The sequence below is a fragment of the Pan paniscus genome, chromosome 21, assembly GCF_029289425.2.
Source record: "Pan paniscus chromosome 21, NHGRI_mPanPan1-v2.0_pri, whole genome shotgun sequence".
Lineage (NCBI taxonomy): Eukaryota > Metazoa > Chordata > Mammalia > Primates > Hominidae > Pan > Pan paniscus.
This window is the reverse complement of record NC_073270.2, coordinates 68,953,159-69,014,106: the sequence shown is the minus strand read 5'-3', so window position 1 is coordinate 69,014,106 and position 60,948 is coordinate 68,953,159. Positions and strand designations below refer to the sequence as shown.

Genomic DNA, 60,948 nt, shown 5'->3' with positions numbered 1-60,948 from the left:
CCTCCCAGCTCCTCAGGAGGTAGAGGCAGGAGGATCGCTTGAGCCAGAAAGGTCCAAGCTGCACTGAGCTGGGCCACTGAACTCCAGCCAGGATGACAGAGGGAGATCCTATCTCCAAAAAAAAAAAACCAAACTGACTAAACAGACTATAAGATCCCGAATGCCAGCCTGACTCTGGCATAATATCACATGACAAACAAGGAAAGAAAAATATTTTATCCCCAAATACATTTCTTTGCCATAGTTTGAAAAGGCCCTATTGGCCGGGCGTGGTGGCTCACGCCTGTAATCCTAGTACTCTGGGAGGCTGAGGCGGGTGGATTGCCTGAGCTCGGGAGTTCAAGACCAGCCTGGGCAACACGGTGAAACCCCGTCTCTACTAAAATACAGAAACGTAGCCGGGCGTGGCAGCGTGTGCCTGTAGTCCCAGCTACTCGGGAGGCTGAGGCAGGAGAATTGCTAGAACCTGGGAGGCTGAGGTTTCAGTGAGCGGAGATCGCACCACTGCACTCCAGCCTGGGCGACAGAGTGAGACTCCGTCAAAAAAAAAAAAAAAAGAATCAAGACCGGGCACGGTGGCTCACACCTATAATCCCAGCACTTTGGGAGGCCAAGGGAGGCAGATCACCTGAAGTCGGGAGTTCGAGACCAGCCTGACCAACGTGGAGAAACCCTGTCCTTACCAAAGATACAAAATTAGCCAGGTGTGGTGGTGCATGGCTGTAATCCCAGCCACTTCGGAGGCTGAGGCAGGAGAATCGCTTGAACCCAGGAGGCAGAGGTGGCGGTGAGCCCAGATCACGTCATTGCACTCCAGCCTGGGCAACAAGAGCGAAACTCCATCTCAAAAAAAAAAAAAAAAAGAAAGAAAGAAAAGAAAGAAAGAAAAGGCCCTGCAAAGCCATCTTGCATGGGGGAAAATGTGTGTCTGTAAGGAATCTCTATTAACATAACTAGCTCTTTCCCCTTCCAGGCCCTCCCAATCCTGAAGAGGTTACCTGAGGGTCCAGCACCTTCTAAAGGTCTGCATAGGAAACATTTGCCATCTACTCTCTTTAAGGACAGACACCTATGGGACTTCATCTTCATAGTAAGAACCTCAGACTCCACAACCCCTTATCTTAACCCATTGGTTATCTTAACTCCTTCCTATTGGTCTTTAGATAATAACTTAACTCTTTCAACCAACTGCCAATCAGAAGATCTTTGAATCCACAATCCACCCAGGACCCGTAAGCCCCCACCTAGGACCCGTAAGCCCCCACCCAGGACACGTAAGCCCCCACCTAGGACCCGTAAGCCCCCACCCAGGACACGTAAGCCCCCACCTAGGACCCGTAAGCCCCCACCTAGGACCTGAAAGGCTCCACCCAGGACACGTAAGCCCCCACCCAGGACACGTAAGCCCCCGCCCAGGACACGTAAAGCCCCACCTAGGACCCATAAGCCCCAACCCAGGACCCGTAAGGCCCCACCCAGGACCCATGAGGCCCCACCCCCTGCTTTGAGTCGTTCTGCCTTCCTGAACCTGAGCAATGTACACCTCACATGTACTAATTGATGCCGATGTCTCCCTAAAAGGTATAAAACCAAGCTGTCACCCAACCACCGGGACACATGTGCTCAAGACATAATAAGACTGTGCCTCAGGCCATGGCCACTGGTATTAGGCTCGGAATAAACCCCTTTAAATATTGTACAGAGTTTGGCTCTTTTTGACACACGTATTTTGGGGTGAAATTCGCCGGGCTGCTTCACCATCCTGGCCTGCTGTGGCATGGTCATGCCCCACACCCAGATCTGCCTACAAGGGCCTGGGACAGAGGGGCCTTGGGGGCCTGGTGTGGTACTGCAGGGATCTCGGGTTCCCTTCCCCACCCTTCCCTGCCCACGTCCTGCTTAGAGATCTATTTGTGGCGGGAAAACCTTGGGGCGGGGTCCAGCCTGCCTCCACCTGTGGGCCCCACAACCACTGTGTCTGGGCCGTCCAGTCCTGGCAGTCCTGGGATTCTGGGTCAGTGGCTGCAATGAAAGGCTGGGCTTGTGGTTTCAGTCACATGAGGCCAGGTCCTGCTCACCTCTGGGCCATGCCGGCTGGAATAAGGCTGGACCTGGAGCCCACATAAGCTGAGGAGAAGGAGGAAAGGGGTGGGAGGGAGGAGGAGGAAAGGGGTGGGAGGGAGGAGGAGGAAAGGGGTGGGAGGGAGGAGGAGGAAAGGGGTGGGAGGGAGGAGGAGAAGCTCCAATTCCTGTCCAGGCCTCAGGCCTGGGTTCCCAGGAAGCTCAGCAGGTGTATGCTGGGCAAGGTGGGCCGGTAACCCCTGTGACAGGCAACCCTCCCGCACCCAGCCCCACTCCTGCTGAAACAACCCTAAGTGCCCTCACCAAAAGTGGCTGAGCCGGTCCCCTCCTCCTCAGCTTGGGGGGCCAGAGCCTGCCAGCACTGGAGTAACCCTCCCTGTGGCCACAGAGCAAGGACTCCAGGTGACCGCAGGGCTCCAGACAAGTGCATCAGAGGCCGACAGGAGGGGCTTCCAGCTTCTGAGGCTGGCAACGGCATTAAGAAGCTCGAAGTGAGACAGACAGGCTGGCTAGTTTCCTGTTTTCAGATGGTCTGGAGGGACTGGGCGTGGTGACTCACACCTGTAATCCCAGCACTTTGGAAGGCTGAAGCAGGTGGGGATCACTTGAAGCCAGGAGTTCGAGACCAGCCTGGCCAACATGGCAAAACCCCGTCTCTACTAAAAAAAATTAGCTGGGTGGGGTGGCGCGCGCCTGTAATCCCAGCTACTCGGGAGTCTGAGCTGGGAGAATCGCTTGAACCCAGGAGGCGGAGGTTGTAGTGAGCTGAGACTGCACCACGGCACTCCAGCCTGGGCAACAAGAGCAAGACTCCATCGCAAAACAAGGCCAGTGCAGTGGCTCACGCCTGTAATCCCAGCATTTTGGGAAGCCAAGGCGGGCGGATCACCTGAGGTTGGGAGTTTGAGACCAGCCTGGCCAACATGAAGAAACCCCATCTCTACTAAAAATACAAAATTAGCCAGGCGTGGTGGCGCATGCCTGTAATCCCAGCCACTTGGGAGGCTGAGGCAGGAGAATCGCTTGAACCCTGGAGGCGGAGGCTGTGGTGAGCTGAGATCACGCCATTGCACTCCAGCCTGGGCAACAAGAGCGAAACTCTGTTTCAAAACAAAAACAAAAACAAACTCAGGACCCCAATTCACTCTGCCACAAGAAAAAAATTAAACTAAAAGCTAAGTCATGTGAGAAGCTGCCTTTCTTTTTGTTCCTAAGCAGGTAGTTACAGATAACAGGTGAAGCATCTCTACAGGAGACGTTCACCTTATTTCATGCACGTGCAGGTTTCCGAGCATGAGAGGAACGCACAGCTGACGATTCCCCTGCCTGCTCCTCTTCTCTTGCAGCATGTGATTACCAAGGCCTCCCTCTTGCTCCTCCAGCCTGCTTTCCCCCCCTTTAAATGGTGGAGCCCTCAAAAGCATCTTTGGAGAAAGGCACAGACCACAGACTAAAAGGACATGTGACTCCATGTGCTTTTCTTCTAGGCATGTCCTTAACCTTGGCAAAATCAACGTCTCGATCGACTGAGCCCTGCCTCTCATGCTTTTTTGGTTTACGGCTTCCTCCCCGAGTCTTAGGTGGAGCTCTCCAGAGCAGACCCCAAAACAAAAATGAGCAGTAGGTATGTTCCCGAGGGGTCACTGCCCTGGGCACCCCGCTGAGGGCCTCCCAGAGCCCAGGGACTCCCCAGGTATCCTGCCAAGGGGCCAGCATCCTGGCGCAAGTCCATCCCTCTGGGCTTTGGCTGCGGTGAGTGCTGGCTCCCAGCCAGCGCCTAGAGAGCCACAGGCAGAGTTGCAAGAGGCCAGCAGGGAGCGTGCTGAGAAGACCAGCGTGGGCCCAGAGCAGGCCCCACCACGGGCTTCTCCCCACCTGCTGGACTGGGCTGGGCTGGATGCTGACCCGACCATGGGTCTCCGTCTGGATGGTCAGCATTCCTCAGTGCCACGGCAGCTGTCTGGACCACACCTCCCGTGGCTGTGGCCCCACCTGGGTCCGTTAGTCTAATTTATTTTCCTGGCATGCCTGGCCCAGGCCTGTGGGGGGCAGGGGTGGGGAGAAGCTTATTCAGTACAGCTGTGCCTGGCTCCTTCCTGCAGCTTCCCAAGCCCCTGTGGCTTGCGAAGCTGAGCTGAGAGGCCACCTAGGGCCAGGGATGGACAGAAGGCCTGTATTAATGGGGAGGGCGGGAGGATGAGAGCAGCAGGCCTCTGTTCCCGCAATCCTGCAGAGCCCAGACATCCACCGAACAGCCCTGCTATCTGTGAGCTTCTGGGCATCATTTGAAAACATGAGATGCGCCATCTCTGGCCCCAGATTCCAGCCTGGGAATCCAGGAGGTAGTTGAGTCAGCTTTAGGAAAGGCTAGATCAGGGAGCTCTGGGACCACAGGGAGGACTCTGGAGAGGGAAGGGGAAGCAAGAGGCTGCAAGAGGCAAACTGGACACTGCACTCCCCAGCTCCACACGCAGAGTGAGCAGGGCCAGTGAGCACTCCCCAGCTCCACACGCAGAGTGAGCGGGGCCAGTGAGCACTCCCCAGCTCCACACGCAGAGTGAGAGGGGCCAGTGAGCACTCCCCAGCTCCACACGCAGAGTGAGAGGGGCCAGTGAGCACTCCCCAGCTCCACACGCAGAGTGAGAGGGGCCAGTGAGCACTCCCCAGCTCCACACGCAGAGTGAGCGGGGCCAGTGAGCACTCCCCAGCTCCACACGCAGAGTGAGCGGGGCCAGTGAGCACTCCCCAGCTCCACACGCAGAGTGAGAGGGGCCAGTGAGCACTCCCCAGCTCCACACGCAGAGTGAGCGGGGCCAGTGAGCACTCCCCAGCTCCACACGCAGAGTGAGCGGGGCCAGTGAGCACTCCCCAGCTCCACACGCAGAGTGAGCGGGGCCAGTGAGCACTCCCCAGCTCCACACGCAGAGTGAGCGGGGCCAGTGAGCACTCCCCAGCTCCACACGCAGAGTGAGAGGGGCCAGTGAGCACTCCCCAGCTCCACACGCAGAGTGAGAGGGGCCAGTGAGCACTCCCCAGCTCCACACGCAGAGTGAGAGGGGCCATTGAACACTCCCCAGCTCCACACGCAGAGTGAGAGGGGCCAGTGAGCACTCCCCAGCTCCACACGCAGAGTGAGCGGGGCCAGTGAGCACTCCCCAGCTCCACACGCAGAGTGAGCGGGGCCAGTGAGCACTCCCCAGCTCCACACGCAGAGTGAGAGGGGCCAGTGAGCACTCCCCAGCTCCACACGCAGAGTGAGCGGGGCCAGTGAGCACTCCCCAGCTCCACACGCAGAGTGAGAGGGGCCAGTGAGCACTCCCCAGCTCCACACGCAGAGTGAGAGGGGCCAGTGAGCACTCCCCAGCTCCACACGCAGAGTGAGCGGGGCCAGTGAGCACTCCCCAGCTCCACACGCAGAGTGAGCGGGGCCAGTGAGCACTCCCCAGCTCCACACGCAGAGTGAGAGGGGCCAGTGAGCACTCCCCAGCTCCACACGCAGAGTGAGAGGGGCCAGTGAGCACTCCCCAGCTCCACACGCAGAGTGAGAGGGGCCAGTGAGCACTCCCCAGCTCCACACGCAGAGTGAGAGGGGCCAGTGAGCACTCCCCAGCTCCACACGCAGAGTGAGAGGGGCCAGTGAGCACTCCCCAGCTCCACACGCAGAGTGAGAGGGGCCAGTGAGCACTCCCCAGCTCCACACGCAGAGTGAGCGGGGCCAGTGAGCACTCCCCAGCTCCACACGCAGAGTGAGAGGGGCCAGTGAGCACTCCCCAGCTCCACACGCAGAGTGAGAGGGGCCAGTGAGCACTCCCCAGCTCCACACGCAGAGTGAGAGGGGCCAGTGAGCACTCCCCAGCTCCACACGCAGAGTGAGCGGGGCCAGTGAGCACTCCCCAGCTCCACACGCAGAGTGAGAGGGGCCAGTGAGCACTCCCCAGCTCCACACGCAGAGTGAGAGGGGCCAGTGAGCACTCCCCAGCTCCACACGCAGAGTGAGCGGGGCCAGTGAGCACTCCCCAGCTCCACACGCAGAGTGAGCGGGGCCAGTGAGCACTCCCCAGCTCCACACGCAGAGTGAGAGGGGCCAGTGAGCACTCCCCAGCTCCACACGCAGAGTGAGAGGGGCCAGTGAGCACTCCCCAGCTCCACACGCAGAGTGAGAGGGGCCAGTGAGCACTCCCCAGCTCCACACGCAGAGTGAGAGGGGCCAGTGAGCACTCCCCAGCTCCACACGCAGAGTGAGAGGGGCCAGTGAGCACTCCCCAGCTCCACACGCAGAGTGAGAGGGGCCAGTGAGCACTCCCCAGCTCCACACGCAGAGTGAGCGGGGCCAGTGAGCACTCCCCAGCTCCACACGCAGAGTGAGAGGGGCCAGTGAGCACTCCCCAGCTCCACACGCAGAGTGAGAGGGGCCAGTGAGCACTCCCCAGCTCCACACGCAGAGTGAGAGGGGCCAGTGAGCACTCCCCAGCTCCACACGCAGAGTGAGCGGGGCCAGTGAGCACTCCCCAGCTCCACACGCAGAGTGAGAGGGGCCAGTGAGCACTCCCCAGCTCCACACGCAGAGTGAGAGGGGCCAGTGAGCACTCCCCAGCTCCACACGCAGAGTGAGAGGGGCCATTGAACACTCCCCAGCTCCACACGCAGAGTGAGAGGGGCCAGTGAGCACTCCCCAGCTCCACACGCAGAGTGAGAGGGGCCATTGAACACTCCCCAGCTCCACGCAGCAGAGGGAACAGGGTGGGTGAGCAGGTCTTAGGAGCTTGCCAACCTCGCGGAGTGCTAGGCACATGTGCAGCCGTCAGGCTCACCTGGAGGTTTCAGGCTCAACCAGAGGCCTCCTGAACATGTAGGTCACCAACTCCACCCCAGAATACTTTGATTTCTCTGCTGGGGGTGGGTGGGGGGCAGAGGGGTGGACATGTGTGTTAATTAAAGCTTTCTGGGAGTGTAAAGGATCAGCGTTGAGTATCAGTGCCTAGAGTCTGAGCTTGGCCGTCAAAGACATTAGCCACTAGCTGCGTGTGTCTGCTGGAATTTAATTAAATAAAATTGAAAGGGCAGTTTCTCAATTTCAAGGGTTCAATAGCAGCACCTGCTGTAAATAAAATTGAAAGGGCAGTTTCTCAATTTCAAGGGTTCAATAGCAGCACCTGCTGGACACAGCAGGCCACAAGTTACAGAATGCCCACCAGGTGGGGTGAGCCCCTCTGGCACTCCCTTCCACATGCTGCCTCCCAGCTGGGGAAACTGAGGCAGGTCCCTGGGGAGCTGGAAGGTGAACGCCAAGGACCTAACTCCTGATTCAGAGCTCCCTCTGCTGGACATAAAGCAGGTGACAGCACAGAGGTGACACCAGGGGCCTTGGAGCTGTCCCTGCAGACAAGTGATGACCCGGTGGTCCCAGGTGTCCCCAGGGTGAGCATGAGATCGCGAGGAGCCACACGAGGCTTCGGAGAGGAGGTGAAGCAGGTGGCTTCAGGCAGAGGGAACAGCGTGGCCCTGGGGGATGTGCATGTGGCTGGCATCCTGGGGACTGTAGGCAGACAGGGGTGCAGAGGTGTGTGGGGCTAGCGCACGGGTACCTGGAGCCCCTGTTCCAAGAGGCGCTGGGAACAAGGGAGGGATCTGAGCAGGGCTGGACTGTCCAGACACACTCCTCCTCTGTGGAACTGTGGGCCAGGCCCGAGGTTCGTATGTTATGCTTGTCCCTATGGTCAGGACACTCAGCTGCAGGTGACAGAAACTCAAAGCTAAAAATGAAATGTATTGCTTCACCCAACCAAAAGCACAGAAGTGGACCATTTCAGACTCAGCTGGATCCTGGTGTTCAAGCATCTTCATTCACTTGCTTCTCCCTCTCTCTGGACTGGCATCAGTTCCAGGCAGGGGCGGCCGCGGACAAGGGCTGTGCTCACAGCTCAGCACTTCCAGGGAGAAAGCATCCCATCCAGAATTCCAGCCTCTGTCCTGGACGGGTGCTCACAGCCTCTAATCAGGCCCAGGTGAGGCATCCATCCCCAACCACAGGGGCTGAGGAGGGGACGCCCTGAAAGAATATCAGGAATGTGGTCACTCAACTGAAGGGAGCTACATGCCGGGCAGGCCAGTAGAGTCACCCAAGACAGCTAGCAAGCCACGTGGAAGGGTGGGGGAGTCCAGGTGGCCTTCCTCATTCTGGGACAGGTGCTCCCCTGCGGAGAGGCTGCTGTTTGCAAGGGCAGATGAAATCAGCAGCGTCTTTTGCTAGCACAGAACTCAGCACCCGGCACCCCTCCCTGTAGCACCGCCCAACCCCAGGTCCTGTTCTCCAGAGCTAGCCCTGCCCATTCTCATTCCTGTCCCACCTGTGGCCCTCCCTAGGCACCTGGCCCAGGTAGATCCAGCCATTGTGGGGCCTCCCTTTCTGGGCCACCTGCAGCTCTAGCTGTGAAGCCTGAGCCTGCAGGTGCCTATCTGTGTCATCTGATCATGTTGGTTACTCTCTGGTCCTCCTCCTGGCATGGTTTCCTCCCCACTTTCTAGCCTGAGTCGTCCCCATGGTCCCCCTCTTTGAAGACCTCTGGTAGAGCCCCAGAGTCCTGGTGGCGTCCAGGGACTCCTCTGGTGTCTTTCAGACCCAGGGCTGGCCTCATAGGATGTGACCCAAGCGGCCCCACACCCAGAGGGTGCTGTCGTCACCATCTTGATATTAACACTTTTGTCTGAATCTGTGTTTTGTGAGTGCCGTCTGATGAGATGGTGGCATGCGCCTGCACTTGGGGTCTGGGAGCCTGGCTTGGCACAACCCTCCTCCCCCCACCCCCAGGAATGGTGTTTAGCCACCCAGTGACCCCTGCCAACCCTCAGCCCAGCAGGGACCTGGGTGTGTGCACAGAGGGATCAGGGGCATGGCCCATGCATGGAGCCACAGGGACAGGTTCAGGTGCCTGTGAGAGTTTCCCCTCCCCTTGCCCAAGAGCACATGACGTTAAATAACAAAAACACCATCACAGGTGCAGGGAGGAGCGCTGGAAGGAAGGAAAGAGCCTTCTCTTGCTGTTTGAACGAGGGCCCCGAATTTTCATCTTGCCCTGCTGGGACTCCATCTGGCTGCCAGGCGAGGCCTCTCCTTACCAGAGCAGAGCCCAGTAAGCACCTCTTGTGGCAGAGCCTGCATTGTCTCACTGCTGAAGGTGGCCACGGAGGCGGGTGGTGCTGCAAGAGCAATGCAGGCCTGCAATCCCTGCAATCCCTGCAGTCTGAAGCTACTGCGATGAGCAAGGCACGCTCACATCTGCTCCCTGAGCCTCCACCTTGGGGCCAACGGAGACATCGGCCCCAGAGCACCTGGCACTGCTACTTACAGGCAGATGACAGTTCTCTGCAGTGGGAGAAGAGGCTCTTGGCAAAGTGGAGTTGAGACAGGCCCCGTTTCAACTCCTGGAAAAGCAGGGAGGGAGCTGAGGCCTGGAGACCAGCAGGACCGGGGCTAGTGGCTTTACTGTTCAGGCTGGGCTGCTGGCCCCTGGGGGATGTCATGCCGATGGAGCAGGGCCAAGGACAGGGCAGGTGCCAGGGCTCAGGACCAGGTGAAAGCTCAGGGAGCTGCCAGAGTAACTATGCGGCCTGGGCACTTTCATTAACTTCTCAGAGGCTTAGCTGCTCCAGCAATCCAGAGTTGCTCTAACTCCCTCGGCTCTCTGGATGCAATGCAGAGCTTCCTTCCACGTGCTGAGCCGTCTTCCCCGCACTTGCACTCGGCAGTGGACACGAGGGGCCCTGCTCAGGGACCTGACCTTCCAGTGGGCAGGCAGGTGTTGCTGTGTCCTGCCTCCTGCTGTCCATCCACCTGGGGCACCCTGCCCACCTGCCTGCATCCTCAGTTGGTGAGTGACTGCCTATCCTGAGTCTCTGGGCTCCTCTCTGTCCTGCCTCCATCACAGCTCAGATCTACAGTGACCCGTCTACCTCTGCCTCCCATCTGGGTTGCAGGAGCAGCACCTGGCCTGTTCTGTCCCTGTGTGTGGAGAACAGCAGGTGCTCAGTGAAGCTAGATGAACCTTTGTAGGGCTATGGAAGGTCCCAGCACCAGGAGCTCTGCTGGGCAGGGGCCACCTCGTGCCCCCACGTCCCACACACGTAATAAGTATGTGCTCAGTTCACACTTGTGGGGTGAATGGTCCAATGAGAAGCTTAGAGAGAGAAGGTTTGAAAACTGTAAAGTGCCGTGCATCATGGGAGGCACGTCAGCGCACTCCACATCAGCGCACTCCACACACTCCACATCAGCCCACTCCCCACACTCCACATCAGCGCACTCCACACACTCCTCCATGTCAGCCCACTCCACACACTCCACGCCAGCCCACTCCACACACTCCACGCCAGCCCACTCCACGTCAGCGCACTCCCCACACTCGTCAGCGCACTCCACGTCAGCCCACTCCACACTCTCCACGCCAGCCCACTCCATGTCAGCGCACTCCACACTCCACGCCAGCCCACTCCACACTCCACGTCAGCCCACTCCACACACTCGTCAGCTCACTCCACACACTCCACGTCAGCGCACTCCACACACTCCACGTCAGCGCACTCCACACACTCCACGTCAGCGCACTCCACACACTCCACGTCAGCGCACTCCACACACTCCACGTCAGCGCGCTCCACACACTCCACGTCAGTGCACTCGTCAGCACACTCCACGCACTCCACGTTAGCGCACTCCATGTCAGTGCACTCCCAAGGCACAGGGAGGCAGGAGGAACCAAGAGAGCAGGAGCCGCTTTCATCAAGGACAAAGCAGCCCTGCCAGGGAGTACAGTGGGGAGTGCTTTTGGAAGGAGGCCTGCCGACTGGGGATGAGCCCGGGGTTGAGGTGAGGGAGGAGATGAGGACCTGAGACAGCATTCGTGGAGAGGGCAGCTGCGTGAGTGGCTGGTGTCCATCGAGACAGATGGGTATCTTCACTGAGAGCCCCCAGAGGCCAGCTGCAGGGTGAGCTGTGTCCAGCACTCAGGAGGGGTTTGGTTCAGCCAGGGATCATCTGAATTCAGGGCCCACAGCGTTTGGACCCTGCACCCAGCTCAGAAACCTCCTCTTGGCTGGGGGTTTTGGTACAGCCTCCTTGGGGGCCATCTGGCAACATCAGCACAATGGCCAGTGTAAGCGCCTTTGGCCCAGTGATTCCATGGGCAGGAGCCTCCTGCCAGGTGTCTTCGCACATGTGTGCATGTGTGTTGCGGCCAGGACACTCACTGGATGAGGCTGGAGCCCATGCCCTCCCTGGAGAGGGACGAGGTGGGTGGACGGCGGGTGTTGATACTCAGCAGCACTGTGGATCCCCAAAGTGCGGTTTCCCAACATGTGAGATGCAAGGGCAGATAGTGGAAACAGAGACTCATGCTTGCACGCACAGGCAGGCATCTGGAGGGCTCCCTCTCTGAGGGGTTTGGGGGTGGTGGTTTTTGCTTCCCACCTTATATCCTTTGAGTGCAAAGATAGCTTTTTAACCATGCGCCTGTGTGACTTTCAAATAAATAAAAACCCAAACCTTCCTAATGCTAGTCATGTTTAGACAATCCCATACCACTTGAGGGTGCTGCCAGGAGGGGGTACTGCCGGGAGGGGGTGCTGCTAGGAAGGGCTCTTGGATGAGCAACAGGTTCCCCGAGCAAGAAGGTTCCCGTCTGAAGGCAGACGGCCCACAGGGGATGGGCTCTTGTCTGTCATTGACGGCACAGGCTTAGAAATGGCAGACTTTGTCTCAAGACCGCTGGGCCACCCAGAGGAGTGGCCAAGGCCCTCTGATCCGTTTCCATCCATGACATGAGGAGCTGCCTGCTCCCTGTGAGGGAGAGACAGTTGTCCCCTGACATTCGGTGCTGGGTGACCTCCCTTTTCCTGGCCGAGAGCTGGGCTGGGGTGTGAACCTGGGCAGGCTGGGCAGTGGACGTGGCCCTCCAAGGTTACAGGCAGCTCAACTCCTGGTTTTCTGTGACACCCTCCCAGGTCCTCAGGCCTGGCCAAGGTAAAGGCTTTCCCCCCAGAGCTGGCCTGGGGACCTCAGCACCCCCTGCTGGTGCCACAGCCCCTGCATTCAATTCACTTTAGGGCCCCCTGTTCCCGCCAACCAGACCTGTCCTGCCCCTGGGCAGCCCCCAGTCTCCTTCCATGTCAGGGTCAGCATGGAGCCTTCTGGAGTTCAGAGCAAAAGCCTGGGTGGGTCCGGGCAGTGGCTGTGGGATCCTGCCAGCCTCTTCCCTGGCCAGTGGGGCTAGGCTGGCATGGTGGTGCCTCCTCAGGCCTCACTGTGGGGGCCTCTCCTTCCATCTACATTTGTGAGTAGAACCTACTCAGCCCCAGGAGTCACCCTCCAAAATCTCTCCATAGGCATCACTGTGAGGCCTCCCCAGTGATCTCTGTAGTGAGCTGAAGAGTGTACCCCCAAAACTCACGTCCACCTGGCACCTGTGTGACTTTATGTAGAAATAGGTTCTTTGCAGATATAATCACAAGACGGTGAGGTGATCCTGGATTAGGGTGGGCTCTAAATCCAGATGAGTGTCCTTGTAAGAAGAGACACAGGCACAGAGGAAAAGGCCATGAGGTGACGGAGGCGAGGAGGAAAGACCAGGAAGGGCTGCGGCCTCCACCGGAGGCTGGAGGAGGCTAGGATCCTCCCCGAGGGCCCTGGAAGGAGCTTCTGTCTCCACTTCAGCCCAGCAGTACTGATCTGAGACTTCTGGCCTCCAGAACTGGGAGAGAATAAATTGCCGTTATTTTAAGCCCCCCAGTTCCTGGTACTTTGTTAAGATAGCTCCAGGAAACTGAAACACCTCCAGGGTCCTGCATTGCCGGCACTCAGCCATCTAAGAAGGCCCCTAAGCTCGGAGTGGCCACTTCCCGCAGGGCCAGTGCTGCCTCCTGTGACTGGCTGGGCATTTGTGGGTGAAGGCAGCAGGTAACAGCCAGTGTTGACAGAGCCCCGGCCTGACGCCAAGGGCTGCATACCCAGTTTCTTCCACACACTCATCCTGTGAAAGGGGAGTAATTACCCCACCACAGAGGAGGAAAGTAGGCCTGAGGCGGAAGGCCCTGTAACTGGCTGTGAGGCTCTGAACTCCAGTGGTGACCACTGCACCGTCCTGGCCCAGGGATGGGAGCTGGGTGAGAAGACAGACAGGGGCTCCAAGAGTCCGAGTGTCTACTCTGACCACCCAGACACCCCCTTGCTGCAGTCATGGCCGCCAAACAGTTCAGTGTCCTGGGAAGCAGGCACTCAGGGCCTGCCCAGGATGCGCAGGCCTTATCACACAGAAGCAGGTGGCAGGGTGCCCCCAGGGACCCCACTGTCCCTACAATCCCCACACATCTTCTCCATGTGGGCCACCATCCTGGAAACGTGCTGTTCATTTTCGGATGTACCCCAAATGCACAGATTTCATCCTGGCCTGAGATGTCTGCCCATGGCCCAAACACATCAAAGTCCCAGGGGATCCAGGTTCATCCTCAGGGCACCAGACATCCCCCAGCTCTGTTCCAGGGAAACAAGCCCAGCCTGCTTTCCCCAGCTTTAGGCGAGGCATGGCTCCAGGGAGACCTGGTGATGAGCAACTTGGAGCAGCAGTCCTCTCTGTGGCTGACCGGCCTGCTGGGGGCAGTTTCCACCTCCTGCAGCAGTGTGAGAGGCTGTCTGCTGCCCCACTGATGCGGATGTCCAGGCTTGGAGCCGTCTTGGGACTCCATTGCCGTCCCTGCTGTCACTGTTCACCCTGCTTAGCGCATCTGCCCGGGCCCACTTTGTGGAAAACACTCATTTGACGTCAACCTGCCTGACACCCCATTCCAGGTCTTTCTCCTTTAGCAGGACCCAGATCCAGGCCACGTGAAGATGTCACAGCTGCCAGAGCTGGAAAGAAAAATATCAACCTGGAAGCCTCTGTAGGAAGTTAGCCACAAGGGTGGCAGGATTGGATACTGGCTGCAGGGAGCGAAATTCAACACCTTGACCAGAAGGGCGTCCAGGCTGGGGATGCTGAGGGGTTAGGAACTGAGAACTGGGCTCTCTTTGCACAGTTGCTGCTAAGAAGGGGCTGTCCATCCTCGAACAAAGATGATAAGTCCCCTGGCCCGGCCTAGGCTGGGGCACAGAGCACTGCTGTAAGTCTCTTTTCCTCCTGGTGATGAAATCGGGGTCAAGAATCTAACATGAGAACTTGGTTATAAGCCGGCGAGCCTCTCGCAGGTCCAGGGGTGCATCCACACAACAGCTGACCTCCGGGACCGGGCCCAGGGCTCCGCTGCGGCTGAAGGCCAGGGCCGCAAAGCGCACAAAGCCCGCAGGTCCCGCGGCAAGGGCCGAGGCGCGCGACCTGGAACACGCGGGGGCTCGGAGCTCTCGGCGGGCAGGTGTTTGCGCGCGGGGGAAGGGCAGACCGACCCCGGACAGACCCGTAGCCCAGCTGTCGGACCAGAACAGCGTTTAGTCTTCGGACCTTGGGGAAAACTACAGAGGCCTCCGTGCCGGTAGCGCGTCGGGGGTGCGGCTGTGGCCGGGGTGTGTGTGGGGGGCTGTACACCTGGCCGCAGCCCGCCAGCCCCTTCCCGCCAGGCCCCGCGGCGCCTCCGGACACGCCCCACGTGACTTCCCCGGCTCAGGGCTTCCCCGCCCAGCCGGCTGCGGTCCCCGCCCCGCCGCACGAGACTGGGACCTGAGAGCGAAATCCATCCCGTAAGACGGCAGCGCGCAGGCGCGAAGCGTGGCGGCCCGGCGCGGCGCTCCCGGCCTGCCCCGCGTGCACGCTGACGCCGCGCAGTCTCGTCCCCTGCCGCCGCCGTCGCCGCTGCTGTCGCCGCCGCCGCCGCCATTGGAGTCGACGCCTCCTCAGTGCGTCCGCGTCCCGGGCTCACCGCCGCTGCCGCCTCGCCAGGGGCCCGCGCGCCCAGCAGCCGCCGCCGCCGCCCGGCCGGCGCCCGGGGAATTGGCGGCGGGGCCCGGGGCCGCGCGAGCTAGGGTGACAGGCCCGGCCTCTAGGGGAGGCCCGAGCCGGCGGGCGCCCCGGCCCCGCGTCTAGTTGTTCATGAAGCATGTCGGCCACCAGCGTGGACACCCAGGTAGCGGGGCCGGGTTACAGGGGCCGCGGCCGGGGCCGAGGCGCGGGGTCTGGGTTGGGGTCCTGGGGCTGGAACGCAGAGCCCGGGGTCGCGGGGGCCGGGCCCAGGCGGGACCGGGGTCTCGGGGCCGGGGTTGCACGTGACCGCGCCTCGGGGCCGGCGGAGCTCGCGGCCCGTTGGAGACCAGTTCTCTGGTGAATAACTTTGTGTTTCCCTCTTCCCCCGGGTTGTGTGTACCCCACGTCCCGGCCTGCGGCGGTGCAGAGAACAAAAGGACAAGATAATAAAGGTGAGCGGAGTCCCGGGACGGCCGGCGCGGGCTGGAGTGGAGGAGGACGGGGAAGGAACGGTCCAGGAAGCTGCGTCTGGAACCGGAAACTTTCTCTCTTCCGCCAGCTTCAGGGAGATAAAACTTGAGGTTGTGCGACGATTCTGGGAGATTTGACAGGTCGAAGACAGGGGCTTCTCAAGAAGTGAATAAATGATTGCTCAGAGTAATTTGGGCCCGTCTCTCCCCACCGCATGATCATGGATTTGCTTTGGGGAAGGGGAGGCAGGAGAGCCGGATGGACATGGCCGCAGGGGTTGAGCGACTTGCCTTTTTCCGCCCAGCAGGGGCTGCTCTAGGAGAGGGGCAGTCCAAGGTTCTGCAGGCTAAGCTCCACATCCCCGGTAGTTTCAGCCCGTTTTCCAAGTCTGTTAGCATCTCCTGTGACATTATGGCTTGGGATAAACCCTCAGAGCGCACTCATGTGAAAACTGTTAAGTGACACTTCACGTTTACTTGGAACACTTTTTTAGCCAGTTTGTGTGTCAGCTCAGGTGTAACCAAATACGGTTCATCGTGTTTTAAGATTGGAAAAGGCCCAGCACTTTATTTACCTTTGCTTGCTTTTTCTGGCTGAGCATAATAACAGTGGGAAGGTAAGTGGTGTAAAAGGAAAACCAGTCTTGGGGCACCCAAATCACTGAGCCAAAGGGAGAAAGCTACGCTGAGAACTGCTGAGGGCAAACCTGCCTCCCATTCTATTCCTGAAAAAGATAGCTTCTAAGACAAAAAAAGTTACATACCTCCCCCACAGTTTGCCCACAAGGAAATTCCTGGTGGACAAAGGACAGAACTCAGAGTCATTCCTGCTCACTGAGATAAATGCTTATCTGATTGCTTCCTTTGGAAAGGCTAATCAGAAACTCGAAAGAATGCAGCCGTTTGTCTCTTATCTACCTATGACCTGGAAGCCCCCTCCCTGCTTCAAGTTGTCCCGCCTCTCCGGACCAAACCAATGTACATCTTACATTGATGGTTCTCATGTCTCCCTAAAATGTATAAAACTAAGCTGTCCCCCGACCACCTTGGGCACATGTTGTCAAGACCTCCTGAGGTTGTATCATGGGTGTGTCCTTAACCTTGGCAAAATAAATTTTCTAAATTAACTGAGACCTGTCTCAGATATTTGGGGTTCACTGTGGAGAGTCAGATAATAGCTCCCAACAGTCCTTCAGTTGCAGCCCCTTCCCTCCTAAGTTTTCTTCCCTCCGTTCTCCATACGTTTGGGCATACATTCTGCATTTGGGCTTTTGGAGGCTCCGCTTCTTTTTGCCACACATAAGTCTTCTTAGACCATGTCAGTTTTCACCCTGGTTATGTGTTCCTTGCATTATGTGTTAACACTTGATTTGGTTAATCTCACCAAATTACGATTAAGCCTTTATTTAAAATTTATCCTAAATTATTGAAAGTTTCCCCTCCCCCTTCTAATTAGTTGTATAAACATCAGTTCTATACTGGTTGTACTCCTTTTAAAATTAAAGCATAATTTCTGCTAGAAATAGATGGAAATAGATTTTGCTAACTTTGACTTCCAAGCTTAAAAGTAATCTTTTAAAATTTGAGGGTAATATTTTGCAACTTTTTGTTCTAGTACAAAATGGTTCTTTACATCAGAAGGATACAGTTCATGACAATGACTTTGAGCCCTACCTTACTGGACAGTCAAATCAGGTGAGTTTATTTTGTTAGCATATATTTGTTTTTAAGTTGGTTTTAATTGTTTTGTGCCTTTACTGTCATTTCTGATTTTTAAATTATCCTAAACAACAAAGCAGCAGACTGTAAAGTATTAGGAATGATAGAATGCTCATGAAGATGTGACTCCTGTTAACCTTGGGCATCAGTGGGGTGAAAATGATTTTCCCTGTGGAGGAGGCGGCATCCCACTGGGGCTGGGATGCAAACAGGTCTAGTTGGCTCCAGTGTTTGTGGGTCAGTGGTGTGTCTTGCCTTTGACGCAGTGGAGGTGTGTGTGTGTTTCTGAAGCTTCCTGGTTATTCTTAGCTCTGGATGATTGGAATTGTGGTCTGGGGAGGCAGCTAAGAGCTGGGCTGTGGAGCGACTGTGGAGCCAGAGGCTGCCTGGGTTTCGGTCCTTTTTTTGAGACAGCGTCTCACTCTTGCCACCCAGGCTGGAGCGCAATGGCGTGATCTCAGCCTGCTGCAGCCTCTGCCTCCCGGGTTCAAGCAATCCTCCTGCCTCAGCCTCGGGAGTAGCTGGAATTGCAGGCACCCACTACCACGTCTAGCTAATTTTTGTATTTTTAGTAGAGATGGGGTTTCACCATGTTGGCCAGGCTGGTCTCAAACTCCTGACCTCAGGTGATCCACCCGCCTCGGCCTCCCAGAGTGCTGGGATTATAGGCGTGAGGCACCGCGCCTGGCCTGGTTTCAATTTTAACTCCACCACTGACTGGCCTGTGTCCATGGCTTGCCTTCTCTTGCCTCAATTTCCTTTTCTGTAGAAGAGAGAGAGTAGTAACTGTTTGTAGAATTGTTGGGAGGATGACATCGGATGGTGCACATAAAGCGCTGAGACAGTACCTGATACAGCAGGGCCCAGTGAGTCATAGCTGCCCTGTTTTCTTAGGTAATTCAGGCTTTCTCTGCCTTGGCACTGTGGACATTTTGCACGGGAGCATTCTGTTTTGGGGGCTGTCCTGTGCATTGTTGGATGTTTAGCAGCCTCCCTGGCTTCCCACCCACTAGATGCCATTAGCAACTCCTTCTCCCCATCCCCAGTTGTAGCAAGCAAAACTGTCTTGGTGGATGTTTTTTGGGGGATACAATTGCCCTGGTTAAAATCTACTGGGAGCTGCTCTCTCTCCTCTGTGCTGCTGTTGCAGCAAAACTCCCAAGAGAAGCGGTGTCTGTTTATGTCTGTTTAAGAGTCCCACTCGGGAATCAGACTTCCCCTGCCTCACTTTCCTACCTCCAGGCCGTTGGCTTGGATGAGGGGCTGCACCTCTGTGAGCTCCTCACTTTGGTGAGCAGGCCTCATGGGGCAGCACAAAGCAGATGCTCTGAGTGCTCCATTTCGTGTGCTGTGATTCACATTCCTTCCTCCGCCACTCCAAGTAGCCCTCAGCTACTGGGCATGTTTACTTTAAAGTAAAACCAGGCTTCACCTCTTCTCTGTGAAGGAATAAAACTAGTCTGCCCTTTTCTGAGGTGTCTTAGAACTTCTTAGAATGTTCCTTCATCCCCCTCCCTCCTACTGCACTTGGTGAATCAAGCAGCTTAGAGACCAAGAAACCTTGTACAGGTGGAGCCTCGGCAGCGCTGCCCCGCACTCCGACCCTGCTTCTGTTTCTTGTCTCTTGGTTGCCTTCTGAGAATCTGCCCCTCCTCTGGGCAGAACTGACTTGACTTTAGTGATGGGCCTTTGGATAGAGGTAATGGCAGGAAGTTAACTAATTTTTTGAATTTCTTGTTTTCTAGTGTGTTCTTATTATTTTAGTACTTTAATGGTATTATGTACTGAATTTTAGCCAATAAAGGGGGAGGGAGGTTGCATCAGTACACTTAAAAGTGTGTGTGTGTGTGTGTGTGTGTGTGTGTGTGTGTGTGTGTGTATTTTGGAGACAGGGTCCTGCTGTTACCCAAGCTAGAGTTCAGGGGCATGATTATAGCTCACTGTAGCCTCAAATTCCTGGGCTTAAGCAATCCTCCTGCCTCAGCCTCCTGAATAGCTGGGACTACAGGCATGCACCACTACACCTGGTGATTGATTGATTGGTTGGTTGTAGACACAGGGTCTCTCTGTGTTGCCCAGGCTAGTCTTGAACTTCTGGGCTCAAGTGATCTTCCTGCTTTGGCCTCCCAAAGTGCTAGGATTACAGGTATGAGCCACTGTGCCCAGCCAAAAATATTTTTATAAAGTCGGAGCTTTTGTGTTGTTTGGGAGGATTTCTTTACAAATCGATTATTTTTATGTCAGTGGGTGTCTTAGCTCCATATGTAGAGTATACAGTATGGTTTTATAACTTTTGATTTACACAGACATAAATTTGGAGCCATGGCCACAGTTAAGATAGTGGACATATCAATAGCTCTGGGTCCTTTTTTGTTGGAGACAGGGTCTCACTCCATTGCCCAGGCTGGAGTGCATGTTGTGATCATGGCTCACTGCAGCCTCGACTTCCCAGGCTCAGGTGATTCTCCCACCTCAACCTCCCAAGTAGCTAGGACTACAGGCATGTGCCACCACGCCCAGCTAATTTTTTAATTTTTAGTAGACATGAAATATTGCTGTGTTGCCCAGGCTGGTCTTGAACTCATGGGCTCAAGCAGTCCACACGCATCAGCCTCCCAAAGTGCTAGGATTATAGGCATGAGCCACTAGTGCCCAACCTAACCCTGGGTACTTAAAAGAGAAAAATCTAGATATGGTTTGTAGTAGCCAGTTGGAGGCTACCGTGGTTCCTGTGCTTTGTGTGAAACTGTCATACTTAGAATGGTTTAGAAAGTCTTAGGAGAATGCCTGCCTGTTAGGTTCGTTTAACTTGTAATGGGCTGTGAGGGGTTGTTGCCGTGTGGTGGGGGTCCTTCCCTCAGAGAGGCCTCACCCGCCTTGCTGTGCTTCTGGTGCTAGAGTTTCAGTCCTAGTTGCCCCTGAGGCGCTTGCGACTGTAGCCGCTCAGTATCTGTCTTCTAGTCTGTGACTTGAATGGGAGTTGGGGGAGCAGAGGAACTGGGAGTGAAGGGCTCTGGTTTGGGCTTGATTGTTGTGATTTTCTCTCTTTTTTTGTTTTTTGAGACAGAGTTTCGCTCTTGTTGCCCAGGATGGAGTGCAGTGGCGCGATCTCAGCTCACTGCAGCCTCCACCTCCCTGGCTCAAGTGATTCTCCTGCCTCAGCCTCCCGAGTAGCTGGGATTACAGGCACGTGCCACCACGCCTGGCTAATTTTTTTTTGTATTTTTAGTAGGGACGGGGTTTCTCCATGTTGGTCAGGCTGGTCTCGAACTCCCGACCTCTGGTGATCCCCCTGCCTCAGCCTCCCACAGTGCTGGGATTACAAGCATGAGCCACAGTGCCCGGCCGATTTTCTCTTTTGAGGCTTTTCCTGCTCGGGGACTTCTGGTTTCCCAGTTCTCTGTTGTTTTCTGAAAGGAAAGACTGTGAAATGACCCAGAACAGTTCCTACTCAGAGTTTAGAAGACACTGTCTTGGCATGATGCCTGAGTTGGGAATAGATGCCGCTGGCCCCCCAGGCTTCCTGCACACTCCCTGACCAACAGACTGAGTGTGTTTGCTGTGATCCCACTGACAGAAATTACCAAGGCCATCTGGGCATGCCTGTACCTGTGCTGCCGGATGCAGTTTGGTCAGCAACAGACCACAATATGATAGTGGTCCCATAAGATTATGATGGTGCTGAAAAATTCCTGGCACCTGGTGACGTTGGAGCTACCATGTTGAGGGCAGTGTATTACTCGTGTCTGTGGTGCTGCAGTAGGTGTGACCAAACCTACTGCCCCAGTCATACCAGAGTATACACCTACAGTTACGTACAGTACCGTACAGTACGTAATAATTGATGATAAACGACTGTTACTACTTTGTGTATTTACTATACTTTTAAGAGCATATTCTGCCTACTTACTAGAAACAAAGTCAACTGTAAAGCAGCCTCAGGCAGGTTCTTCAGGAGGAATCCAGAAGAAGGCAATTGGTGTCACAGGAGATGACAGCTCCATGTGTGTTGTTGCCCCTGAATACCTTCCAGTGGGGCAAGATGTGGAGGTGGAAGATCCAGACCCTGTGTAGGCCTAGGCTAATATGTGTGTTTTTTGTGTCTTTTTGGGTTTTTGGTTTTTTTGTTTTGTTTTGTTTTGAGGCAGGGTCTCTCCCTCACCTGGGCGGAAGTGCAGTGGTGACTCATTGCAGCCTTGACCTCCTGGGCCCAAGTGATCTTCCTGCCTTATTTTTGATTTTTTGTAGAGATGAGGTCTCACTGTGTTGCCTGGGCTGTTCTCGAAATCCTGGGCTGAAGCAGTCCTCCTGCCTCGGCCTCCCAAAGGGCTGGGATTATAGGCATGAGCCACTGTGCCTGGCCGTGTCTTCATTTATAACAAAAAAGTTCAAAAAGTTAAAAAAAATTTAATAGAAAAAAGCTTATGGAATAAGGATATAACAAAAAAAATTTTTGTACAGCTATATGATATATTTGTGTTTACAAAAGAGTCAAAAACCTTAAAGCTTTTAAAAAAGTAGTTTGTAAAGTAAAAAAGCTATAGTAGGCTAGGGTTTATTATTGAAGAAAGGAAGATTTAAAAATTGAGTGTAGTGTTAAGTGGACGGTGTTTCTAAAGGTGACAGTGGTGTCCAGTGAGGGCCCAGGCCTTCACATTCTCTCCCTGACTCACCCAGTGCAACTCAGGCCTACCTGCTCCATTCACCGTAAGTGCTCTGTACAGGTGTCCCGTTCTTGATTTCTTATACTGTATTTTTACTGTACCTTTTCTGTGTTTAGATAATGTTTAGACACACAGATACTTATCATTGATGTACAGTTACTTCCATTATTCAGTACAGTTACACACCGTACAGGTTACGGCCTCAGTGTGTGGTAAGGATACTGCCTCCATGCTCACACATCTCTGTTTGTGTGAGGACACTGATCACACAGTGACGAAATTGCTCATCAGGTTTTGGGTGGTTTTTTTTCACTGAACACAATGCCTCATCAGAGCATCTAGGACTTCTTTGAGAACAGCCTGGAGATGCTTGGCACAGGGCTTCCTGCTGTGCCTGGGCAGCTCTGGTGGGCCCGGGGTGACCTGAGGGCCAGCAGGGGAGTGTCAGTTTCTTGTGGCTGCATCTAAAAATATGGGCTTCCTTAAAATACCCAGTGGCAGCGCCTGCTAAGTAGGCATTTGCCATCACAACGGCTTCCCAGAAACGCAGCTGGAAGGACATAGTGGGATCTTAACGTGCTTCTTACTGGCAAGTTGCTGAAACAAATGGAGAAATTCTGTCAGAAACTGCTGTCTCTGCATATTGATGCCACCAGCTGAGGGGCTGAAATTGCAGCCTCAGAGGGACCAGTCCTGAAAACAGATCTGAAAAGTGAGCAGCCAAGTAAGTAAATTAGGGTTTTTCGGTTATTTTCCTCTAACATTTTCTCTGTGCTCCCTAAGGCTTCTCCTGAAGAACCACAGGTCATCCTGGTAGGCCTGTTCCCAGTCCTGGGTCAGAGCTGCTTCCCAGGAGCCATGTCACTCCCTCACTTTTCAGCAGTACCCTTAATACTTTTCCATTTTACATAATTAATTATTTTGTTTTGTTTGTTTGTTTTTATTAAGCAAATGCTTCTCTCTGTTCCTCTTGGGCTTCTGAAGGGATCCTTTCTGCTTCTCCCTCTAGTCTCTCCTTTTGGTCATTCCAACTCCATCTCAGAAAAATGGATATAGGAAGTAAACTTAACCATTGAACTTCAACTTAAATGGTTCTGGTCATTCGGATGGAAGTTTCTTTTTTTTAATGTGGTTAAATTTGAGTAAATATGTAAAACTGCTCTTAGTTCTTTTTTGTTTGTTTTTGTTTTTGTTTTTTTTGAGACGGAGTCTCACTCTGTCGCCCAGGCTGGAGTGCAGTGGCGTGATCTTGGCTCATGGCAGCCTTCACCTCCCAGGTTCAAGCGATTCTCCTGCCTCAGGCTCCGGAGTAGCTGCGACTACAGGTGCCTGCCACCATACCCGGTTTAGTAGAGACGGGGTTTAACCATATTGATCAGACTAGTCTCGAACTCCTGACCTTGTGATTCACCTGCCTCGGCCTCCCAAAGTGCTGGGATTACAGGCCAGAGCCACTGTGCCCGGCTAAAAATGTGTTAGCCTTTCTTCGATGAGGTCGTCAGTTCTCCGCAGGGGCTGCAGTGAGGCGCCTAGCATGTGGAAGTGTTCAGCAGTCTTCTGTGGAGGCGGCTGCAGAGTAGCAGGATCATGGTTTTGCTTGTATTGTCCTTAAAAGATCTGTTTATGCCACTCATTTATGAGGACCAAAATATGCTTGCTCAGAGGTAGTAATGTGTTAAGAACAAGCTTTGAATTTGTTCTTTTTTTGGAGGGGGGTGGGGGGAACAGAGTCTTGCTCTGTCACCCAGGCTGGAGTGCAGTGGCTCGATCTCGGCTCACTGCAAGCTCCGCCTCCCGGGTTCACGCCATTCTCCTGCCTCAGCCTCCTGAGTAGCTGGGACTACAGGCACCCACCACCACGCCCGGCTAATTTTTTGTGTTTTTAGTAGAGAGGGGGGTTTTACCGTGTTAGCCAGGATGGTCTCGATCTCCTGACCTCGTGATCCGTCCACCTCAGCCTCCCAAAGTGCTGGGATTACAGGCATGAGTCACCGTGCCCGGGGTTAATGCAGCTGTATCCCTGAGAAGTAAACTTTCACACTCATAACTCAGTGCCCATGGAGCCATGGCGCTAAGGAATGTTGAGGGAGCAGCACAGCTCGCCTCCAGCACTTGGCAGCGAGTGAGCGCTGAACCTGTGCCTGGCTGTGCGGGAGACAAAGGGAGATCAAAGGCCCTGAAAGGAGGCTGCATGTGTTTTCCAGGCAGCCCGAACTGTGCGTTTCCAGTTGTCTCCCACGCACTGTGACCAGGACTGTGAATGGGACAGCTTCCCTCACCAGGGAAGGAGTGTGGGGCAGCAGCCTGACATGTGGCTCATAAAGAAGGCAGAGGACGGCATCTCCAGGTTTTCTTATGTACAGAATGACTGACTTCACATAGCTTTACAAATTAACCTGCTTCTTTACCTTCAGAGTTTTGGAGGAAAGATGGCAGATGTAATAGGAAATGGGCTGTCAGTAAGATTGAGGTGAAAATGGAAATCCGGCCCACAGGACCCCAGGTCACTATATCCAGCCTGCCTGTGTGGCCGTGGAACCCGGTGAGCGCAGAAAGTATCAGGAGGGTTTAGGGCTGCCAGCAGAGCTGATTAGCGTCACCGTCTTCTGTGGCTCGGGGTGTGAATGGTGGTGATCTGGAGCTGAAGGATTTGCAGAGTACTGGCTGGAACTGCAGGCCCTGCACCTTGGGTAGAGGGAAGCTGGATGGGTCATTTGTGGGCTCTCTGTCTGTGTGGCGTGTGTGCTAGGTGTGTCCATTTAATACTTAAAACGGATTTTCAGGGATGTTACATGCCTCATGTAATGTGCATTTTTTCATGTGGTAAGTGATGTCCTGTCTTAGTTAAGGCTTTAGGTGTAAGTCAGAAGTGTCCCTGGGCATCTGTTTCTGTGGCCTGACTCCTCTGGTTGGTGTTGGGGCCAAGTGGATTAGAATACCACACAGCCATCGAGGTCTTTTTTTCCCATCTGCTCTTTTTGTGTGGAAGGAAGATGTGTTGTGATTGCAGCGCTGCCGAGGAGCACGTGTCCAGCTAATGGGAGGAGGAGGGCTGGCTTCCCTGTGGGGGGGACTGTCCCCTTGCCTGCCGTCCTTGAAGGCATCTGCGGCCAGTGACTCGAGGAGCAAGTCCTGTGCACAGACCGCCCCCCTGATTCGCTCACCCCCCGAGTCTGGGCCTGTTGGCCAGGGCAGCACCCGAGGGAAAGGCTGCAGCAAAGGAGCCAGCATCATGGAAACTGTTTTGAGGGAGAATAAGCTCAGATTAATCTCATGTTTGTGGAACACTGATAGCATCCCACTTGTCTTCTTATACCCCCAGAATCTCAAATTTATATTACGGGGAAACAGCAGTTAGTGCATTTTAAAAGATGATTCTGGGGCCAGGCGCTGTGGCTCATGCCTGTAATTCCAGCACTTTGGGAGGCCAAGGCGGGTGGATCACCTGAGGTTGGGAGTTCGAGACCAGCCTGGCAAAGATGATGAAATCTTGTCTCTACTAAAAATACAAAAATTAACCGGGTGTGGTGGTGTGCTTCTGTAATCCCAGCTACTTGGGAGGCTGAGGCATGAGAATCGCTTGAACCTGGGAGGCGGAGGTTGCAGTGAGCTGAGGTCGTGCCACTGCACTGCAGCCTGGGCGACAAAGTGAGACTTCGTCCCAAAAGAAAAAAGGGGGGGTGGTTCTGGAATTGTCTGCTCACAAGTGGAGAAGTCAACAGGAAGAAAATTAGAAAATAAATTGGATTTCTGAAGCCCTCAGTATTCTAGGATGGGAGCAGGAGGCAGGAAGTGGTGGCCAGGTCATTGGTTCATTAGTCCACCAGTGTTGGCTGGTGTTGGGGCACTGCCCCCAGGGAGAGCTGCTTGTGGTCACCCCTCCAGTGAAGCAGGCCTGTTTCATTGTCTGGGATCCCACAGTCTTCCTCATTGCCTCAGCTACTTTCCCGCCTGGTGTCCCCGACTGGGTGCTGTTATCCTTCATAGTGTAGCCTTTGATGCCAACATGAAAGGTCAGTGTGGCAGGGATGAGGTTGTGAGATGAGGTCTGGAGCATATTCTCTTTATGTAGAACCTTCTGGTTACTTGGGGGACTGGGGGGAGGGGAGCGGGAAAACTAAAAATCCAAAAACGGGCGTCACAGACTGGAGAGCACCGTGTTTTACTTCCGGCTCTGTTTTCTGTAATAGCATCTTGGCACTCTCAGACGATGCGTCTAGGTGGGAGCCTTCTTACCTCACACTGGACCCCGTCTCACCGGCCTGTGTGCAGGTGTGTGTGCGCACACACATACAGACACACCTCACACGAAAGCCATTTTAAGGCAGTGTTGGAGGGACCCAATCATGACCAGACCCTTGGTTGAGTCTCTCCAAGGAGATGCCGTCCCAGAACTGCTGACCCTCAGTCTAAATTTGTGCCCTGGGCAGCTCTTCAGAGACCCCTACGATGGGGCACTCAGGCACTCACCTTCTCTAGCAGACCTTTTTGCCTCATGGTTCCGTCACTTTAAAACCACTCTCTGAGGTTCCAGTCACTACACAGACATGTTTTCATAAGGAAGCCCAGGTGAGTTGGCATCCAGAGTGAGGGCTGCTCTGTACCCGGAGCGCAGAGTCCACACTTTGGATGCTTTCTCTTGGCTGAGGAGCTGGAGCCAGCCAGGGCCCTCTGTGCAGGGGCCTACTGCAAGAGCCCAACGCTGTGCCCAGGAAATCATGGGAATGTGAACCCCCTTGGACTTAGAGGCAGGGGCCATCTGCTAGGAAGGGTGTGAAGCACCCTTGAAGGATTCTGGGAGAGCTTTGGTCCAGGTATGGGAGAGTGTCCCAGGAGGAATGTCAAGGCCCAGAAGTGGGCGCCCAGGGCCTGCTGAGTAATCAGCGAGCTTGGGGTCTGTTCTCTGGAGCAAACTGCCTCACGGCCCTGCACATCCTGGTTTGCCAATGGAAATATCTCTGCCTTACAAAGCTGTTTCAGTTCCCATGATGCCGTCCGTGTCTGTCATAAGCGTTGTCGTCAGCAGGCAGGGGTTTACTCCTCTACCTCTGGATTCCTTTGCAGGTAAGAGTAGAGGGGGCTGCTACCTCGCCAGTTCTAGAGAGGCATAGCTTCGTCATTTAGCCTGAATTCAGAGCCTTGCCAATGATGCTTCGTATTTTGAGACGGCACCCTGGTTTGTGTTGGTTATTAATTTCTCTGTCTTGATTTGGTTCTCACATTGGCGACTACAGCTTTCTTTCTGGAAGGAGTAGCCCCATGCTGTGCAGGTTTTGTTTTTGCTCCACCTGTGCTTAAGCAAGAGGCTGTTGGCATTCTCAGCATCTCGTGTTGTAGAAGTGGTGTAACTTGTCACGTTTGCTTTTGCAGAGTAACAGTTACCCCTCAATGAGCGACCCCTACCTGTCCAGCTATTACCCGCCGTCCATTGGATTTCCTTACTCCCTCAATGAGGCTCCGTGGTCTACTGCAGGGGACCCTCCGATTCCATACCTCACCACCTACGGACAGCTCAGTAACGGAGACCATCATTTTATGCACGATGCTGTTTTTGGGCAGCCTGGGGGCCTGGGGAACAACATCTATCAGCACAGGTTCAATTTTTTCCCTGAAAACCCTGCGTTCTCAGCATGGGGGACAAGTGGGTCTCAAGGTCAGCAGACCCAGAGCTCCGCGTATGGGAGCAGCTACACCTACCCCCCGAGCTCCCTGGGTGGCACGGTGGTTGATGGGCAGCCAGGCTTTCACAGCGACACCCTCAGCAAGGCCCCCGGGATGAACAGCCTGGAGCAGGGCATGGTTGGCCTGAAGATTGGGGACGTCAGCTCCTCCGCTGTCAAGACGGTGGGCTCCGTCGTCAGCAGCGTGGCACTGACTGGTGTCCTTTCTGGCAACGGTGGGACAAATGTGAACATGCCAGTTTCAAAGCCGACCTCGTGGGCTGCCATTGCCAGCAAGCCTGCAAAACCACAGCCTAAAATGAAAACAAAGAGCGGGCCTGTCATGGGGGGTGCGCTGCCCCCTCCACCCATAAAGCATAACATGGACATTGGCACCTGGGATAACAAGGGGCCTGTGCCGAAGGCCCCAGTCCCCCAGCAGGCACCCTCTCCACAGGCTGCCCCACAGCCCCAGCAGGTGGCTCAGCCTCTCCCAGCACAGCCCCCAGCTTTGGCTCAACCGCAGTATCAGAGCCCTCAGCAGCCACCCCAGACCCGCTGGGTTGCCCCACGCAACAGAAACGCGGCGTTTGGGCAGAGCGGAGGGGCTGGCAGCGATAGCAACTCTCCTGGAAACGTCCAGCCTAATTCTGCCCCCAGCGTCGAATCCCACCCCGTCCTTGAAAAACTGAAGGCTGCTCACAGCTACAACCCGAAAGAGTTTGAGTGGAATCTGAAAAGCGGGCGTGTGTTCATCATCAAGAGCTACTCTGAGGACGACATCCACCGCTCCATTAAGTACTCCATCTGGTGTAGCACAGAGCACGGCAACAAGCGCCTGGACAGCGCCTTCCGCTGCATGAGCAGCAAGGGGCCCGTCTACCTGCTCTTCAGCGTCAATGGGAGTGGGCATTTTTGTGGGGTGGCCGAGATGAAGTCCCCCGTGGACTACGGCACCAGTGCCGGGGTCTGGTCTCAGGACAAGTGGAAGGGGAAGTTTGACGTCCAGTGGATTTTTGTTAAGGATGTACCCAATAACCAGCTCCGGCACATCAGGCTGGAGAATAACGACAACAAACCGGTCACAAACTCCCGGGACACCCAGGAGGTGCCCTTAGAAAAAGCCAAGCAAGTGCTGAAAATTATCAGTTCCTACAAGCACACAACCTCCATCTTCGACGACTTTGCTCACTACGAGAAGCGCCAGGAGGAGGAGGAGGTGGTGCGCAAGGTGAGGCTGGGTGTTGCAGGCAACTGCCATGCAGATGTGTCCCTGGTGCCGTACTTAGACCAGGTGGCCGGTGGTGAGCAGATGCGGCAGGTCCGCCGAGCTGAGTCTCGTGACAGGCAGCTCCCAGTTGGCCGCAGGTGGGCGGGCCCAGGTCCTGGCAGCCTCGTGGGCTTTCCCTGCGGAGAGTACTGCTAGTAACCAGTGATGGTATTTGAGTAGATGTCACCGAACGACTTTGATCACTTTCCAATTATAATTGAATAATTGGGACCGCAGTGTACACATTCTGTTACAAAGAATTTGAGGGTAACTTTCTCCTCTCCTTTTTGAATTGTGATACTTTCTGGAACAGTGCTTCCCAGCCTCCGTCCATGAGGAACACTTAGGTGATATTCACGAAGCACTGCGGTGGGCACGTAGGGCATCGAGACCCCACCTGGCCAAGGGCCCTTGCTTCCCAGGGCACTGTCCCTCAGTAGTTGGGAATCTCTGGTCTTTGATCTGGAGGTCGTTGCTTTATTTTTCTTTTAAAAACCCAGTATCCTGCAGTTTTTGGAAACAAACTCACTCCATCTAGGTCGTAAAGAAAATGGTGGTGGTGGGGTAGGTTTGGAATCCAGACATTTTATAATGACAAATATGGATCCTATATCAAAAATTCATTGACTGGGCCTTTTTGAGACAGTCCTGATTTCCTGGGATACTTGTAGCCAAACTCCTGAGTCTGTGCTGTCATGTGATGTCTGACGGGATTGAGTGTGTTTGCTCTTCAGAAGGGCTCAGATGCCCGTAAACTGGCACCAGCAATGGGAAAATGATGATGCTGACATACTTCATAATGCTTCCTTTATTCGAGAGAGTTCATCCTGAGATTCTCTCCTGTTTTTTAAAAAATATCCCTTCCTGAAATGTCAGTCGATAATAGATGGGTTTTCAGTGTTTTTTTCAGTTCTCTATGTTAAAGGAATTATTCACCTGTGAGCACCAAGTGTCCTAATGTATTTTGGGCAGAAAGGCGTGTACATGGCATATATAGGGATGTATAGAGTAGAGCCGCCTGCCCTGTCTGCAGTCTTACATTATGCAAGTCCTGAACAACTTGGGGCTTGTAGAACTTTGGAAAAGTATCAGTCCCTCTCTTTTGTGAGAAAAGAAGTGGATGTCATTTATTTCCAGTTACTGAATTCTGAATTAGTTACTGAAATTCTGTGTTTTAGCTCTTTTTTTTTTTTTTTTTTTTTTTTTCGAGATGGAGTTTTGCTCCGTTGCCCAGGCTGGAGTGCAGTGGCGCAGTCTTGGCTCACTGCAACCTCCACCTCCTGGGTTTGAGTGATTGTCCTGCCTTAGCCTTCCAGGTAGCTGGGATTACAGACAATAGCTCGGATTACAGACTTTTAGGTATAAAATGAATACTGAATTGCTAAATTTGCAGGGATAATTGCTAATGAAGCTTTAGGTCCTTAGCTGGCTAAACTGGAAGCTGGCTGTGTGTGTGTGCGCACAGTTTTTCTTCTTAAATACCGTAATACTTGGGTTTTCATAAAGTGTGCGGACTCCTGACCTGGTTGGTGTTTTTAAAACTCTAGTGTCCTACAACTTGCATTATAAAAACTTGATCTAGATAACTGCTTTTGTGTGTCGGGTTATGGGTTAAGCATCTTGGTAAGCGGCCTGCAGGGTCTGTGGGCATCTGCCTGCAGGCAAGATCCAAGTGTTCCTCAAACCACTGGGTGCTCCAAGGCGAGTCCGACAGAGCCGCTGGTGGAGCATCATTGGAAGGAACTTGGTAACCCTCCCCTAAACTGTTAGCCAAGCTGGAGAACTCTGGGCCCATATGGGTCCGTGTTAACATTAATTCATTTTATTGAAAGTGACAAATGAGAACCTGGTTTGTTAATGTTTGGTGGAATTTCAAATAGCTTTTTTTTTTTTGAGCCAATCTCACCGTCAGCCAGGCTGGAGTGCAGTAGTGCAATTTTGGCTCACTGCAACCTCAACCTCCGAGGTTCAGGCCATTCTCCTGCCTCAGCCTCCCAAGTAGCTGGGATCATAGGCGCCCACCACTGCACCCAGCTAAATTTTGTATTTTTAGTAGAGATAGGGTTTCACCATGTTGGCCAGGCTGGTCTCGATCTCTTGACCTCAAGTGATCCGCCCACCTCAGCCTCCCAAAGTGCTGGGATTACAGATGTGAGCCACCGTGCCCCGCCTCAAATAGCTTTTTGTTTTTGAGACAGGTCTTTCTCCGCCTGCCGGCCTGGAGTGCAGTGACTTAATCACAGCTTGTTGTAGCCTTGACCTCCTGGGCTCAAGTGGTCTTCCTGCCTCAGCCTCCTGAGTAGCTACAGGTGTGCACCACCATGCCTGGCTAATTTTTGTATTTTTTTGTAGAGTCAGTGTCTTGCTATGTTGCCCAGGCTGGTCTTGAACTCCTGGGCTCAAACAGTCTTCCCACCTTGGCTTCACAAAGTTCTGGGATTATAGGAATGAGCCACTGTGCCCGGCGTCAAATATCTTTTAAGCTTATTGGGCAGTGTAGAGAAATGGTCCTTGAGGAGGTCCCCAGACTGGACTTGGCTGCTGGCTCTCCCTGCCTGCGAAGGTGCTCTAGGCCTTGTGCTTAACGGGCTGGGCTAGTGGCTCATCCGGGATTGGAGTCTTAGGTGTCTTGAGGCTGAGACTCTGGGTGTCTAATGCTTTCTCCCTCTGGGTTTCCCATGAAGAGTCAGTGCAGTTTTGTTTTGTTTTGTTTTTTAAGACAGAATCTTGCACTGTTGCCCAGTCTGGAGTGCAGTGGTGTGATCTCGGCTCACTGCAAGCTCTGCCTCCTGGGTTCACACAATTCTCCTGCCTCAGCCTCCCGGGTAGCTGGGACTACAGGCCCTCGCCACCACGCCCAGCGAATTTTTTGTGCTTTTAGTAGAGATGGGGTTTCACCATGTTAGCCAGGATGGTCTCGATCTCCTGACCTTGTGATCCGCCCGCTTTGGCCTCCCAAAGTGCTGGGATTACAGGCGTGAGCCACCGCGCCCGGCCGAGTCAGTGCAGTTTTAAGAACAAAGTAGTGTGCCGAAGAGAGGGTTGTGCGCTTGTGCTGGTAGAGCCCCCGGGCGGTTTTCTCAAGGTTCTCTCAGGACTTCGAAGAACAGACCCACCTTTTCTTTATCATTTAGAGTTTGGCCCCATTGCTGTAAAGGTCATAAACAAGTTGAGTGTTGAGAAAGTGAAGTAGAGTTAGCATTTTGCAAGATTGCTGTCCAGCTATAAATTTAGAAACATACTGATTTCTTAGGATGGCAGTAGCTTTTATGGCAGCAGAGTCAGACCAAGTCCTGGGTTGATACATTTTCTGGTTTTAAAAAAACCTAGAAACGGCCACTTCTTAGCTTAAAACAGTGAAAGTGGTGAGCGTCCCACACTGTGAGCATTGCTTAGTTCCTCAGACTGACTGTCCTTGCCCTGGCGGCAGGTGCCCCTGACCTGACCCCACTTCGACCTCCAGGCCGGCTCAGCAGAGTGGCTCTTTGACTTTGGAAATTAATAAAGAGCATAGAGAATCTTAGGCCATAAGCATTTCCTGGATGCTTGTTGAGCATTCCTCGAAAGAATGAGCTGTGCTTCGTCATTTTTTTTTTGAGAAATTTTATGAGGAATAGTATTTTTTAAAGAGCACATAGTAAACTTTGTAGCTGTTTATAAGGGCTGAAGGGAGATGGGGATCTGGGGAGTTTACCTGTGAGTGGCTTTAACATCAGCTATTTGAACTCAAGAGATTGGTATTTGCTTTTTAGGAACAGCAGTACCTCTTTTGTTAAGAGATTGATTGAGAGTTTCGCTGTCTCCCCCAGGCTGGAGTGAAGTGGCACAATCTCAGCTCACTGCAACCTCTGCGTCCTAGGTTCAAGTAATTCTTGTGCCTCAGCCTTCAGAGTGGCTGGGATTACAGGCGCCGGTCACCATGCCCTGCCAAATTTTTTTTTTTTTTTTTTGTATTTTTAGTAGAGGTGGGGTTTTACCATGTTGACCAAGCTGGTCTCAAATTCCTGAGCTCAGGCAATCCACCCGCCTTGGCCTCCCAAAGTGCTAGGATTACAGGCATGAGCCACCACACCCAGCCTGGGAAGAGATTTTTTTTAACGGAGAATTTTTAAGAGAATGTAAAATACAGAGTTCTTAATTTTTCCAGTTTTACATTTGAGGGTAGGGAGGAAATGTTAATTCTTAAGAGTAGGACCTGCCTATCCAGGTCCTTAATCCAAATACTCTGGAGCCTTCTCGGGACAGGGAACACCACATCTGCTTCTGAGAGCAGCCACAGTTGAGGAGGCTGGTGTTTATTCCAGTGCCCAGCAAAGTTTATTATTAACCGGAAGACACATTCAGTCCATTTTTAGCAAAAGAGGAGGTTTCAGGTTAAATGTTTGGGTGTCCTGCCCGCTGGTTTTCTTTATTAGTTTGCATCTTGATAGATGGCCAGATGAGGGTGGATGTGCCTGGGATGCATCTTTTTGTTTTGTTTTTATTTCGAGATAGGGTCTCTCTCTGTTGCCCAGGCTGGAGTGCAGGGCAGATAATAGCTCACTGCAGCCGAAAAACTCATGGGCTCAAGCGATCCTCTCGCCTCAGCCTCCCGAATAGCTGGGATTACAGGGTGCGCCACCACACTCGGCCTGGGACACCTCTCTAGCAGAGTGGTGCAGCGTGTGCTCCTTAGATCGCACATTTTCATCTTTGGATGCTGCCTTGTAAGGAGACTGAAGGGGCTTCTAGACTCTGCTACTCAGGGAGGCCAGTGTGGGAAAAGATTCGGGTGTAAGTCTCAAGCTTGTGTGTCACATACACTCTGGAAAAGATGATTCTCTTATGGGAGTGGGCAGCAAACCTGGTCAGAGGAGCTTTGCCTTGAGCCAGTCTAGCCGTGGGGGAGCGGGGAGGGGCATGCTCTTCCCCTTGGCGTGGGAGTGAGCTGGGGAGTGGGAAGGGCCTGAACTGGACAGGCCCACACGGGTCCTCCTGCCCTTCATTAGCCACATGACACAGCACCTTGTTAGCCAGTTGGAAGGATTTTGGTGTCCTTTGCGCCACTGAGAAGTTTAAATGAGATAAAATACAGAAGAACAGCTTCCGTCTCCCTGGCCTCCTTGAGAGCCTGGTGCGTGCCAGCTCCTCTCTCTGAGTGCAGAGAATTTCACATTGCTAAGTGTCTTTCCATGTGGAATGATAGTGGCACATGAGGGAAAGACAGCTGTGGGAAGTGGGGCTTCCCAGCAGACAGGTGGCCCATGTGACCGTTGTGGTTGATGCTTTTCTCCTGGTAGAGGGGGTGGGTAGAATGCCATGCCCAGTGTGGCCAGTCCCCCACAGAGCAGGCCCCAGTGCAGCTCAGAGTTGTGTGCTGGTGTGGCTTGGGTACCATTCAGGGTCCCGCCTCCAGATTTGCAGGTGCTGCTAAGGGGCAGCCTCGGATCTCACTTTTGGGAGGGATTCATTGGTGTGGTTACTCTGCATTCAACTTTTGTTTTTGCTTTTTACAGGAACGGCAGAATCGAAACAAACAATAAGGGTGAACCAGTTTCTTACATGTTCTAACGTTTGACTTTGAAAACAGTTTAAAACACGTGTGCTTGGTCAGCTCCAGTGTGTCGTCCCGTGCGGGGGTTGAGTGTTGCATCTTTACCTTTCTTGTCGTTGATTTTTGCCCAGATGGATCTGCATTTATTTGTACTTTTTCTATGTATTATAATCCTGTAGAAGTCACTAATAAAGGAGTATTTTTTTGTCAGCTTATCAATCAGACTGATCTAATGTGAAATATAAGTATCCTTAAAAACAAAGCATCTATTTTGGCAGAAATTGTGTTCTTAAATTCAGTCATTTGATATTCTGTGAGACTTCATATTTCTCATCCCTTTATTGCTTTTTAGCAAACATAAGAAACCATGAGTCATTTTGTCATTTAGAGTATTCTGATAAAATCTCTTGAAAATACTGAAATCAAAAGGTTAATGATTTTTTGTTCATTCTGATTTGTCATTTTATTATCTGTTATCGGTCTAAAGTGCTAATTTACCCATTTGATTTTTCTGCTAGACAGATAACTTTTAATTTTTCAAATTTGGCAGACACTTTTTTTTTTTTTTTTTTTGAAAATCTTTCCTTCCAGATCTGTTGCCCACTGAACAGCCACCCGTCCCTCACTGTCCTGGTGTCCGATTGGGCTGGATGGTGTTGGGGCATGATGTGTGGAGGAACTGGAAGGTGCTTTAGGTCTGGTTCAGGGTCGGGCATTCTTCGTTGTTTGCACATCTTTTTAAATTTTACACCTTTTCTTAAGAATTCTAATGCCGTCTTAAGTTTTTATACCAATAATGCTGAGCTTTAAGTGTAGGATCTGGTAGTACAGACAGTGTGATGGATGATGCTGCTGGTTGTAAATTTCACCGTGTGTGTCTAATTTTTTTTCCTGTTGAATGGGTAAAAACAAAACAAAACTTTTTTAGAAAATGAATTTGCTGTCATGTTTTGTGGAATGAGGGACCGTTGAGCTCACTACCACCTGGAGTTTGAGTTGAAGCATGAAAATGGTGCCCATGCCTGACGCTCCAGCGCCTGGATCTGCACGTGCCCTTGTAGAGGATCCTTACCGTCCTAGAGAGCAGACGCTTTCTGAAAACTACTTGCTCCAAAAGACCCTCTGAGTTAACGTTTCAGCTGTATCATTAGACTTGTATTTAGAGCGTGTCACTTCCTCTGAACTGTTACTGCCTGAATGGAGTCCTGGACGACATTGGGTTTTTCCTCTAGGAGAATACAAGCCTTAATAAACAATACTATTTAGCAAACTTGGTGTCACCTCATTCTTCACCCTACTTGATGAGTTTATGTGTTGGAGCTTTTTAAGCTGCAAAGCCATTGGGGGAGTCACCGTAGAAAGCCCCGTGTTTCTCAAGGTGTGGGATTCTCGTTCCCTCGCTTTGGAAGAGGGAGCTGTTAATTTCCTTAAGACTATAAACTACATGGCACCGTCACCCACCCCTCATCACACGAATGTGCAGACGCAGCGGTGCGTGCAGCACCTGGGCACCGCTGCCCCCTTTCCGGACTTGGCTCCTCACCGTCTCCCTCCATTCATCCTCCAATGCCTCTTATTATTTATGCGATAAGAGTTTAATACCTGTTTAGTTTGTTTTCCTTTTGAGGTAAAATTTACAAGCAGTGAAATGCACATTGTGTACATCTGCAGAAGTTGACAAGTATGTGATAAAGTTATGCAATATTAGCCTCAGCCCAGAAAATCCTGAGCTCAGGCAATCCACCCGCCTTGGCCTCCCAAAGTACTAGGATTACAGGCACGAGCCACCACACCCAGTCTGTGAAGAGATTTTTTTAACAGAATTTTTAAGAGAATGCAATGCAAAATACAGAGTTCTTAATTTTTCCAGTTTTACATTTGAGGGGTAGGGAGGAAATGTTAATTCTTAAGAGTAGGATCTGCATATCCAGGTCCTTAATCCAAATACTCTGGAGCCTTCTCGGGACAGGGAACACCACATCTGCTTTTGAGAGCAGCCACGGTTGAGGAGGCTGGTGGTTATTCCAGTGCCCAGCAAAGTTTATTATTAACCGGAAGACACATTCAGTCCATTTTTAGCAAAAGAGGAGGTTTCAGGTTAAGTGGGTGTCCCGCCTGCTGGTTTTATTAGTTTGCATCTTGATAGATAAGGGGGCCAGATGAGGATGGCATCTTTCCCAGGCAGTCACCACCTCTGCCAGAAGTTAGTAGTTGGTTTAAGGAAACACAAAATGAGAACGGGAAAACGTGTCTGTTCTGACAGGCCAGTTAGAGGTAGGCTGTGTGCTCCCACCTGCCGCTCCAAATGCTGCTGTTATTTTAGGGAAGTGTGTTTTCAACCTCGAGTGGCTAATTCCTTCATTTTATGCCATTTTCTTGCATGTATTCGAGTCCTGGCCTCCTTTAAAGATGAGTTCCCGGCTTTCAGAATGCTGAGCCGAGAGGTGCTGAAAGGTGGCAAGCATGACGACAGGTGCCATGCTTTATCTTTGTTGTTTCGTTGTTGTGGAAGAAGTGGATGCTGTTGTCCCCACAGAGTGGGAGGTGGTGGCAGGGACTCTGGCCAGTGGTAGTTGCTGACTGGCTTGTGAATGGATAGTGGATTGGGCGGTCTAGACAACACCTCCCCTGAGGCCTCCAAACCGGAGGAGGCAGTGGCTTCTCCTTCTGCCAACTTGGAAAGTTTTGTAGAACTGACACCGTGTCTGGGTGTTTGGGGCCTCCTGCCTGCATTCGTGGTGCATGGTGATGCCAGGCAAGGAGCCAGGCCTGCCAGGGGAAGGGAGAACCGAAAGGCATAGGTTTGTGGAGTGAGAATTGGGGGGGCGGGGGAGGGATTTCATCTCATTTTGCTTTATAAAGAGCTGTAAGGTGTTAGTATTTCTCACACCTGCCTCCCTAAAAGCCAGCCACATGAGCCCTATTCCTTTTTCCCTCTTCCCCTCCCCAAAGCCCACCATGCTAGAATTCTCTTTTCTTTTTTTTTTTTTTGAGATGGAGTTTTGCTCTTGTCACCCATGATGGAGTGCTGGAGTGCAATCTCAGCTCAGTGTAACCTCCGCCTCCCGGGTTCAAGTGATTCTCCTGCCTTAGCCTCCCAGGTAGCTGGGATTACAGGCACGTGCCCCCACACCCGGCTAATTTTTGTATTTTTAGTAGAGATGGGGTTTCACCATGTCGGCCAGGCTGATCTCGAACTCCTGACCTCAGGTAACCCACCCGTCTCGGCCTCCCAAAGTACTGGGATTACAGGCGTGAGCCCCTGCACCTGGCCTATGCTAGAATTCTTAAATGTCATAATAAATTGCAAGCTATTGGAAAAGCCTTCAGCTGGATTTACAGTTTGAGGTGCCTCTGGCTGTAGAAGTTTCCTTGGAGGGGCTGGGTGGTAGCTCAGGTGCAAGCCCAAGTGTGCTCTGGGCTTCTGGTGGGTTACAGGCTGGCTCTGCAGGTTGCTGTCTGCATTGGCTCTTAAATGGCCAGGCTAGGGGCTGACATGGAGGAAACGTGTGGCCTGTGGTACTTTGGGCTGAATCCTGTCCCTCCAGGCCCCTCGCTGTCCAGAATTGTTGCAGTCTTTGGTAGGACAGAAATGCCCTCTCTGGCCGGAGACCAGCTGTAAGCCCAGGCCGGCTTCTGCTGTGATCTCACCATAGGAGGCCCGTGAGAAAGGAGTCCGCACCTTGGCTCCCAGCTTGGGGCAGCCCGGTTACTCTGTGACTTCAGTCACCAGACCACAACTCATGGCTCCCCTCAGTATCCGTCTCTGTCCCGTGGACTCCACACAGTGTGGGCGAGGCATTGGTGGCCCGCCCTCCTCCCCGCGCATCCCCACGGCTGGCGCTCACGTTTCCCTGCAGCCTGGAGTTGCTCCATCACGTAACTGTGGCTAACTTTTGGGTGCACACATCTGGAGTTAAAAGAAGCGCCTCGGCCGGGCGCGGTGGCTCACACTTGTAATCCCAGCACTTTGGGAGGCCAAGACAGGCGGATCACGAGGTCAGGAGATTGAGACCATCCTGGCTAACACGGTGAAACCCCCTCTCTACTAAAAATACAAAAATTTAGCCGGGCGTGGTGGTGGGCGCCTATAGTCCCAGCTACTCGGGAGGCTGAGGCAGGGGAATGGCGTGAACCCGGGAGGCGGAGCTTGCAGTGAGGGGAGATCGCGCCACTGCACTCCAGCCTGGGCGACAGAGCGAGACTCCATCTCAAAATAAAAAATAAAAAAGAAGCGCCTCAGCCGGGCGCGGTGGCTCACGCCTGTAATCCCAGCACTTTGAGAGGCCAAGGTGGGCAGATCACGAGGTCAGGAGATCGAGGCCATCCTGGCTAACACGGTGAAACCCCGTCTCTACTAAAAATACAAAAAATTAGCCGGACATGTTGGCAGGCACCTGTAGTCCCAGCTACTCAGGAGGCTGAGGCAGGAGAATGGCATCAACCCGGGAGGCGGGGGTTGCAGCAACCCGAGATCATGCCACTGCACTCCAACCTGGGTGACAGAGCAAGGCTCTGTCTCAAAAAAAAAAAAAAAAAAAGGCTCACTTATTCCTTCATAGTGCTTAATGATAAAAAGAGAAAGCCGTGCGCGGTGGCTCACGCCTGTAATCCCTGCACTTTGGGAGGCCGAGGCGGGCGAATCACCTGAGGTCAGAAGTTTGAGACCAGCTGACCAACATGGAGAAACCCCATCTCTACTAAAATACAAAAAAATTAGCCGAGCGTGGTAACGCATGCCTGTAATCCCAGCTACTTGGGAGGCTGAGGCAGGAGAATTGCTTGAACCACGGAGGCGGAGGTTGCAGTGAGCTGAGATCGCGCCGTGGCACTCCAGCCTGGGCAACAAGAGTGAAACTCCGTCTCAAAAAAAAAAAGAAACAGCAAAAAGAAGCCCGGTTCAGAGGCTCCTCGAGCCACCAGGCTCCTCCCTGGAAGGTCTCTTCTCAAGAGTTCCTCCTTATGACTGAGAAGGATTATCTGGGAGGCGACCCTGGTGGAGGTGTGAGAGAATGGCCTGCTTGCTGGTAAGTCACGGGGTATTCAGATGGTGAACAGCAGTCTAGGTTCCCTCCTTTCCTGGCAGCCGGCCACAGGCCTAGGTGTCTCATACATTGTCACCAGCTGGACCAGGCGGAAGCGTCAGCGTTGGGCACAGGCGAGGCCTCGCCCTGCTGCGTCGCTCGGCTCGTGCAAGAGGGAGCTAGACTTGCCGAGCTAATCAGGCTTCAGGTGTCGGAATGAGCATCAGGCCCAGGCCTCAACTCCAGTGAGTTCCAGGGGTGCCCACCAGACCTGCTGGCTTCCTGCTGTGGCCCAGGGCTGAGGCTCCTATCTCAGGACAGGTCTGCCACAGGGCCCCTTTGCCTTTGGGGAGTCCACACGGCCTGTGGGGTTGTTTGGGGCCAGCACCCTCCCTCCCGCAAGTGTCCTGGCCACCCAGAGTCAAAGAAGGACCAGCAACTGCTAATGTCTGGGCAGAGCTTGGGCACAGGGGCCTCCAGTGTATCCTGGACAGAGGCGCCTCTTGGGCACTCCTCCGAGCTCTGTGGCCATGGAGAGGGCGAGCCGCCCGAAGTCGGTCCTAAGCTTTGGGAAGCCACAGCCCAGCACTTGCCCGTCACGGGGCTCTGTGGATGGCAGCATGCTGACGCTCCTAGTGTCCCGTGGAGGGTGAGGCTGGGAGATTGCAGTGCTGCTTCCCGTGGGTGATGGCGGGGCTCCTATGGGCAGACGGGGGGCTCGGACACCGCAGCGCCACTGCTTGGTGCCGGGAGAAGCTGTGGGGTGGGAAGGGTCTCCTTCAGGGCCGAGGGCAGCCTTGACGTGCTGCCACGGACAGGGCTGGGCCCCTGCAGGCTGGACAGCCCCAGGGCAGCTTCTGAGGGGACGGGAGTAGAGTAGGTGGTGCACAGGTGATGAGGCCCTTGGGGGCTTTGGGCTTTGGCCACCACTTGTGAGACCAGGAAGAGTGTTGCCTCAGTCCTGTGGAACTGTCAGGCTTGGAAGAGGAGACTTTCTGTGGGTGGGCAGCAGCTGTTTCTCTGGAACAGCGTCCCCCGCTTGGCCCTGTGGAGGGTCCAGGTTCTCTGGGACAGCGTCCCCCGCTTGGCCCTGTGGAGGGTCCAGGGCACAGGGGTGGGCAATGGTGTGCTTCGGGGTGAGAAGTGCCTGGGGTCGGTGTCCAGCGCAGACAGGAGGGGATGTCCAGAGCTGGTGTCATGGTTCCCCTGCCTCCCCCAAGTGCCAGCTTCTGCCGTGATCTTCTCATCACAGCAGGAGACCTCAAGGTGCAGTTTGCTGCTTGGGCTGGTCCAAGCTGGGCTAACGTAGCCCTAGCCGTCTCCAAAGATGGTGGCAGGTGGCAGGTGAGGTCATTCCTCAGTCTGGGTACAGGTGTGCAGGAGGGTGGCCTTGACGGGGCCTCAGAATACCAGGTCCCTAGGCCAACTTGCTCTGCCAGGCCTCAGGGATGGGATGGCCTCCCTTCCCCCTCCCCCTTATATTTTGGGAAGCTTGCTGCACCCTGGGGCTGGGCGTGAGCACCTGGAGGTGCAGGGACAAGCAGCAGCTTGGGGCTGGGGTGGGGGCACAGGTGTCTGTCTTCACTAGCTGGGGACACTGCATCCCTGCAGAGGAGCGGTGAGAGAGGGACTCTGGTCCCAACATCAAGAAGAGCTGCTTGAGGTGTATTCGAGGGGGTGGTATGGGGTGGTGGCTGGTGAGGTGAGGGCATTCCTTTTTTAAAAAACTTACTTTGGAAATAAAGTCAAATATACAGAAAAATTGCAAGAGTAAGCATAGTATAGAGAATACTCTTCACCCAGATTCACTTATTGTTAATATTTTGATCCCTTTCCTTGATCATTTGGTTGCTGTGTATGTGTCTGCATGTGTATTGCATGTTTGTGCCTGTAGTGTGATGCTTATGTGCATGTGTGTATATGTGTAGATACATGTATGTATGCCCGTGTCTGTGTGAGAACGTGTGTGCAATTGTGTTTGTATGCCTGTGTGTGCCCGTGTGGTGTGTGCACGTGTGTGCCTGTGTGGTATGTCTGTGGTGTGTTGTGCACAGGTGTGTGCCTGTGTGGTGTGTGTGCATGTGTGTCTGTGTGCCTGTGTGGTTTGTGTGCTGGGGTGGCATTTGTTTTGGGAGCCCTGGGCAAGAACAGGAGGATGCAAAGCCACTGCTCTCCACCCCTCTCCCCTGCCTACTGCAGAGGGTGACTCCTCCCTCCTCCTCCGCAGGTGCAAGCCCCTCAGCCTGGTGGCGTCTGGGTTCAGTGGGAGCCTCAGAAGTTGTCTGGCTTCTTCCTGCTGGGTCCCCTGGGGCTGGGCCCTCAACCACCTCTTCTGAGCTCTGGGCCATCCATCCTCCTGTCACCAGCCCCCCTGCCGAGGTCCTCATCTCCAGTTGTTCTAGTTTGACAACTTAAAAGCCTCAACATCCCAAGTTGCAGGATGGGGAGACAATGGGGGGGGGTCACTGAGGTCGTGGCAAGGTCTGGAGGGGCCACACCAGTGGGGGACCCTTGTCATCACCAAGGAGAGCAGTCCCCAACTTGGGGGGGTTGTTCATGGAGAAGCCAGGCTGGTTGGTGGAAATGACGAGTCCAGCAGGTTTGGTTTTGCAGGTGGACCAGGCCGGGGGTGTGCTTGGGTGGAGGCTGGGCGGGGCCTCTGCCTGTGTACGAGGTTGGAGGGGTGTGGGCAGGGGGCAAGGGGTGCCAGGGCTGTGTGGAGCAGCCTGGCGGAGCAGGGAAGTGGGCCCCACTGTGGGAGCACGGTGCAGCAGACTGCAGGCCTGGGGACAGCCGGAGAGCTTTGGGACGTGGGTGTGGCCAGGAGCACGCTGGGATTTGCGCCCTGGAAGAGTAGCACCTGTGGAATGGTCCCACATGGGACAGTAGGTCCTAGAGGAGTCCCGGGAGGGGGTGTTTCCGTCCTGGGGGTGGTCGCTGTCCCAGGCACAAGCTCTCCTTTGTGGCTGGGGAAGCCCTGGGCAGTAGAGTCCGTGGAGTTGGAGGTGGGTTTCATCCCTGCAAGTGCACAGAGTAAAGGGAGTGCCTGCAGCTTGAGGCAGGAGTCCCAGGAACTGGGCCAGGACCACAGCCCCTTCTGCCTTCCTGAGAGACACTGAGGGGCCCTGCCCCCTGGGGTCTGTGTAAGCCTAGGGTGGTCTCCTTGTCGTTTGTGAGACTGACCATCCCGGGTGGGAAGTCCTGAGTGACAGCCATCCGTACCCCCTGCCCCACCCCCGGGAGACTGGCTTCTCCACACCCAGCACCTGCTGCAGATGGAGGTTCCACTTACGACAGGGCCCCTGTGCTTCGTGCCTGAGCCTGAGACGATCCCGCCGGAGGCCGATTTCCAGCCCCGCTCACCGGTGGATCGGTGAGTGGCTAGTGGCTGGGGCTCAGCCCCTTTTGGGGTCCTTCCACCTCCCCAGGGCTGATGTCTGGGTTTCTTTCCTCCCCCAGGAAAGGGCCCAGAGTGCAGGACCCTGGGCTGCATGAAGTACAGGCAGCACCATGGCCAGCATGGAGGCCCCCAGTCACTGAAAGTGCCTTTATGCAGCTCCAGCAGGGCCTCCCCAGTCTCCCCATCCCTAAATTCACTTGGAACCTGCAACTGAACCTTCTGGGGCTCTGGTCACTGGCTGCCTTCAAGGGAGTGGGGCCAGGAGATCAGGACTGACAGAACATGATCTGAGGCCAAGGACGGCTGGCCACGGCAGCTCAGAGGAGGAGGCTGGTGTGGACCATATGTGTCCTGGAGCCTTTCCCAAGGAGGTGGGGGTGTGTGAGGGCCAGGCTGGAGGCTGCTGAACCTGGGGTAGGGCCTGAAGTCTGCAGTCTCCCCAACAAGCACAGTTGCTTGTTGTCCAACAGGCGGGGAGGCAGGTGGCAGGGTGATGGCAGACACAGCACTGGAGAGACTGCAGAGGCTGGGATGTGAGCCTACATCAGGGCAGGTGAGAGGACTTTGGGGTGCAGGAGGTGGGGGTGGGGCAGGCACAGCACGGGAGAGAGAGCAGAGGCTGGGACAGGAGGCCACATCAAGTCAGGGCAGGGCAGGAGGTGAGGGGACTTTGGGGTTCAGGAGGCGGGAACAGCATTGGCAGCTGGGCAACTGTGTCTGAGGGTCAGGAGCAGGCGAGGGCATGGGGTTGTGGTCTGAGGGGGACTTGGTTAAGTGTGGCATTGAGGAGGCCAGGGGCTGGGGTAAGAGTGTCCAGAGAGACCTGGAGGGCAGGCCCAATCCCTGCCATGCCCAAGCCCCTCGGGGCTGGTCCTTCTCTCTGCCACTGCCCTGCTCCAAGCAGACCCCCATTTGCCCCCCACCTCTCTGTGAGCCAGGGGCAGGCAGCTCAGTCTTCTAGGGGACTTCCTGACACTCAGGGGCCTGGCCACAGGGTTCTGTTGACACATGCTTGTGCTACACAGTGGGTGGAGGCCCAGGGGACACAGGGCACCGGGAGGCAGGAATGTGTGTTTCCCGGAAGGCAAATTGTCCCACCTGGCCTTCCTGGGATGGAAGACACCCCTGAGGGTGTCTTGGCCCCAGGGCCGTATGGGGAGCAGCTGATGTTGGGGGCTGACCACTCTGGGCCACACTCAGCCGGGGGTCCCTGCATGAGGCAGTGTAGAGCCTGCTCTGCTCTGCTCTTGCCCCCTCCACAGGTCCTCAGGCTGCTATCTGGTGAGTGATGCCACCAAGCAGATGTCAGAATGGGGTGGAGGAGGACCTGCCTGGCCTGGGAGGGTGGATCCTGGTTGGAGAAGGAGGTGGACTAGCCGCACCCGGTGACTAATCCCGGTCTGGCCTCTCCTTGCCAGTCACCACCCCTAGTGGCTGGTGAGGGACTTGAGAGTGGGGCGGCTTTGGGAAGTGGAGGCCAAGGGGAGCCCATGCCCCAGGAGTGCCAGAGCTTTGACGCACATGGTGGTCTCTGAGACAGACCAAGTTGGGACCTGAAGGATGAGTTGGGAAAGGGATGTGGGAGCATGAGAAGAGCCTTCCAGCCGGAACTTGCTCATGGGCAAAGACTGCCAGGCAGGAGGGCCCAGGGTGGTTCTTTCCTACCTTGGAGCTGCTCTCTGTACCTCAGCACTCCCCCACACACAAATGCACAGGTGCACACAAAAGCACACATACATGCATGAGCATCTGGGTGCACACAGGCACATACATGCACACATGTACAGAGAACATACAACAAACACGTGCACACAACACACATGCCTGCCATGGGCACGCAGACACGTGTGATCATATGCCCTAACATGGGCATGCACTGACACATGTGATCATATGCCCTAACATGGGCATGCACTGACACATGTGATCATATGCCCTAACATGGGCATGCACTGACACATGTGATCATGTGCCCTAACATGGGGATGCACCGACATGTATGATCATGTGTCCTTCCATGGGCACACACCGACACACGTGATTATATGCCCTAACATGAGCAGGCATAGACACATGTGATCATATGCCCTAACATGGGCACGTACAGATATGCGTGATCACATGCCCTACTGTGGGCACGCACCGACACACGTGATCATGTGCCCTAACATGGGGATGCACCGACATGTATGAGCATGTGTCCTTCCATGGGGATACACAGACACGTGATCATATGCCCTACCATGGGCACATGCCAACACGCTTGATCATGTGCCTACCATGGGCACACACCGACACACGTGATCATATGCCCTAACATGAGCAGGCATAGACACGTGTGATCATATGCCCTAACATGGGGACGCACAGACATGCATGGTCATATGCCCTAAAATGGGCATGCGCCGAACATGTGTGATCATGTGCCCTACCATGGACACACACTGACACACGCGATCACATGCCCTACCATGGGGATGCACCAACATGTATGAGCATGTGTCCTTCCATGGGGATACACAGACACGTGATCATATGCCCTACCATGGGCACATGCCGACACGCTTGATCATGTGCCTACCATGGACACGCACCGACACACACGATCATGTGCCTTACCATAGGAATGCACAGACACACATGATCATATGCCCTACCATGGACACGCACTGACACGCATGACCATATGCCCACAGGCATCCCCAGGCATGCACGCACACACACACACAAATGAATACACACATGCACATATGCATACAGCCACACACAGGTGCACACACATGGGCCGTGTAAAACTAATGTAAAGATGATAATGGTCCCAGATAAACAGGAGCCCCTTGGGAAGGATCCGCCTTCTGCTCTGTCTGGGTGCAAGCCACAGCACCTCCTCAGGTCTGTAATTCTTGGGGGGTCTGCACATGAGGAAAGGTGGGGTTTGGCTGGAAATGGGCTTTTCTGTGGGCTGTTTGGTCCTCAGGCTCTTGGGACATCTCCAGCCTTTTGGCAGGTGGGCTCTGACAGGGGGTGCCACTCTGCCCAGGGTAGCCACTATGTCTTCTAAGCAGGACTACCTGCCCCCAGCAGATTCTGCACTTCTCTGGGTGTGAAGTCACAGAAATACCTTTTGGGGGCCAAGACAGGGGTATTCTCTAGACATTTGGGAAGACTTGTGGGGAAGGGACACTGGAGACTGTCCAAGGTTAGCTGGGTCAGGGGCTGCTTAGGCGGTGATGACCAGGGCCTCTGTGGCCAGAGGAGGGCTGTCCTTATGTGGAGTCGGGGACCTGAGCATCACCAGGCTGATATGGCACTGAGGCCCTGTAGCTTCCCCTCCTGTGTCCTCAGCATGCAGTCACCCTCCTAGAAGTATATGGGTCTATGGAGTGACCTTTGGGTGGCCACAGTTCAGTGGATCTGCATCTCTCCCACATCCCCACTGCTTCAAAGAACTGAAAACAGGACCAGCCAGAGGGAGTTTAAATGGCCCCACTCTGCAGGGTCCATGGTGATGGTGCTCCTGCCGCTGCTGCTACTGGTGATAACGATGATGGTGGCAATGGTTATGTTGATGGTGGTGATGTTACTGATGATAATGGTGGTGATGGTACTGATGGTGGCAGTAATTATGGTGATGATGACCGCTGACATTTGCTGAACGAACATGTCTAAACTTACCCTCCAGCTTCCAGAAGGGAAGCACAGAGCGGTGAAGTCTTGACTCCAGGAGTCTGAGACATGCCCTTGTGTCCTTGTACCAATGGCTGAGGGGGCCCCGCCTTCCCGCCCACTGTGACCAGGATGCTCCCGCTCTGTTCCAGACTCTGTTCCAGGTGGGTTCCAGGCAGAGCCCAGACTACCCTCTCTACCCATGGAGGTCCTGTCCCTGCAGGCCCACCTGGACCTTGGTGGTGCTTGTGGCTCCATTCCTAGGAAGGGCTCAGAAATATCTGTTGAATGAACGAATGAATGAACAAAGAGCATCCTGGTGTGCAAGGGCCCCTGTGTGTCCCTCCTCCCCTGGTCTAAGGTGTGTGGGGCAAAGGGCAGTCTCCCCGTGGGGAGGGGCCTGCCTCCACACATTGCTCATGCAGACGGCATTCGTGTCTGTGCAATGCTCCAGGTCCTTCTGGGGCCTGATTCTGCCAGGGGTCTCCCCATTCCTGTCCAGGTACAGGATCCTGTGGCAGCTCCAGGGCGCCCTCACGTGGCAAGTACAGGCACCTGCAGGAGGGCCTGGCCACACATACCGAGGTAGCCAAGAGGTGTGTTGGGGAGTTCTGCCTGTGCCCCTAGGTGGATGGTTGTGTGCCACATGGTTGTACTTTGAGACTTTACCTCAGCTTGGTCTGTGTGCTGCGTGGACATCTCCATCCTGTCCCTGCAGAGACGTGCCCACTATGGAGCACTGACCCTATGTGCTGTGTGTGTGGACTGGGTGCAGCCTGGGCCTGGAAGCCTGGTCCCCAGCCTGGTCTTGGTCGTTTGTTCGTGTGGGGCTCAGATCCTGCTCACAGGGCTGGACATTCCTGGGGTTGGCCAAGGGTCTGTGTCTCAGCTGGGGCTCTCAGCAGGAGGGTCCAGAGTGGCTGTGCCCTAGCCCAGCCCACATGCCTCCCAAGTGTTCAGAGGTGGTGGCATAAACTTGTGTGGCAGAGCGGCCCCCGGACCAGGCTGGAATGCCCGGCCCACTGGATTCTGGGGCGCCTCTGGCCCATGTTCCCAGCTGGCGGTGACTCGGGGCTGGGGAGCCAGGGAATGAAGGAGCTGCAGAGGCCACAGCGTCTCAGGAGCAACCTGACCAGGTCTGCTGAGATCTGCTGAGGATGCAGAGGGGCTGTGTGTTTCCATCTGGCTCAGTTTTACCACTCATGGCCCTGAGGAGGGGGCTCAGCTGCCCTCGGCTTTGAGCTGGCCCCCAACCCCATGGCTCCATCAGAGCATCTGTGGAAATGGCTTGTGGTGGGGGAGTCTCCCCTGAAACAGTCCTGTTCCCCAGCACTAGGGCCTATTTCCACCCCTGTATCCCTGTATTCCTGCTGTGAGTCTTCTGGGTGGTGAGGGCTGCCTTCTGGGATCTGGCCTGGCCAGCTGGGGTGGGGGTTGCAAAGCTGAGAAGAGGAGGGGTGTGGCCATCTCTGTGGCGATCATGGCTTGGCTGATGCTGAGTTCCAGAAAAGGAGCCGGAATGACCTGCGTGTCTCAGCCCTGCAGGGATGAGGATGGCAAGGAGGGGCGGGGAGGGGGGCGGGTGCCTGGCCGTGCTCCCCCTGAAACACATCCCCAGCCCCGGGCTGGGCCCCACCCTGGCCTCAGCTTCCCCTGGAGAGCCTCTTCTTGATCTCATTCATGGTGTTGCCACCAGTTACCCTGAGGCAACCCTGGGAGACACTGGCTTTATTTTTCCCCTCTACCAAGGAGGAAATAGAGTGCGGAGGGAACTTGATGCTGGGGCAGGGCGCGGTGGCTGAAGACGTGGAGCCTGGGCCTCCATCTGGTGAATAAAACCAGCAGCCTCCGTCAGGCCAGGCCAGAGTCCAGGGTGGAGGAGTGTGGCTATGGCGATGCATTTGAGGGAGGGTCCTGCTTTCTGGCGGGGTGCATGTGAGGGAGGGTCCTGCTTTCTGGCGCTGCCCGTGAGGGAGGGTCCTGCTTTCTGGCGGTGCATGTGAGGGAGGGTCCTGCTTTCTGTCAGTGCCCGTGAGGGAGGGTCCTGCTTTCTGGCGGTGCCCGTGAGGGAGGGTCCTGCATTCTGGCGGTGCCTGTGAGGGAGGGTCCTGCTTTCTGGCGGTGCATGTGAGGGAGGGTCCTGCTTTCTGGCGGTGCCCGTGAGGGAGGGTCCTGCTTTCTGGTGGTGCCCGTGAGGGAGGGTCCTGCTTTCTGGCGGTGCATGTGAGGGAGGGTCCTGCTTTCTGGCGGTGCGTGTGAGGGAGGGTCCTGCTTTCTGGCTCTGTGGCAGCCCTGGGGGCCACAGGACATAAGGCTCCAGGGTGTCTGTGTGTGCACGTGCATGTCATGAGTGGTCCCAGGACCAATGCCAAGCCTGCTGGATTCCAGGGCTGCCTCTGGCCCATGTCCCTGGCTAGCGGTGACTTGAGAAGACCCTGCTACCTTCTTGGCACCTCGGGACAGGGTCACCAAGCAGAGGCAGACTTCTCTGCTCTGTGCTCTCACTGTCGGGCAAGCCCTCTCCATCCCTCTAATAAGCTGGAGGGAGTCACCCTGTATCATTTCATGTTTTAGTTTTTAATTCATTCCCAAACATTATCCCCTATGCCCCACCCCACCCAGCTGCCAACTGTTCCTGGCACCCACAGCCCCAAAATAGCAGCTGGTCTGGGCACCAGGGGTGAAGGCTGGGCTGTGAGGGTCTGAGCTCTGGGGTCATCACTGCCAGGAGCCCGGCTTATGGGCACGGCCAGGAGGCAGCCAGGGGCAGGGAGGCTGAGAGCCAGCTCCTAATCTCTGCCCTGGCCAGAGACCTGCCAGGGGGCTTGGACTTGAGGGGAAGGAGGGTGGGGGCTCCTGGCCAATGGCCACACAGGGAGCCCTACCTGGAGGTGAGATCAAGGTGGAGCCCAGGGGCTGCAGAATAGAGGGACTGGCTGCCCTGGCCCCTGCTGATTGTGGCCTGGCCCCTGCAGCTCCTCCCACCTCTGCTGCTCGTGGACCGGGGGATTTGGAGGAATTTCAGAGGGGACTGTGGGGCCTGTGGCTTCAGCCTCAGCAGCTTTATTAGGTTTTATTCAGAATAAAAATCTTTGGGCCAGGGAAGGGATGTCTTCCTCTGGTCCCACACTGGGGAGGGCCCTGCTGGATAGCCCTGAGCTGGCCTTGCTGGGTGTCATGGTCTGGTCAGAGGGTGTCCCAAGCCCTTGGCTCAAGTTTGCTGTCCACCAGGACCACTGCCTGGCAGCCGACCCAATGCAGGCTGGGTGCTGAGGATTCAGTTGGGGGTATGTACCCAGCTCTTCCTGAGTGGAGGCGGGCAGTGTCTGTGTGTGCGTGGGAGGTGAGACTGTGTGAGCATGTCTGTGACTGTGGCTGCGGGTGTGAGCAGGAGGAGGAGAGGCTGAGCTGGACATGCAGGGCAGTCCATGTTGGCTGCAAAGCATGGTGATGGTGGCCCCTGCCCCAAGGGCCTCTCACTGAGGCCAGCAGCTCAGCTGCTGCAGGTCCGAGTGGACCCTGTGGCACATGGGGCCCTCCCCGCACTGCGGCAGACGGTGCTACAGCTATGGTAAGGCCTGGCCCAAGAAGGTGCGCACTCAGCTCTGCAGCTCCTGCGCAGTGAGCTTCCCCCCGTGTGCCCCATACCTACTGGGCTGCCCACCTTCCCGTGTCCCCCCTGAGCTGGAGCCCAGAAACCACAAGTCTGCCCTGGGGGCTGGGGCCCAGGTGCACCACTGGGGGCAGGCATCAGGAGAGGTAGCTCCCTGACCGTGACAGAGTCCAGGAAGCTCTTCCTAGGAGACCGCACAGAGACTGACTGTCTAGGGACAGTGCCAAGGGCAGTTTGCCCATGCGCTCCCACCAGCTCTCAAGTGTCCCCCTCCCCAGGCTACTGACATGGAAGGTCCATTCTGGCCAGGAGCCAAGTCCCCTCCCCAGGAAGGAAAGTGGTACAAGAACAAAGCCCCAGCCCCCATCTCTGGCCCCAGAGGAGGGAGCAGCCAGGGGCCACCTTCCCTCCGAGGGAAGGGCCAGGCTGGAGGTCAGAGCTCCAAGAGGAAGCTCCAGCTAGGCTAGGGCCACATCTTGTACCCTGAAGGAACACCCCACTCCCACCAGTCCCTTTGGTGTTGTCCTGGAACGATCCTGGGGCCCCTTCCCCTTCTCTAGGACCAGAAGCGTCCCTGGGGGATGCTGCCTGTCCCCTCACAGCGGGAGGAAGGAAGAAGGGGACGCCAAGCCCTGGGGTCGGTGTTGTGGTCAGGCCGGGGCTTGCTGGGGCTGCCTATGCCACTTCTGTGCCCTCCAGGGGGAACCTGCCCCTGAGGAGACTGGCGGACCGTGTTCTGACTCTGCCTGGCTGACTGGGGTGGGGGTGGGAAGATGGAGGCACCAGTGGCTCCTGCTTGTGTCTGCAGCAGGCGACTTGGGTGGAGGGGCTGGAGGTCTGTGCTGAGGACAGCCCCAGAGGCAGGTTCCCTTTGTGGCCCTGCAGCGGCGGCGGTGGGGGTGGAGATGCCACTGGCTGAAACTCAAATGGTTCCTTTTATCCTGATCTTCTGCTCCCTGCCTTGGGCCTGGAGCTGGGAGAACTTCAGGCGACTCAGACTCCTGCCTCGGATTGAAGCCGGGGAGGAGAGGCTCAGCCTCTACCTGGTTAAGAGGAAAGAGGCAAAGCTGCAAAGCCAGGTCTGGCACTCGTCCCAGGGGAAGGGGGCTTTTGGGGAGGGGGTCGTCCTCTGACTGTTACCGGGGCATCACAGCCCAGCCGGGGCCTGGGATGGGCGCGGGGGAGGCGGCGCAGAGGCGGTGCCGGGCGTCAGCAGGTGGCGCTGGCTTCCGGGGACAGAAAAAAACCCCTGCAGCAAACCCGAGTGGGTGTCACTGCGGCTGCAGATGGCGGCGGGGGAGGGATTTGTCATTTTCTCCCTGGGCTGCGGAGTCTCACGTGCCTGGTCCTGCACAGCCCAGAGCGGGCTTTGGGGGCGGGATGCGGTCCGGCGTGTCCACCGCCCTCGTTTGGACCCTGGACGCGGACGCAGACCCCCGTCCCCATGCAAGCCTGGTCCTGGGCTGCGGGGGCTGCTCCGGGGCCACAGCGAGCGCCGCCCCCGCCCCGCCCCGCGGCGCAGCGGCCTGAGGAAGGGCAGACTTAGCGGTGACCTCAGACCCTGCCCCACCTCCTCCCACGTTGCCGTGGCAACTGTCCAGGGCGCCCACTGTGGGGGCGAGGGCCGCACTTGGCCGCCCTCCCGTCCCGCGGGGGCCGCCCCGCCGCCAGCACCGCGGACAGCGCCGCACCCTAGCCCGCCGCCCCACGCACCCGCCCGCCGCTCCCCGTGGACCCTCCCTTTGTCTCCCGGCCCCCGCCGCCCTCTGCGGGCGCCTGGGCGCTCCGCGCTGCGGACACACGTGGCCGGGGGCCGGCTGGCCGCAGCCTGGCCTCGGCCGCAGGCTCCCCCCTCGGCCGCCCTCGGCCGCCCCCACCCGCCCCGCGACGCCAGAGGCGTGCGGGCCCCTTTGTGTCCCGCGGCCAGATCCCCGGCCCGGCAGCTGGGCCGCCCTCTGGGCGGGCGCATTGTTCGCCGGATTTGTCCGCGGCGCGAATGGCCGCCGGGGGCCGGGCTCGCCTTCCTCCCGCGGGAGGGGCGCTGGGCCGGACGGGCTCGCGGGCCATTTCCATGAGAAAGGAGCGGCGGAGGCGCCTCTCTTGGCATTCACCGCGTGCCTTAATTGTATAGACATTAAATCAAGGTCCGCTGTGAACACGCAGAGGGGCCCTCAGGGCTGTGGCGGGCGGCGAGCGTCGGGGCCAGGGTCGGGACCGGCTCGGGCTTGCGTGGGGTCCTCGCCCGAGAGGCGCGAACGCTCAGGCGTCTTCGCCGCGTGGCGGGCAGGGCGGGGGCGCTGCGCTCAGCCGACTGTGCTGTCCCAGTCCGCCCCCGACTCGGAGGAGCCCACACTTCTCCCCTTTCCGCGGCAGAGAGTGGGCCCCCAAGTGCGTCCCTCCGGGCGTTCCTGGAGCTGGGGCGCCCGGGAATCGCGAAGACGGATTCCGGGGGTGGGGGTGGTGAGCGCGTGCGCACCCGGCCGCCTCCCGCGGGGCTCCGAGGGGCGCAGAACCGCTCCGACTGGGCGGCGCGAGCTCCTCCGCAGCTGCCTTCCCCTGCCGTCCCCCTGCCCGTGCCGACCCAGGAGCGCGCACCGAATGCGGTTAAAAGAACGAATCTCGATGCTCAAAGATGAAAACTCGTCTCTTTTTACAACCCAGCGAGCTCGTCCTCTCCGCGCGCAGCGGGCCCGCGAGAAGGCGCTCGAGCTGTTCGTGGAGAGAAAGACGGGGAGACCCAGAGAGGCCGCTTGCCTGGCTCGCCCCGGACCGGCCCCGAGCGTAATTACCAGTCCCGGCGGGAGCCGCTGCTGCCGCCTCCGCTCCCTGCGCCTCCCGCGCCGCCGCCAGTTCCCGCCTGCTCTTCGGCTCCCGGGGGCCCCGCGCGCTGCTGCCCTGGGCGGAGAAGAGCGCGGGAACCCCGAGAAGGGAGCCAGGCAAGTCCCCGAGCGCCGCAGGCCGGCTGCAAGCCGAGTGTCCACGGGGTCCACGCTGCAGGCGCCCAGCTCCTGCTAGCCCGGCCCGGCCCCGATGCAACTGTCCCCGCGCCCGCCGCTGCCGCCGCCGCTGCCTCCGCGCGTATCCGCGCTCCGCTCCGGCACCGGGCGATTATCACTGGGGCGCGCGGTGACGTCACCCGGACACCGGCCCCGCCGCTGCCTCCCCGAGGTGTCCTTGAGAACTGCGGGGCACGCGCGCCGCGCACACGCGCACACACGCACTGCGCGCCTCGTGCCTCCCGCGCATTCGCGCCGCGTCCCGCCCCGCGCGCTCCTCGGCTCACGCGGACGCAGTCTTCGAGCGCCCTCGACCGTGCCCTGCGCCCCGCGGCCACACGGAGACCCAAGGAAACGCCTGTCTCCCACACACTCCAGCCCCTCACATGGCCCTCCTGCACCCACGCGCGCAGCCCCTCCAGCTGCACATTGACACCTCCGGCCACACCCCGCCACGCGCACGCCTCGCCACGCGCACGCCTCGCCGGCACGCAGCCCAGCGGCACCCGCAGACACGCACCCGCACTCGGGCCCTGACCGCGGGTTCGCGTCTCCTGTCTCGCGCCTGCAGAACGCACTCTGCCGCGCAGCTCACACCGCGGTCCTCCAAGCCTCTCAGTCCTGAGAAAGGCAAGGGTCCCGCCGGCCTCCTGCGGATGGCCCTGCTGGGCTCCGTACAGTGGGGAGGGAATTAAAGGTCGTCCTTCCCCGCCCCCATCGGAGCTTGCGGTTCTCACCGTTTCAGACCGGGATGGGAGCTCTTGCCCGTAGGGACCACGGAATCACAGGCGACACTCCACGGCCCGACTGCAGTCACTGCCAGCTCGATAGGGTCCTTGGGGCGCCCCCGATCTGGCCCTCTAGGGCCAGGGATCAGTGGCTTCCCCAAGCCTCACCGTCCGGAGCCTCCCCCGCTGGCCTTTGTTTAGACTGCAAGGAGCGCAGGCCGGCGCGGCCGGCAGGCCTCTGTCCCCATCTCCTTCCTCCTAGGGCCAACCCAGCCCCTGCGCCATCTGCCCTCGGAGCAGAGCCTGGGCCTCCCTGGGCGCAGGTCCTGCTTCCTTCCTTTTCCACCCTCTCCAGCACTGCCCAGCCCATGGACAGCCGGTTAGGAAGGGCGGCAGGAACTCGGGTTGGTTCTGCCCGCACCGCCTCCGCCGGTCCTCAACCATCAGGACGCCCCTCCCCCTTTGGTGCGGCTTCAACCTGACCCTTCCCAGCCGCAATTCCTCGCCCTTCGCAAGTGTCAGGGACAGTCTTTCTTTCTCACAGGTCACGCACAAGCCCTCTACTCCTCCACAGCCCAAGGGGAACCTTCTGTTCCAAGCGCAAAGCTCTGGAAGCTGCCCCAAGCCTGCGGGTGCCGGCAGCCTCAGCAGGTGCAAGCCGGACGCTGGAGGGGCTGGAGGGCTGGGGAGGCCAGGCTGCAGCAGCCCCGCTTCATTGGAGACAGTTGCCCTTGGCCTCCAGTGGTCGGAATCGGACCCTCACCCTAATGAAACGGGGGCAGTCCCCAGGGCGGTCCTAGGCTCCCAGGCTGAGGCATCCGCTGTCCATGGTGTTGAAACGGAACCCTGAAACCTCCGCCTCACTTTCGGACTTTATACCCCCAGCCCTCTTCTCACCAAGGGTTGGGGCCAGGGAGGCCGGCTCCCGGCCCCCTCCCCTCCCGTCCCCTACCCTTAGCTTCCTGGACGGGTCCAGGACGCCTCGGGATTCCAGCTCCTTGGAGCTTGTTCCCATTCTAAGGGGAAAGACTCCTTAGCACCCCCCATCGGTACCTTGGCTTCGGGGACCCCAAATCTTTCTTTGGGTCTCTTTTCCGTACAGGACCGGCTCCACCTGGGGCAGGGTGGATCGCCGCCCCTGGCAGACCTGTTCCCTCACCTGGCGGAGCACCTTCGTCCTTCCCACTTTACCTTTGGCGGAGGGCTCTCTGGCAGGCCGGGGTGGGTAAGGTGGAAGGCTGGGGGTCGCCCCCTTCCCTTGGGTCACCCTAGATTTTTGTACATCCCTAGAAGAACCCGGCCCCTCTTGGAGTCCTGAGTAGCGATCGGGGTCCCCGGCTCCCCACTTCCACCCCCGGTGTGCAGCGGCCCCCAGGCAGGCGGGCTGGGGGAAGGGCCGTCCAGGGCTTGGGGGCGGAGCCGGCCGGTAGGAGCCGCGCGGGAAGGGGAGCCCGCCTGCAGCCTCTGCCCCGCCCGCCCCGCAGCGTCCGCTCCGGTGGGGACCTTTTCGGTGGCCCCGCGAGCTTCGTAGGTTTCATAAAAGTCAACTTACTGCTGCCGGGCCCGGGCTGGGGTCTGTGCTTTCCCCGCTCCGCGGGGGCCTAGTCTCGCCTTGCCCGGCGCCTTCTCTCCGCCGCCGCCCACGCCGCCGCCTCTCCGGAGCACACGGATAATTTGTTTGTGGATTTGTTTATTTGCCAGCTCCGGGGACAGTGGGGGAGTGAAAAGGGGCGCGAAGGTGGGGGCGGCGGCGCTGCCGGGCCAGCTCGGGCTCCCGGTTCCCGGCGGCCGCCTCGGTGCGCACAAAGGCCGGCGCGCAGCGGGGCCGGCAACTTCGCTACGGGTCAGGTGGCTCCGGCGGGGGCGGGAGCGGGAGGAGGGGAGGAAACACGGGCCGAGACCCCCACCCCCTCCCCCTCCCTCTTGTCCGCCATCCGTGAAAGCCTCCGAATAGCGTGGGATTAAACAAATCAACAGAACCCGTGGAGAACCCCTCCCTTTCCGCTCCTTCTCCCTCGTCACCACCCGCTCCTCCTCTGCGGGAGGCCTGTCATTCCTCCAGAAAGAGGAAAGGCCGCGGCCCACATCTGGGAACAGCTGGCTCACCACCTCTTGACCCTTGACCCTGGCCTCCTTTGGAGTCTGCTGCAGACCACCCCCCACCCAGCCCCTGCAGCCTGCGGAGGTGGGGAGGATGCGGAAGGCCGGATGGAGGTGCCCACGGTACAGATGTGGGTGGCAGAGGGGGTGGTGACCCTTGCCTCCCAGTGGCCCACAGCTTCCCAGTTCCAGCTGGGGTGGTCAAAGGAGCTCAGAGGCCCCCACCCAGTGCCTCACCCAGGGACGGCGGAGACCTCTGTCTGGCTCTGCAGCAAGGCCTGGGTCCCCCTCCCACCCAGCATCTGTGACTGTGACCCCAAACATCTCCCCTGTGGGTAAGGGGGCCTCCCATTCCTCCCACGCCAGGCTTAACCTCCCAGAGGTGGGCAGATGCTTGGTGCCGTGAGGAGCAGGGGCCCCCGAAGGCCCATCCCACCTAGCAGGGGCCCTCTTCCACCCCCAGGAGCTCCAGGGACACTGCCAGGCAGCTTGATCCCCAGGACTAGGGGGTGGGAGTGCAAACATGGCAACTGGCCCCACCCACAAACTCAGAGGCAAGGGGCAGGGAGCAGGGAGGCTCCATCTGCAGGTGCTCCCTCCACACCTGTCCCCTGGGCTTGGGTCTGGACGAGGCCAGTCGTGGGGCCCCGTGCCTGGTGGGGAGAGGGAGGGCCTCTCCTGGTCTTGCTCCTCCTCACCCTTTGTAGCGGGTGGCAGGGACCCCGCCTGCCTGAGCGCTGAGGGTGGGAGTGCAGCAACCGACCACAAAGACCTCGATTGTCAGCCCGCCCGGGCGCACAATAGGGTGGGGATAGCACAGGGCCTGGGGCCTCCGCATGGAAATGAGGCCACGGCCCCTTTCTCTCTGCTCCCGGCCTGGCCCCCTCCTCCCTGGCCCCAGTGAGAAGGAATACACAGACCTTGGACTGACCGTCCCAGAGGCGGAACTCCTTGTGGGTCCCGCCAGAGCTACTGGGCTGAGAGCTGGGCAGAATAGAGGCCAGGTAAGCGCTGCGCCTGGGCGGGCAGGGAGGTGGGAGCCAGTGTGGAGCGAGGGGAGCTGGGTGCCTGGCCCATGGCGGGAATAGGCCTTTTGTTCCCCAGGGGCCAATATTTCAGCCTGAGGTGCGAACCTGGCCAGTCCCAGCCTCCTTGGCCATGCACTGTTGCTGGGAAATTGGGGATATGGAGCCTGGGCCAGCAGCCCCCGGCCCCCGCCCCTTGCCCAGGGCTGGCCCCCTCTACAGGGCGCCTCTTGGCTTTGGGCAGCTGCCTCCTTCCCATTGCCTCCAAGCCTAGCCTAGGGTCCTAGAAGGTGTGTTGCGGGGAGGGTGGGGAGGCTGGCCCCTGCTGGCCCCACCTAGGGATCTTGGTGTCAGCAAATTACCCTGGAGGAGTGAGGGGTGAGCAGCTTGCCCCAGCACTGCTCTCTTCCCTAGAAAGATGGAGGAGTTTGAGAGCAGGAGCTTCGAGAAGGCTCTGGGGCCTTGTGGCCTCGACTCCTCCAGCGGGAACCCCTCCTGTTTGGCTTTGGGGCCACCCCAGGCATGCAGCAGGACACCCATTTAGGGCACTTTCCTTTTGAACCTGGGCCTCAGGACCACCCAGAACAGACCTACGCAGAGCTGGGGCAGGGTCTCTCCCAGCCCTGGGTCCCCCTCCATGGGACCCAGCAAAGTTGGATGCGGCCAGCGTGGCCACAGGGTGAGGGCTCTTCGTCCCTGAGTCCACATGGGGTGGGGACTCTGTGTGGCCTCCTCAGTTACAGCCTGACCTCTAAGTGGGAGCAGGCGGCATCTGACAGGGCGCCCTCTCCTTCCTCAGGCCCTCAGGTGTCCCCCATGGAGCCCCCTCCCGGTCACAAGGGCGGGACTTGGCTCGATGCCCCTCCCCCTACGTTCTCAGAGGCCCCAGCACTCAGGACCCCACCAGACGGAGCTCCGCCACAGAGGTGCTTGTGGGGCCCAGCTGGCCCAGGCACCAATCCTCCAAAGGTGGAGCTCCCTCCGAAGTGGCTTGGCTCCGGGTGCAGAGAACAAGGCCATCCTTGGCTGGGCTGACAGCTGCTGGATGGCCTGCAGCTCATGGTCCCGGGGTAGGGCTGGAATGGCCCTTGCTCTGTCCCTCCCTCCAGGACACATCTGCCAGTCCTTTCTCAGGGTTCAGGTCCCCATCACTCTCTCAGCACCTGCCCCTGGGTCTCTGTCTCTTTCCTGTCTCTGAGTCTCTCCCCTGGTCTCTGTGTTTTTGCCAGTCTCTGTGTCTCTCCTGTGTCTCTGTGTCTCTCCCCCGGTCTCTGTGTCCCCCCCAGTCTCTGTGTCCCCCCAGTCTCTGTGTCCCCCCCGGTCTCTGTGTCCCCCCAGTCTCTGTGTCCCCCCTGGTTTCTGTGTCTCTCCCCTGGTCTCTGTGTCTCTCCCCTGGTCTCTGTCTCTCCCCTGTCTCTGTGTCCCCCCCAGTCTCCGTGTCCCCCCGGTCTCTGTGTCCCCCCCAGTCTCTGTGTCCCCCCAGTCTCTGTGTCCCTCCTGGTTTCTGTGTCTCTCCCCTGGTCTCTGTGTCTCTCCCCTGGTCTGTGTCTCTCCCCTGGTCTCTGTCTCTCCCTGGTCTCTGTGTCTCCCCTGTCTCTGTGTCCCCCCTGGTTTCTGGGTCTCTCCCCTGGTCTCTTTCTCTCTCCTGTCTCTGAGTCTCTCCGTCTCTCCTGTGTCTCTGTGTCTCTCCCCCTGGTCTCTGTCCTCCCAGTCTCTGTGTCTCCCCCCGTCTCTGTCTCTTTCCTGGTCTCTGTGTCTCTCCCCTGGTCTCTGTGTCTCTCCCCTGGTCTCTGTCTCCCCCTGTCTCTGTGTCTTTCCCCAGGTCTCTGTCTCTCTCTTTGGTCTCTGTGTCTCTCCCTTGGTCTCTGTGTCTCTCCCCGGTCTCTGTCTCTCCCCTGGTCTCTGTCTCTCCCCTGGTCACTGTCTCTTCCCTGGTCTCTGTCTCTCCCCTGGTCGCTGTCTCTTCCCTGGTCTCTGTCTCTGTCTCTCCCCGGTCTCTGTGTCTCCCCTGTCTCTGCGTCTCTCCTTCTGGCCTCTATGATTCTCCTCATCTCTGAATGTCTCTCCCATAGGTCTATGTGTTGCCATCTCGCCTTTTCTTGGTTCTCTCTCATCGCTGCACCATCTTCCTCCCCAGCTTCCTCTTGCTCATCTCCATCTCCTTCCATTTACCTCTCAGGAGTGACTCCAGCAAGAAAGGAGGGCCATCAAAGGGACTTCTCAGGCTGCTGTCTGCTTTTAGGGACATGGGTATTCTCTTACCTCACTCTTGGGGGATGCCCCCTCCACCGCTAAGTCAAATGCCACAGGAGTGTGCCATGCTGGGAAGAAACTGGAGCGTCCACCCCAGGCCATTGCCCTAGGGCCGCCTACCTCCCTGTGTAACTGGGGCCAGGCATCTAGGGGCAAGGGAGGAGAGGACAAGCCCAAGGAAGGATGGGCTTAAGAAATGGGAGGGATTCCTGGGGCTGAGCAGAACAGTGGCCCACCAGGCAGAATGCACCCCTCCTGTCTGACCAGTGCAGACCCTCCAGGGAGGGGGCATGAGAGCCCTGGGATTTCCCCGGGTCGCAGAGAGGCATGGGTCTCTGTGCTGTCCTGGGTCTTGCTGCAGGGAAGGACACACAGCCTGCTCCTTGTGCCCAGCTGCCTGCCTGGGGCTGGCCCTCTGCCTGGGGCAGCTCTGGGAAAGCAGGCAGGGTGGACCTAACAGGGCGGTATCCTGGGGTGGGGGCTAAGGATGGCACACCTGTAGGGTGCAGAGAAAGGACCTGTTAGTGCTGGTTTGTCTTCGAGTCTCAGACACTCCAGAATGTCCTTGTTTTGACAATGAGGGCAGGCGCTGGGCTCAGAGCCTTCAGTGGCTGTGGGACGTGGGTAGGGGCAGGTGAGCCTGTTTAAGTGCAGTTGTGTTCATTTAGGGTATTGTTTATTTAGGGCAAGTGATAGTGATTTTCCACTAATAGCGGAAATAGAAAGCTCTCTTTAAAACACAGTTACTTAAACGAAAGAGTGGATAGAAGGGAGATCTTCTGTCAGGAAAGGGGCTCAGTCGCCACAGGGGCTTCCATGCTTCTGGAGGGCCTCACGGTTTCTGCACAGAAGGCATATGTCAAGCATTGGATTTCATGCTCTAATTTGTGACTTTTGAAAATCTGCTATTTTCCTCCCACGCTCGCCTGATGGGAGGTGTGCCTGGAGTTGGCATCAGATTGGGGTGGGCTGACCCTGGGGCTATCTGGGCCACTCTCCTTGTCACTGGGGGCTTCTCAGGCTGGACAAGGGAGTGTGGGCCTGCATTCTCAGGAGAGGCAGCTGAATGTGTCTGCTGGGGAGGAGCAGAGGCAAAGGATGGACTGGGCCCTTGGAGGTGCTCCATGGTCTCATCCCTTGGCCATCCCCAGGACCACTTTGTGCAGCTCTGTTTCCCACTGTCTTTCCAAGCCTTCTTTCTCCCTATATCTTCCCTTGGAAGTGGCTTAGACACAAATTCTCACTAATGTGTGAATGACTGACTGTGAAGATGTGCTGCATCCCAGCCAGTGCACAGAGATCCCCTCCTCCCCTTGGCTCTGGTGGCCACCTGTGCTGCACCATGGGCTCTGAGCCTCTGGCTTTGGCTGAGGGAGGGGAGGATGTGAGGGAAAGGAGGGGAGGGAGTGTCAGCCCCCAAGCCCCTTGCAGGACTACTCACCACATCCCTCTGGTCTGGAGGGGCGGCAGCCTCAACCTCTCCAGCCCCAGGATGCCGTTCTGTCCCTGGGTTTCCCCACAACTGCCCGTGCCACTTGTTAAACCCTCCTGCAATCCTCAGCTCAAGGGTACCATCTGTTTCTTTGCCAGTTGTCTTTACTGGGAGGGAATGCATCAGTGGCAGGAATTCCTGCCCCTCAGACCAGGGCAAGAAACTCTGGGAACCCAGAGAGGCACCTTCACCCTGGCTCCCCCGCCAGCAACAGTCTCTGTGCAGGTTGATGGAAGGGAAGAGCCTTCTGGTGGGGGACCAGTGAGGCTATTGAGGATGCCAGGCAGGGGTGGGGCGAGAGGCAGGGATGGGGAG

At 56.5% G+C, this 60,948-nt stretch overlaps 1 protein-coding gene across 3 annotated transcripts; it reads left to right on the top strand.

Moving 5' to 3' along the window:
* The first annotated feature begins 14,914 nt into the window (after window positions 1–14,914).
* YTHDF1 (YTH N6-methyladenosine RNA binding protein F1) lies at window positions 14,915–35,606 on the top strand. Of its 3 annotated transcripts, XM_034947806.4 has the most exons (5): window positions 14,915–15,183; window positions 15,448–15,472; window positions 17,106–17,185; window positions 27,244–28,764; window positions 34,299–35,606. In XM_034947806.4, exons 1-5 carry the CDS (start codon window positions 15,157–15,159, stop codon window positions 34,323–34,325), a joined length of 1,680 nt encoding a protein of 559 aa, XP_034803697.1. In that variant the 5' UTR covers window positions 14,915–15,156; the 3' UTR covers window positions 34,326–35,606. The 3 variants fall into 3 exon arrangements, with proteins under 3 accessions (XP_034803697.1, XP_008960508.1, XP_008960507.1); XM_008962260.5 differs by lacking the exon at window positions 14,915–15,183 and having other exon boundaries at window positions 15,465–15,601; XM_008962259.5 differs by lacking the exons at window positions 14,915–15,183; window positions 15,448–15,472 and adding an exon at window positions 15,609–16,107.
* The last annotated feature ends 25,342 nt before the right edge of the window (window positions 35,607–60,948 follow it).

Coding starts and splice junctions, on each gene's coding strand:
- YTHDF1 (XM_034947806.4), top strand. CDS start 15,157: ATGTCGGCCACCAGCGTGGACACCCAG. Junction 15,473..17,105: donor AAAAGGACAAGATAATAAAG/GTGAGCGGAGTC, acceptor TTTTTGTTCTAG/TACAAAATGGTTCTTTACAT. Junction 17,186..27,243: donor TTACTGGACAGTCAAATCAG/GTGAGTTTATTT, acceptor TTGCTTTTGCAG/AGTAACAGTTACCCCTCAAT.